Source organism: Diuraphis noxia, unplaced genomic scaffold (genome assembly GCF_037042655.1).
Source record: "Diuraphis noxia isolate RWA-SAM2 unplaced genomic scaffold, SU_Dnox_SAM2 contig0001, whole genome shotgun sequence".
Lineage (NCBI taxonomy): Eukaryota > Metazoa > Arthropoda > Insecta > Hemiptera > Aphididae > Diuraphis > Diuraphis noxia.
This window is the reverse complement of record NW_028301711.1, coordinates 35,966,521-36,029,822: the sequence shown is the minus strand read 5'-3', so window position 1 is coordinate 36,029,822 and position 63,302 is coordinate 35,966,521. Positions and strand designations below refer to the sequence as shown.

Sequence of the window (63,302 nt, the reverse complement as noted above, 5' to 3'; positions counted from 1 at the left end):
TTGTTAATATATTCAAATAATAAATAATAATAGTTGATTTATTAAATTTGGTTGATGTTGTAAATTATTTCTATAATGTAACAGTTCCAGAAAATGATAGTCGATAAAATATGAGTTGAAACCAAAAATAAAAATGTATAAATAATAATAATAATAATAATAATAATAATAATAATAATAATAATAATAATAATAATAATAATAAATAATGTTATTCGCCACTCAGTTTTAAAACCCGTCGTTATTGTTATTTCCCCCCAATTATTTTACATTTATAATTTATAATTTGTTTTGGACGATGACGTCTATAATCTATATAGTGATGTTTATATGAATGGTGTTTAATAATATATTAAAATGATTAAAATACATACCATGTTAGCCTGGAAGCCAGTGGCGTAAACTGGGTGGTGCAAATGTGGCACATGCACCACCACATCTAAAATGTGGTGGTGCAAAGGTATGTTTTTGCACCACCAGAAAATCATTGAAATTTTATACCTATATTTCATAATATTACCATATTATTTCGCGGTTATTTCATTAGATATCGTACAAAAACAAATTCCCGTATCCATATTATCAATATAAAAACCTATTATCTTGTCCCATCCACTACCTAGTACGCGGTCTTAGAAGACCGTGACCTAGTATGTCGTATCTACCGTGATTATTATCAATTGTTATCAATTTATCATGAATTAACCATAGTTCATGTTTGTTATTAACGTTTTACCGCCAATACAGACTATATTGTGTTATCAGTAATCGCATTAGATTGCATTATTTGCATAGTACTTTCTTAAATCTTTTTAATATTTTACTATTTTAGTATTTTACACTTACACGATTCAAGTTCACAAACTCATGACAGTTTAGTGTTTCTACTTTCATTTTTCACTGAAAGATTTTAATTTTGTATCTGTAATCTGTTGGTTTTTTTTTTTTGTCTAAAAATGAGTGAACCGAAAAAAATGAAGACACTTAAAGATTTTTTTAAAAACGAATCTGTTAATAGTAAGTTAACTGTACTTCAAAGTATTATATTATAGTCAATTATAGAAAAACATTTAAAAATTCCATTTGTATAAAATATAGGTGCTATAATCAACCAAGACTTGTCTCAGAATAATCAGAATCTCTTTCCTGGTCCAAGTTCTGAAAATGATACCAAATTGGGTAAATAGTATTATTCTCTATTCTCATGTGTTTTAAAAGCCAAATAATTTAATTTTTATTTGTGTGTGTTACTATTTATATGTACATTTTATGTTTTAGATGTTATAAAGCTAACTATGTGTGATTAACAATTGGTGCTGTTGAAATTTATTTATCCTTATGTTTAAGTTTAATAGTCTTAAAACCAAATATTTAATGTAGAGATTAAATTAATCTGATTAATTTTACATGTACTTTATTATTTTTATTTGTGTATAGTGAATTTGTTTTTTTTTTTAGAATAACTAACAGTAAAATTAAAAGTATTCTGTGAACACAGTCAATCTTACTATGGTATATAATGCAAAATCAAGTCAATTCGGTTTAAAATGTTTAAATTAGTCATTTATTTTAAAGCTTGAAAATGTAAAGATTGTTGTTGCATGAATTATATGTTTATGTGTATTTAAAAAAAACTGGATGCTTTATGGTTTAGATGTTTAAATGCATTTACCTACCTAAGATGGATTCAAATAATATATTATATTAAAGTTAAAGGTATATAATATCTTAATGTTATATTTCTTAATTTTTCATAGAATCTGAATTGAACTCTAGTGATGACCGTGATCCAGCATTGAATAAACATGCCTATAGTTTCATGAAAAAAAATTTTGGACCATATCAACCAAGAGACTGTAAATTTCCTAAGGTTAATGGTAGGGTATTCAGAGTTGAGTGGTATAGTTTATATAATTGGTTAGAATATAGTGTAATAAATAATTCAGCTTACTGTTTTTATTGTCGATGTTTTCCACCAACAAATAAAAATGCTGAAGACTCATTTACATTAATTGGTTTTAAATCTTGGCATAGAGCTAATAAAGCTTTTTCCAATCACGAAAAAAGTATTTCTCACAAAGAATCTTGTGCAAAAATGGCTGGATTTCATTCAAGCAATCAGGTCGGAAGCATAGCAACAATAATTGATACCAAATATAAAGAATCAGTCAAAAAAAATAGACAGTACATCACAATTTTGTTAGACAATTTATTATTCTGTTGTAGACAAGGGATACCTATCCGTGGCCATGATGAATCCATTGAATCATCAAACAAAGGTAATTTTATTGAGTTATTACATCAAGTAGCTAAATATAACAACGTTCTAAAAGAATATTTTATTGAGAAAGAACATAATTATACTTATACAAATGCACTTTATACAAATAATTTCATTAATATAATGTCAAATCAAGTATTTAAAAACATAACAGGTGATATAAAAAATGCAAAAGTATTCAGTATTTTAGTTGATGAAACCCAAGATCTTTCTTGCCACGAACAAGTGTCTATAGTTATACGCTATGTAGATAAAACGTTTAAAATTCATGAAGTGTTTTATGGTTTTTATAAAACTGATAGGACTGACAGTAAAACATTGGCAAATTTAATTCAAAAAATACTTTTGCAAAATGGTTTAAAAGTTGAAGATATACGTGGCCAATGTTATGATGGGGCAGCTGCCATGCGTGGTACATATAATGGAGTACAAGCTAGAATTCGTGAACTAAATCCTCTGGCATTCTATGTGCACTGCCATGCTCATATATTAAATTTATGCCTGGTTGATCTTACAAAACAAGTGGCTTGTGTAAGAAATATTTTTGGTACCTTACAGTCATTGTATAATTTTATCAAAGCATCGTCTAAACGTAACGAAATATATGAAAATATGTGCTTAAATGCATCTAAGGTAAATGGACCGAAAAGCTTAAAAAAGTTATGTGAAACGAGATGGAGTTGTCGCACTGATGCTTTGAAAGCTGTATATTTAAATTTTAGTGAGATCATTGAAACACTAGAACACATATATGAGAATGATATAGTGTCAGGAGGTGAAGCCAAAAGTTTAATTAATAATATATTAAACTTTGAATTTATATTTTGTTTATTATTTTTAAAAAATGTTTTTGAACAAACTCATATTTTATCAAAATATTTGCAGTCGCCTAGCATTAACTTTTCTACAGCAAAAAATATGTGTAACAGTACTTTAGATGTATTAAAAGAACTAAGATCAGATGTGAAATTTGAATATAAGTGGAATGAAGTTATTGAAATGGCTGATAAATATCAAGTTAAACATCCTAAATTGAAAAGAAAAAAAAGCATTCCTCTCAAACTAGGTGGTGGTGAAAAACAGTCAAATAGTATCCTAGTTAAGGACAATTACCGCATTACCATTTACTTTAAAGTTTTAGATGTAATAATACAAGAAATGGAAAATAGATTTAAAGAAAATCATATGGATATTATAAGTGGATTAAGTGAAATATTTATGTCAGAAGAACCAACTGAGGATCTATTAAAATTAGTTAGTGACACATATAACTTCAATACACATGACTTAAAGACAGAGTTGACAATTTTTAATAGAATGTTTAACCAAAAATATGACAATACTTCAGTATCTGAAAAATTGGAAGCAAAAATAGATTATATAAGGCAAAATGATATTCAAAAAGGTTTTCCATTAATAACAGAGTCTTTAAAAATATTTTTAACCATACCAACTAACACAGCAAGTTGCGAACGTTCATTTTCCTGTCTAAAGAGGTTGAAAACATATCTTAGAACGACGATGGGGCAAGAGCGTTTAAGTAGTTTAGCTAATTTACAAATTGAAAAAAATTATTGCATTGATTTCGACCAAGTAATTGATGAGTTTGATGCAACATGTCTTGAAAGAGGACGTCGACTCAGTTTAAAATAAAACATTTTTTATTGTTATATAATTACAAATAATAAAGGTTTTACTGTTAAAATAATTCTTATTGATTAGTTTTACAAAAAAAAAAAAAATGTTTTTTGGGCGGGGATTTTTAATGGAAATAAGTATTGGTGGGTTAGAAAATAAAATATGTCTTTGCACCACCAGAAATTGAGGCCAATTTACGCCACTGCCTGGAACCCGTATAAATTGTTATCAGATTGTGACTTGAACAAAATATACGTAATTAATAATTACTAAACATTATTATGTATTTATTTATAAACTCATATATTATATATTAAATATAATTTTCTCAGTTCTTTCATCGATTCTCAAGTAAAGTAAGTATACAAGTGATATAAACAACTACAACGTTGACATACCAAATTGTACAAAATTTCAGGATATTATTTAAATAAAATCATATTTAATAGATATCATTGAGTGTTTGATTTTTGATTATACAATGCATTGATACTTCTGACTTCTGCTTCTTATATAACTCAAATCAGTCCTATTTTTCAAAATTTATTATGAATTATTTTTAAAAAAAAATGGTAAATTTACCATCTACTCGTATATTTTAACCCAATAACACCGCTATAGTTTGATTTTATCATTATAGATACTAAAATGTATGATATGTGTAATTAATTTTTGTTTACCTTTAGAAAAATTTGTAGGTACCACTAAACACCAGTATTTACTGGTTTTAGAACCGAAACCTTAATTCTGTAATATTAAGAACCAGGACAGAATTTTTTGTTTTAAAGAATCGAAATGAAACCGAAACCGAAAAAATCATAAAGATTCCAAGTCCTGATTTCAATTATACTTGGATCTTTTGGTAAAATTTATCTAATTGTTTAAATTAACAAAATCGGGATATTCACTTTTGATAGTTTCAGCTACCTACTCAATGTAAAGCAATAGCCAAACTACAGCAAAATTAACCTTTTTCTAAAAGTTGGTGACTTGGTGTGTAAACTACGACAAAAAAAATTTATTTTACTTATACAAAATGTGTTATTTTATTTTATATATAAACTATATTAAATATTATATATTTATTATTTACCTATGTGTACATTTGTACGTTTATGTTATATTAATTTTGGTATGTTGTATCTGGCGTATAATTAATTAGGATTCTAAATGTATTTTTAAGTTTTAACTAATTAGTATACCTACTTACTAGATATTAGTAGAAGTTAAATGATTAGTATTTGATTCAACATGACAACATGATGGAATTTACAACCACGTTTAGCCAGAATGGCATACAATTAATTTTATTGATCGATTTTAAATTCAAATTTAAATATGAATCGAAATACAACGCCAAACTGGTCTTCAGCAACAAAAAAAATCTACTAAAAAAAAATCATTTTTGGTTAATATAATCATGAATCAGATTCTACAGTGGTACGTCAATCCGTAAGTAATAATATTATTTTTATTAAATGAAAAATGTCTGAAAGAAATTTAAATAAAATTTAATTTAGAACAATAATTTGAAAAGAACTCCGTAGTTTAATTACGTTATAATTACTGATCAGTGATATTTCATAAATTCGTAGAAATTTATTTATTAAAAATACTAAATATCACCCACTACTATCCAAAGCTATGAATGAAGTACTTACATGAAACTCTAATAATTATAGTAATATAACTTACAATAATTAAAATGTTTTACTAATTAACAACAAGAAAACAAATATAATTATATTATTTATATTTACTTGTCTCACAAATTTAAAATACTTATACTCTATGGAAAAAGTTTTTATGGTTTTAGTTTTGTATTACATTTTTTTGTATGCTTCCCAATAAGCATACATCGACTTATAAATATTTATTTAATGAGTTAGTTGAATGTTTCTAAGGTTTATGAGTCCTGGAGATTTTTAAAAGTACCAACTAGATCCAAATATCCAATTAAGTACCAGAAACCACACTCCAAGTTAATAATCGTATTTTTATACTACAAAAAATTAGAGATGTTAGTGATGTTACGAACCATAATATTTAAGGTCGAACCGAACCCGAACCGAACTTTTCTTTAAATTAACGAACTCGAACAGATCCGAACCTACACCTTTTAATCGAACCCGAACCGAACCGAACTCTTCAAATATTTTATCGAACTCGAACCGAACATTAAATTGGATACCTATTATTTTATTTAATATTTATTTATTTATTTATCATTTAGCCACCATACCTCAGAATTATTGAATAAAGATTTTACAATTATTTACTTAAATACTTTAAATACTTAAATAGTTAATAATTATTATGCATGAGATTTTTAATTTTAGATTCTGAGCGGAGCGATGAATGTATTGAATTTACCATGATGTGTGTTTTTTTTTGTGTCTGTCATCACGTTTTGGGGCAGTAAAAAATGCTTCGATTTTTGACTTCAGTACCTCGTTCGATCAGAAAGTGAATCTAGTTGGTACTTTGGGGGGTCAAAAGTAAAAAATTCTTAATACTTTTTTAAATAATTGAGAAAAACAAACTAAAAATTAAGGGAAAAACGGGAAATTTTACGCACACTCATTTTTCGACAAAATCGATTTTGGTTTTTGATGTAACTTTAAAACAAATGACCATAGATACATGAAACTTTCACCGAATGTTTATATAAGTATATTCTATCCACCGTGCAATTTTCAAAAACTTTCGACTTAAGTTGAACTATTCATAAGCATTTGAAATTTTCGATCATTATTAGTTTTTTTAAATTAATATCGATAAAAATGTATTTGTTAGGCAGAAAAGCTTGAAAATTTAATACAAGGCTCTTAACATATTGTTACAATAGCAGTTGAAAAATAAAATAAATTCATAGTCACAATTTTTTTTTATAAGCATTCAAAGTTTGAATTTTGACAAAATACCTAAAAATCACGAAAATTCGTAAATTATTTTATGCTAGAAATTCATAAAAAATTTTCCTTTTATATCTAAGATTTCAAAATTTAATAAAAGATTCCTTACAAGTTTTTCAATCTTTACCTTTAAAACAAATAAAAAGTCCACCGGAAATTCAAATTAAATTTTTATGAGCATTCGAAATTTAAATTTTTACAACATTGGATTTTCACTGGATTTCACATTTAGCGATTTTCTTAAATTGGTGTAACTCTAAAAGACTAAAACAAATGACCGCAGATACTTGAAATTTTCACTGAATATTTATATAGGCATTTTCTATATTTGGTACAATTTTCAAAATATTTAGATTTGTTTTGAGCTGTTTACTGACATTTTAATTTTTCAACTTTTTTAGTTTTTTTTTCTATAAATATCGATAAAAATGTATTTGTTCGGTAGAAAAATTTGAAAATTTAATACAAGGCCTCTAACACATTTTAACAATAGCAGTTGAAAAATAAAATAAATTCATAGTCACAATTTTTTTTTACAAGGATTCAAAGTTTGAATTTTGATAACATACGTAAAAATCATGAAAATTCATAAATTATTTTATGCTAGAAATTCATAAAAAATTTTCCTTTTATACCTAAGATTTGAAAATTTAATACATGGCTCCTATCATATTTTTACAATAGCAATTGAAAATTAAAAGAAATGTGTAGTCACAATTTTTTTTTACAAGCATTCAAAGTTTGAATTTTAACAAAATACGTAAAAATTATGGCAATATACAAATTATTTTATTCTAGAAATTCATAAAAAAATTTTATTTGAAATCTAAGATTTGAAAATTTTTCATAATCTATAATATATCCTAGACCGATAAACCGTCTTCGCTCAGAATCGTTTTTCGTATACAATGATATAATATCATTGGATTCAAATTTAATTCCATCCATTACAGTAACCCACTTGCAACCTACTGTACAGCAGAGCGACATCCACGACTTACCCGCCTTTTTTAATTATTAATATGATGATAACTGATAAGAAAAAGCTAAAAACATCTATATTTAAAACAAGCAAACATTAAACAACTAATATTAATCTATTAATTATTAATTATTTAATAATAATTTATAATTTTAGCCGTTACTCCATCGACTTTTATTTCTCTGGTTCGATTATCGAACGGAACTATTAGATATTTGGTTCGGTTCGAAAATCGAACAGTTCGTAACATCTCTACGAAAAAATATGTCCTAACACAAAATAATAAAATACCTATAAAACACACCATTATTGTTGCTTCACTCAGTAGGTATCTATAGATATTATTTTTGAGATGTTTTAATGAATAAAATAAATTAATCAGACATCAGTAAGTTGTGACAGAGATAGATAATGAAAAATAAATATAGACCACGGACTAAGATATATATTGTGGGCTCTGTAGTGTTATCATAATAAGTAATATTATTAACGTGATATCTAATATATCATTTGGCGGGTGTTTAAAATCCAATCATAAATATGTTTGAAAAATGAATTATACATAATGTACCTATCATGTATAATTATATATCATTAATTCAAATTGAATTAAAATATGTTTGTGTAAAAAATAAGATGTGTAAGATTTGATGTATCAAATAACATAAATGGCCATGACTATTGTCAAAAAAATAAAAAAGCATTTAATAACTTGATAAATGTAAAAAACCGAGGAGGTCTTCAACTAGCATCTGAAAGTGTTATCAAAATCGTCAAACTAACTGAACAATATTTTAGGAGTATAATTATTGACTAAAGACAATTACACAATATACATTTTAAAACATTATATTTAAGGTCGGTTGATATTCAATTAAATCATATTTATTCTAGAAATGTTGAAACTTAAAACCTCCAATTTAGAGGGTTTCCAAACTGGTGGTCTCACACCATTTCATCGTCATGTTGTTATATTATATCTTAGCTATCAAATTTACTTATTGTATTGTAGATTAATATTACAGATTGAAAATATGTTTAAAAAAAGTTATAAAATTAAAAACTATGGCACTATAATAAGTCTATACAGTATTATTAAAAAAAATATCTATTGTATTTATTTTTGTTATTATATTTCTTACTCATAGTAATATAAAAGAAATTGCTCTTTATTTAAATAACTAGATATAGAGTTCACGTAGGGGCAAAACAAAAGAACCATGAGGGCTTAAGTTTCTCCCTTTTTTCTCATTCGAAAAACAAGTAACGGGTGGGAACTGTATACCATGGCACATGATACTACTACTAGATCCCATATCGTTTATTCACAAACTTCAAATTTTATACATAGATGGGGGACGGGGGTCCTCTAACCTTGCGTTTAGGAATTGGGCTATGATTAACCTTTTTTCAAAAAGGTATAAGGTTACTGGGCCATTATAGTTTTACATTTATAACAGGTAGACCGGGTGACTGGGTCACTATTTTCAACGATTTTTATTATTGTATCCTCTATGGGCCACTATTAAATGGATATGTCATAGGCATATTACAAATAACAATAAGAGCAAGAAAACAAACTTTAATTCGAATAAATTATATTTATAATGAAATAAAAATATATAAGGAAGAGAAAACAATACATTTGAGTTTGTAAAATCGGTGTTAAATTATTTCAAAAAATATTTGCAGTTTTATGTATTAAAAAATTACACAGATTATACAGATCGTATTTATTTTCTTATTGGAATAAAAATTTATAATAATTATAATTTGACTAATTTTATTCACTAATATTATATTTGTGAAATTTGCGTATGGCATAATTTAAAAATAATAATTTTTTTTGGAAAAATAAATAATAATTTGTTAATAAACGTTATATATTTGTATATTTTTAAACTGTACATTTATTGCCCAATCTCCTGGTAGGTGCACTTAAAAATATACATTTAATTTGTGGCTTAATCTATTAATCTAAACATTTAAATCTACACATACAATGAATGGTATAATGAACCTGTACTTTTTCCCGTATTGGACATAGGTGCAGTTGACGTATGACCAATGTTTGGACTTATCTAGCTAATTATTTTTTTTTATCTATTATCTTATCTAAATAAATAAATATAACTTATCTAAGTATTTATTTTAACTAAAAATTTTACTGATCTAGCTAATTGAGAAAATAAATTTTTTTGTGAAATTCAGACAAATTTTAAACTTAAAATATATGACGTTATTGTTACTGTGTTGTTTGTCACAACTTGAGTTATTTCACGGAATTGTATAAATATTTTTAAAATATAATTAAAATGCGATTAATAGAGACAGATGATAAGACCTTATTTGATTTAATCTCCGTCAAGCAAAATGCCATAGAATATAATATTATTTATTGAGAAATAAAGATAAACCGGTCGTTTATTATTTCTATATTCGCTATACCCTATACGATCATCGTTCACTTGAAATTAATATAAATAACATTTAATTCACATTGACATATTGACATATACATGATAATTGATAAAGACTAGCAAGGAAATACGTAAGATATTATGCTATTAATGTATTTCGGGTTTAATTGTATAGATCAGTGATATGTGCAGGCCATATCATATTTTTGGCCCTGGTACAGAACTAAATCCGGGCTATGAACGGCCTAAACATTTTTCTAATACCTACATATATTGGAGTAATTATTTGCATGAACGCTATCCCTCGAAAGTCCGGGCTCCAGTATCATGGGTCCTTCTAAACTAACCCCTCCCTTTGTGGGGACCTTGGGACTATGAACGATCTGTAAACCAATTTTTATATGCGCATGACGTAATAATATGATCATTATTATTTGGAATACACAACACTTGTAAATATCTTTTCAATGTTGTTAATTAATAATTTAGTGTGTTTTTGCGTGTGTATAATTTTATAATGTATTCTAGGAATTATTATTTTTTAAGTAAACAATTTTTCCCACATTTTATGTTATTGCATTTATTATTTTTTCAATTCAATGAACGTGTTGTAATACGAACTACGCAGTGGCGTAAACTGGGTGGTGCAAATGTGGCACATGCACCACCACATCTAAAATGTGGTGGTGCAAAGGTATGTTTTTGCACCACCAGAAAATCATTGAAATTTTATACCTATATTTCATAATATTACCATATTATTTCGCGGTTATTTCATTAGATATCGTACAAAAACAAATTCCCGTATCCATATTATCAATATAAAAACCTATTATCTTGTCCCATCCACTACCTAGTACGCGGTCTTAGAAGACCGTGACCTAGTATGTCGTATCTACCGTGATTATTATCAATTGTTATCAATTTATCATGAATTAACCATAGTTCATGTTTGTTATTAACGTTTTACCGCCAATACAGACTATATTGTGTTATCAGTAATCGCATTAGATTGCATTATTTGCATAGTACTTTCTTAAATCTTTTTAATATTTTACTATTTTAGTATTTTACACTTACACGATTCAAGTTCACAAACTCATGACAGTTTAGTGTTTCTACTTTCATTTTTCACTGAAAGATTTTAATTTTGTATCTGTAATCTGTTGGTTTTTTTTTTTTGTCTAAAAATGAGTGAACCGAAAAAAATGAAGACACTTAAAGATTTTTTTAAAAACGAATCTGTTAATAGTAAGTTAACTGTACTTCAAAGTATTATATTATAGTCAATTATAGAAAAACATTTAAAAATTCCATTTGTATAAAATATAGGTGCTATAATCAACCAAGACTTGTCTCAGAATAATCAGAATCTCTTTCCTGGTCCAAGTTCTGAAAATGATACCAAATTGGGTAAATAGTATTATTCTCTATTCTCATGTGTTTTAAAAGCCAAATAATTTAATTTTTATTTGTGTGTGTTACTATTTATATGTACATTTTATGTTTTAGATGTTATAAAGCTAACTATGTGTGATTAACAATTGGTGCTGTTGAAATTTATTTATCCTTATGTTTAAGTTTAATAGTCTTAAAACCAAATATTTAATGTAGAGATTAAATTAATCTGATTAATTTTACATGTACTTTATTATTTTTATTTGTGTATAGTGAATTTGTTTTTTTTTTTAGAATAACTAACAGTAAAATTAAAAGTATTCTGTGAACACAGTCAATCTTACTATGGTATATAATGCAAAATCAAGTCAATTCGGTTTAAAATGTTTAAATTAGTCATTTATTTTAAAGCTTGAAAATGTAAAGATTGTTGTTGCATGAATTATATGTTTATGTGTATTTAAAAAAAACTGGATGCTTTATGGTTTAGATGTTTAAATGCATTTACCTACCTAAGATGGATTCAAATAATATATTATATTAAAGTTAAAGGTATATAATATCTTAATGTTATATTTCTTAATTTTTCATAGAATCTGAATTGAACTCTAGTGATGACCGTGATCCAGCATTGAATAAACATGCCTATAGTTTCATGAAAAAAAATTTTGGACCATATCAACCAAGAGACTGTAAATTTCCTAAGGTTAATGGTAGGGTATTCAGAGTTGAGTGGTATAGTTTATATAATTGGTTAGAATATAGTGTAATAAATAATTCAGCTTACTGTTTTTATTGTCGATGTTTTCCACCAACAAATAAAAATGCTGAAGACTCATTTACATTAATTGGTTTTAAATCTTGGCATAGAGCTAATAAAGCTTTTTCCAATCACGAAAAAAGTATTTCTCACAAAGAATCTTGTGCAAAAATGGCTGGATTTCATTCAAGCAATCAGGTCGGAAGCATAGCAACAATAATTGATACCAAATATAAAGAATCAGTCAAAAAAAATAGACAGTACATCACAATTTTGTTAGACAATTTATTATTCTGTTGTAGACAAGGGATACCTATCCGTGGCCATGATGAATCCATTGAATCATCAAACAAAGGTAATTTTATTGAGTTATTACATCAAGTAGCTAAATATAACAACGTTCTAAAAGAATATTTTATTGAGAAAGAACATAATTATACTTATACAAATGCACTTTATACAAATAATTTCATTAATATAATGTCAAATCAAGTATTTAAAAACATAACAGGTGATATAAAAAATGCAAAAGTATTCAGTATTTTAGTTGATGAAACCCAAGATCTTTCTTGCCACGAACAAGTGTCTATAGTTATACGCTATGTAGATAAAACGTTTAAAATTCATGAAGTGTTTTATGGTTTTTATAAAACTGATAGGACTGACAGTAAAACATTGGCAAATTTAATTCAAAAAATACTTTTGCAAAATGGTTTAAAAGTTGAAGATATACGTGGCCAATGTTATGATGGGGCAGCTGCCATGCGTGGTACATATAATGGAGTACAAGCTAGAATTCGTGAACTAAATCCTCTGGCATTCTATGTGCACTGCCATGCTCATATATTAAATTTATGCCTGGTTGATCTTACAAAACAAGTGGCTTGTGTAAGAAATATTTTTGGTACCTTACAGTCATTGTATAATTTTATCAAAGCATCGTCTAAACGTAACGAAATATATGAAAATATGTGCTTAAATGCATCTAAGGTAAATGGACCGAAAAGCTTAAAAAAGTTATGTGAAACGAGATGGAGTTGTCGCACTGATGCTTTGAAAGCTGTATATTTAAATTTTAGTGAGATCATTGAAACACTAGAACACATATATGAGAATGATATAGTGTCAGGAGGTGAAGCCAAAAGTTTAATTAATAATATATTAAACTTTGAATTTATATTTTGTTTATTATTTTTAAAAAATGTTTTTGAACAAACTCATATTTTATCAAAATATTTGCAGTCGCCTAGCATTAACTTTTCTACAGCAAAAAATATGTGTAACAGTACTTTAGATGTATTAAAAGAACTAAGATCAGATGTGAAATTTGAATATAAGTGGAATGAAGTTATTGAAATGGCTGATAAATATCAAGTTAAACATCCTAAATTGAAAAGAAAAAAAAGCATTCCTCTCAAACTAGGTGGTGGTGAAAAACAGTCAAATAGTATCCTAGTTAAGGACAATTACCGCATTACCATTTACTTTAAAGTTTTAGATGTAATAATACAAGAAATGGAAAATAGATTTAAAGAAAATCATATGGATATTATAAGTGGATTAAGTGAAATATTTATGTCAGAAGAACCAACTGAGGATCTATTAAAATTAGTTAGTGACACATATAACTTCAATACACATGACTTAAAGACAGAGTTGACAATTTTTAATAGAATGTTTAACCAAAAATATGACAATACTTCAGTATCTGAAAAATTGGAAGCAAAAATAGATTATATAAGGCAAAATGATATTCAAAAAGGTTTTCCATTAATAACAGAGTCTTTAAAAATATTTTTAACCATACCAACTAACACAGCAAGTTGCGAACGTTCATTTTCCTGTCTAAAGAGGTTGAAAACATATCTTAGAACGACGATGGGGCAAGAGCGTTTAAGTAGTTTAGCTAATTTACAAATTGAAAAAAATTATTGCATTGATTTCGACCAAGTAATTGATGAGTTTGATGCAACATGTCTTGAAAGAGGACGTCGACTCAGTTTAAAATAAAACATTTTTTATTGTTATATAATTACAAATAATAAAGGTTTTACTGTTAAAATAATTCTTATTGATTAGTTTTACAAAAAAAAAAAAAATGTTTTTTGGGCGGGGATTTTTAATGGAAATAAGTATTGGTGGGTTAGAAAATAAAATATGTCTTTGCACCACCAGAAATTGAGGCCAATTTACGCCACTGGAACTACGAAATAAAATTATTTCAAAAAATATTATTAACAAGGTGTACCTATTATGTTTTTGGTCCACTCAAAATATACTTTACTACAAGGTAACTTCCCCGATTTTAACTTATACCTTTGTAACTCGTCCATTATTAATTCCTTATATATTTTTATTTTATTTTTTAAAATACACGGGCAGAGCTTTTTTGTACATAACAGAGACAGGTATAATAGTTTACAAAGAAACAGAGAAAGAGAGAAAAAATCATATACAATATCATATTTATAATCAATGATAATATATACATACATGAGTATTTTACTACATATATATTATATGTGTTGAAAATTGAAGTTAATGTTTGGTGATACACAATATTATGTAATAAATTAAGACGAAAATAAACGTATTATACAGGCATGAACTTCCATAACGGTGTATGGTGTATTTTTAATTTTATTTTCTATAATTATCTGTAACTATTCAGTCAAAATAGTTTTATGATGTGAAAAATATAATTGTGAATTATTCAACATATTATGATTCTCATCCGATGGCCATAATTGCTTAACGTCTGATGGAAAAATTCATTTACTGATCAATTGCGAAATCTGCTTATAATATCACGTTTGCAGTTTGCTGCTTGTCCGATAACCACGTCTGATCCTCGTCATGATGTCTACAAATGAATTGAAACAATGATCCAAATTCGATGAGGGCCAAATTTGTTAGGTTTGGTTAAGTCTGATGTCCAAATTTTCTCGTAATATCTTAAAATAAAAATAGGAGACAGTGTTGAGACTTATTAAAATAATTTTTATAAAATTTAATATTATATGTATAATAATGGAATTTAATAGAATATATAGGTATATTATACTATTGAGTACTTTTAAATGATATAAATTAATTTAAAGCAGTTTCAAAATATAAAATATAATACCTAGGCAATATCTTGATACCTAGTCATTATTTCATAATTAATTGTTTGCAATTGTAGTATTTCTATTCATTGTAAATACGTGGTAATTTCGAAACAGCTGTGGTAGTAGAATAACAACGATTTATATGATAATAGTATTATTGTTATAAAAATGAAAGTGTATTTCTGGCTTTCTGGGTAAACCGTTTTAGACGAACTAATCAATATACATAATAATATAATATGTAATAAATTAATACTAGGTGAGTAGGTACGTATAACATTTTATTTATCCCGTGAAATTACTCATGCAATAAGCAAATATGGGAGTGTATTTCGTACGCTGCCCGGCAATTATTTTTCTCTTCACAATAATCGAATATTAGTAAAATGTTCGATTAAAATAGATTAACCGAATAATCTGAGTCTGAGAGTAGTACAAATCTTAATCGAAACGACGAATAATCAAATAACCGAATAATCGAATAATAAAATATAAATCGTTACCAATAAATCATTATCAGTTTATTTAGATTATAATATAAAATGTCACTGTAAAGCTGGGACCCCACGGCACCCGGCGAAATAACATTGCTCATTACCAATTGCCATAGTAGACATGCAGCATTTATTATAATTATTTTTAATTAATATTATTTGTTATATTTAACTAAAATATTTAGACATGCAGCATTTATTATAATTATTTTTAATTAATATTATTTGTTATATTTAACTAAAATATTTATTTATAATCGACACTCAGACAATTGGCACTCAACAGTCGACTTCATCAATTTATCTTTCTATCATTTTCCATTTTGCTTTACAACAAATAATAATTTTTATATTTTTAATGTATATTTTTTGTTTTAATTTTAATTAATCACTAATTAAAAATTAATTATTTGATTATTCGATTAATTAAATAATCGTAAAACCCCATATACGAACAACGATTATGTTTTTACCATTACATTTTAAGAGGACACCCGCATTATTATGTTGTCTTCGTCTTACAAACGCGTAACGTAGCAAATTTTATGCTCAGCAGATCACGTTTAGCTCCGTTAGTTTAAAATTTAGGGTAAATTGACCTCTTATAAAAATTTAAGGTAACATTATTATTGAGGGCATCTCGTAAGCTTTTTATTATATTTTAATTTTAAAGTGATTTATGTGTATTTTAAAATTGTAAATTGTTTATATATCTTAAAATACTCATAACTCACTTTAAAATAAAAATATAATAAAAAACCTACGAGGTGCCCTCGATAATAATGTTACCTTTAATTTTTGTAAGAAGTATATTTACTCTAAATTTTAAACCAACGGAGCTAAACGTGATCTGCTTAGCATAAAATTTGCTATGTTACGCACTTGTAAGACGGAGACCACATAATATGCGTGTGTAGCGTCCTCTTAATATTTTATAAGAGGTTGATCCACTTATATTTTTAAACTCTGACTAACGGAGCCAAACGTTATCTGCTGATCGTAAATTTGGTATATTATGCACTTGTAAGAAAGAGACAACACATGAGGGTATGGCGTCCTCTTAAAGGATAATATAATATTAATTGTATAGATAGAAAAATATTGATAAATCGTATTTAATAGAACATATAAGTCACTCATCATTCTAACGGCGTATTTAGGGTGGCCAAGGTCCCAAGGGATCCGACCACCCTACCACTCCCACGGCGTGTGTAAAGGCTACCTATCTAATATTTATATTCAATGTTTGATCTAGTGCCCACCCATTGGAAATCTTTGACCTATGCCACTAAAACCGATCACCGTTGCCGTCCAAAGTTGAATTTATTGTCTTTTCTATTGTTGCTCATTAGAATATAATGTCACAAATAAAATCAATTTCTTTCTCAAATAATCGTCAATTTAATAACAATTTGATCAATACAATTTTATATAAATCATAGTCAATTGTACACATTTATTTAAAATTAATTATCAATAATACACATTTTTTGGAAACAATAATCAGAATTGGTTCAAATTATTTATAAAAACTATTGGCTATAGGTAGTAATAGTTACTAATTAGTAATTACACATTTTTATACATTATAATAAATATAAATTAAGATTTATTTAATATATCATCCTATTCTATATTGTAATTAAAATGAATAATTTACCCTTAAAAATAACTTTATGATATATTACAGTCATGACGTCCTTAAAATAGATGAATTAACAAAGTCATCGCTAATATAACCTGTTTAACCAGGTAAATTTGTCGCAAATTGGCAATCGGAAAAAACATAGCTTTTTTTATTTTGGCGCGAATGGATAACACCCGTGAAATGATTGCTCTATTTTGGCACATTTCGCTGAAACCCAATTCACTGAAACCCATATCAAACGTAACTGCTTACATTTTTTTAATGTACTTGTTATGCATATTCCTTATTGGAGAACACGAAAGGCGAACAATTTGTATTGTCCCGTTTCACCGAATCTTATTTTGCTTAATCCCATATGAGTATATGACCGACAAGAAAACGAGTTGTGTATGGATTGTTAAAAATTCATTCCCATTTGGACGAATCTTTTTTTTTATTAAATCCCATTTTTCGAAGAAAGCCCAGGTTTTTACTCATCAGAGCTTGGGTAGGCACTACACTAACTTTATGTAGAAATTCACTCATACAAGCATTTTACTAGATAATTAAAAAAAAAAAAACAAAATTGTATCAATTTGTTACATATTAATAATCTAAAATCAATATGGGATTATCAAAGCGAGAGGTGAGCTATTTAAGTCGCATTGCATTGTAATCTTATCGCTGATATTGTGAAAATAATAATGAAAACTTACATCTACAAATGTTACACATTATTATATATAATATACATTATATTATATTATTATATTATATATGTTACAGTTAAAACGCGAAATCCGTCGAAACTAGTTTTAACTAGTCAAAACTAGTTCCCACAAATCCCTTTAGTCACGTCTGGTTTTAACTAGTTAAAACTAGAATTAACCGCAGCTTCAAATAAGTCAGTAAAAACTAGATTTAACTAAAAATTTGCATGTATTCGAACTCGTATAGTATACTACACAAAACGCACACGACCACATATGATATATTCTATAAATATGTAGGGATTGGAGTTCGGATAACAAACGAAAACGTCGCATAGTATAAGAACGGATGGCACTTTATTTCAGTAATTACAATAAATGCAATAATAAAATCATATTTCCCTCCGCGCAGCCGCAACAAAAGCATCAACGGGGTCAGGGCAAGGCTTTGTAAAATGCACATGTAAAAAATCCTGCGGAACAAATCGCTGTCTATGTAAAAAAAATAAAATTCTATGTAACTCTAAATGCCACGATAGTTTGTCCTGTCAAAATAAATAATATAATAAATGTTTATATTTAATAATTATCCTAATATGTACTTATATTTCTACTTTCCCCTAGTTAAAACTAGTTTTACCAGCTATCAGTACAAACAATACGCATTTTCACTAGATAATTCTAGTTTTCACTAATATATTTTAGACACAACTAATTCTAACTAAATAAAAATAGGTTAAAACTAGTTTTGATGGTGATGGTCTTAGTAAATTCTAGTTTTAACTAGTTAAAATCAGAAGTGACTAAAGGGATTTGTGGGAACTAGTTTTGACTAGTTAAAACTAGTTTCGACGGATTTCGGGTTTTAACTGTGACATATATACATTATATTGAATAATGATTTTACGCACAGACTGGCACAGTTACATTCTTATGTATGCAGTCACCTTATATTTAGATTTCCTCGTAGTCATACAATTATACTAGTTATGTACAATTTTAAAATTGAACATTACTAATAATTATGCTTTGGTATATAATTAATTCAAACCATGACAAAACGCTATTAATAGTAGATAGTTATATATACAGGATTTATAATTCTATCGATAAATGAATACTTTAATTTAGATTTGGAAATGGACAAATAATAACGATCATGAGATATCTTATCTAAAAGCGATTATCTACCACTTCCATCTCGATTAAAACAAAAAAAGTTTGTCACAATTTTTATGTTTATTTAAATTGAAAGTTCTCTAGTGTCTTGTGGTGCGGAGTTCAGTTAATTTATTCCGGTTCATTTATTTTTTATGTTCAGTTGTGATTTTATTGAGATTGGTGTCGGCGAGATGGCATTCAGTGTATTAGGTTCCAGCGAGATGGGCTTAAATCGAATAATCATAATATCACCGTTTTAGTTTGACGTCTTGAATATTGGGGCACTGTTTAGTTGGCTGCATACTAATTGCGTCCTGCGGCACTAATTCCTCCCGAATTGCGTCCCCGTTATTTTCTAGGGTCATACTAATTGCGTCCCAGTTATTTTTCGGAGTTATACTAGTTGAGTCCGGATTTTTTTTGTGCAAACCAAATGCGTCTCGTGTATTTTAAAAATTAAATTATATTTCCCTTCTCATATTTATACAGACTTAGAAGTGTCTGTAATAATATTTACATAATAACTACTACTATAGGTAGGTAAAAATATTGTTTTTGATTTTTATAATATTTATTGCATTTGTTATTTTAAATGTATAAAATTATTAAAAAATATAGAAATATAAACTGTAGTAAAAAAAAATGTATGATAATAACTGTATAAAAATATAAGCGTAAGTAGTAAAAAATATTATGATATAATTGGTAAAAATTTAAAAGATAACTTTTTTATGAATTCGAATCTTCTAATTTTTTTTTTTTTATTGAAAATCTGCCATTGCTTGTTTTAAAAATTGTTCTCTATTAATCATCGAAATTGTATGGTTCTTTAAGTGAGTGATGATCCGTTGTTTTATATAAATATCAGTTAGTGGCCTTTTCAGAATATTTATAAATTGAAAAATTTTTGGATGTGCATTACAAAACATACCGTTGAGCTTCAAATGAAAAGCTTCACAACTATTAGTAGTTCGTATAGTTGTATCCGAGTATTCTGCCCATAATGGGGACTCAATTCAACCGTCTTGAGAAAAACCAAGACGCCATTAGTATTATACCTTTTTATACGGGACGCAATTCGTACGCACCGGTTTAGTTGGTCTTATTAATGATAGCGTTTAATGAGTGTCGAGTGACGATAGAAGAGACAGTAAGTTTGACTTTGGACTGCATGGACTGCAGTTGTGATCGGTTTTACGTAACGATATTAATTATTATAATTAATTATTAAGCTATTACACAACTGTCGAATAAATAAAAATTTAACTTACATTTATAATACAAGTTTAAATACTTAGATTGTGTACTTGATGCAAACACAACGGATAAAATTAATAATCAATGAGTATATACTATATATACTCGTGTATATATATATATATATCAACTTGATCGGTAAGGCAAGCATACGGAAGCGTAGGAGTGCTATCTAAATTATAGGAAATGTTTTTCAATATTTGATATAACGGATATAATTTTTGTAATTACAAATAATTTATCCATTATAACGGATATATTCTCTACTTGGTCTTATGATGTTTATTTGTGTTCATATTAAATTTTAAGAACTTATGATGGATTATCATAAATTAGAATTATAAATTATAATGGACATCGATGATGATATAATATTGAGGTATTTTAGCTTAAGTTTACCTTACCAGAAAATACTGTTACATTTAAATTATAATTACAGAATAAATATAAGTATGCGTACACTTAAGAGAAAAATGGCCAACTTAAAATCTATTTAGGAGAAAGCAATTTACTTCAATTGAAACTGTTAGATTATACATTAAAAATATTGTGAATACTTTAAATCAACTGCATGGATATAAATGGCAAAGGTGGGCAAGTTAATGGAAAAAATTAATTTTATGATAATTAACTTTAAAAAGTTAAGTTAAAACGATAAAAATTTAACTGAATAATTTAATAAGTTGAAAACAAAAATAATTAACTAGTTAAGTTAAAAAGTTAAAAAGTTAAAAAAAATTAACTTTTTAACTTAACTTTAACTTTTTAACAAGTTAATGCCCACCATTGATAAATGCGTCTATTTAAACTGCATCAGACAAGGTTTTGTTATAACACAGTAAACCATTCGTCATCTATAGCTTGAAGTTGATCCAGAACCTAACCTGGCCATTTTTCTTTTAAGTGTACGCATACTTATATTTATTCCGTAATTATAATTTAAATGTAACAGTATTTTCTGGTAAGTTAAACTTAAGCTACTATATTATCATCATCGATGTCCATTATAATTTATAATACTAATTTATGTTAATCCATCATAAATTCTTAAAATATAATATGAACACAAATTAACATCATAAGACCAAGTGGAGAAGGAGAATATATCCGTTAAAACAAATAAGTAATTCGTAATAACAGAAATTATATCCGTGATAATACATATATTATTTGTAATATTATAGAAATTATATCAATTATAACAAATATTGAAAAACATTTCCTATAATTTAGATGGCACTTTTACGCTTCCGTACAAGCATGACGTGATTGTAGTATTATATTTTAATATTTTGCAGCATGTAACTAAAATCAAATAATTTTAATAGAAATTCGATTTTTTTATATTTAATATAATATTTCTATACAAATAAGTGATACTAAATTTTTAAAGTAATGCCGTATTGATGAATGATAAAATTCATTTATAAAAATAAATATTATATAATTCGACAGTCAGTCAGTATAATATGTTCATCATTCATTTAAATTGTGTAGGTACCCTTTCAAATTTACCACTACTAAGGCGTAGCTTATCCCTCTATCTCAATACGGTCTCACATAAACCCCTCAGAGATAATGTTATCTTTCAACATTTTTAACCTTTAGAGAACGTCACATCCATATGTGATGTCTTCGACTCATAGACGCAACTAGGGGAGGGGGGGGTGCTTCAGCACCCCCAGCCGTTAATTTAGCACCCCCAGATCAAAAATACCAAAAATGGTGTATGTACATAAATGTACCGTAAATGTTATAAATTTAAAGTGACACTCCAACAAAATAGTTGTTACATCATTCGACCGGAAAAATAAAAACAGAATAAAGTAGTATTCAAAAAAATCTACTTATTTGAATCAGTATCTGTCGTAAATACCTTTGTGTTATAGTGTATACTATACTACTATACATATGTATTACTTTTTTGCCTATTGTGGAGTTTGCAACTCATTAAGACGACCAGACTACCCGAATGTCAACTTGTCAAATGATAACATTATGTGTTATTGTCTTATAGGTTTACTATAATAGCTGATTTTCGTATTATTCAGAATTTCAATCAAGACAGTGTCCATGTGTATTTTGTAATAAATGATAATATTATGTCTAGGTACATATATCTACATAATGATATGATATAACAAAAATAATAAATACACCCATATATTTAGTACATTTATAATGATAATGGGCCTAAATAAATGGTTTTTGGGTGGGAATGAGACATTTTATTACATTTAAAGTAAAACCTTTTCATTGAAACCTCTAAAAATACCTTACACTCTTGGTCACCAAAACATTTGTCCGCTATAAAGAGGGCGATGTTAGATGAAGAATTTAAACACATAATAAATACCTAAACCAAACTTATTATTTTCAAATAAATAATATTTTATTAAATCTAGTGGATTTTTACCCTGAGGTAAATAATCGTTAGTGAAAATATCGCTGGTAAAATTTTATCGGGGTAAATCATAACTAGTGAAATTTTACCTGTGCAGGGGTAAAATTAACCTAGTGAAATTTTACCCGGGGGCAAATAATCACTAGTGATATTTTACGGGGGATAAATAATCGCTAGTGATATTTTACCTTAGCGAGGTAAAATATCACTGAGGTAAATATTCGCGGTTACACCGGTACAAAAACTGATAGGTACCTATATATATTATTTATATCATTACGACAGTACCTACCATTAAATAATTTAAACAAGGATTTAAACTGTACAGGATTTTTTTGAATTTCTTTGTTGATAATTTTTTGTTTCAATCTTTCTAATTAATCTTCACATTTTCGTTTCAATTGATTTGAAAATAATTTTTTGTTTCTTACAGATTTAGATTAATTTTCGTAATTCTGCAAACGTTAATCTTTTACAATTATCTTCATGTCACAATAAAGTATAAACATACATTTTTACGGTGTAAATTGTGTATTAATACATTGCAATTTACATAAGTCTAAACTCTAAGTATTCTGACAAGGCTGGGCATTAACGAGTTAATACGTTAAAAGTTACTTATATTACTAAATTTTAACTTATTAACTTAACTAACTAGTTCGCTGTTTTAATTAACTTCACATTAACTTAACAGTTAACTTAATTTTATCTACGTTAACTTCAAATCAACTTGTACTTTTTTAATATTATCAATAGAGTTAATTTTGAATTTTCGTTTAATCTAGAATAATATAGAATATATTAGTCTATAACTGTATGTTCGTCGATTTAAAATTTGTAGAATATTAGAAAATATTGTTGGAAAAAAAAGAAGATATTTTTGTAATTATTTTTATAAATAACTACTAATATATTATATTAATTAAGTACATTAAGTATGTACTAATAAAATAATAAATAATAATTTATAATATAGAGATAACCAGATAACATTGTAAATTTGTAACAATGTGACATTTAGTCGCCCGTATGACTATATTTTTATATAGGTAACATATATCAATAACTATGAGCTCACGAAATCGCGTTTAAGAGGACGTGATACCCGCATGTGTTGTCTCTGTTTACAAGTGGATTATATAGTAAATTTTACGTTCAGCAGAACACGTGTAGCTCCGTTTGCTTAAAAATTAGAGTGAATTGACCTCTTAAAAAATGTAAAGGTATGATTGTTATCTAGTCAATCTCATATGCTTTTTATTATATTTAAATTTTAAAGGAAGTTATGAGTATTTTAAGATGCACAAAAAATTTACAATTTTAAAATACTCATAACTCGCTTTAAATTTGATATAAAATAAAAAGCATATGAGGTTGTCTAGATAATAATCTTACCTTTAAATTTTATAAGAGGTCAGTTCACTCTAATTTTTAAGTTAAGGAGCTACACGTGTTATGCTGAGCGAAAAATGTACCATGTTACGCATTTGTAAGACGGAGATAACACATGCGGATATCACGTCCTCTTAATAATACCAGGCTTTTTAGGAGCTCATTAATTATTATTATTATTATTACTTAATGTTTATTAATTATTAATATCTTATTTTATAATTTATATATTTGTCGATTATCCTATAAATAGTGGTGTATTATACATTTGTGATTTTCATTTATTTTAAAACCTTTTCGATGAATTTTTTTTTTAATAACTTAACTTATTAATTGAAGTTAAGTTGAGTTAACAAAATTTGTTAAAAAAGTAAAAATATATTAACTTAACTTTTAATTTAATTGAACAAAAAATATTTAACTTAACTGAGTTAAAAAAAATCATTAACTATTGCCCAGCCTTGAGTATTCAACATAAGTTTTATTATGAAATTTACAATTTGTGAATAAGATTAATTATTTTTCCTTTCACTACTAACAATTTCAAAATTAATTTTTACACTGTGGTGTAACATAATATAGAACGCGCAAAAGACTACAATACCATCACTAAATAATTTCGATTATATGAACACATATTGGACAATATTTAAAATTTAAATTAAATTAAATCAAATTAAATTCTATATTAATTTTAATTATACTATTGAATAATGTTTAATAACTAATAAATAACAAACAAATAAATACATAAATTAGATAAAAATAATAAATAATGTATTAAAATGTTTTTTCTACATTAAGAAAAAAAAAATGTTTTCTTGGTAGGAATCTCCAGTTTTTGTAAATATAATATTTGATTTTTATGGATTTCATAATCACTGTAATTATTTTATGTTGATTTAATTTTAGATTTATCTTTTTTGGCTATATGATTATGTACATGGTTTTTCTATAGAACCAATTTATTATTGTCAAAGTTTGTTCCTGTGTTTAATTTAAAGTTGAAATCACTACGTGTGTTAGATTGAGAGCTATACAATTGACCATTGAACGTCCTCTGAAAGTTCTCTGGACCATTAGTAGTTCTAAAAAATAATTATTATGAAAACTTAGAAATGTTGTATTTACTGGTAAATTTTTAGAGTTGAGAAAGATTTTGTACAAATACTACAAATAATATAAAATTCATTTATTTTATGATTATAAATATATAGTTGACCAACATCGAATCTGGCAACGCCGCACAGAAAAAAAATAGGTAAAAACTTTCGCTATCATGAATCATGATACTGGAAAAGGTCCGTTCACAATCATTCCATTAGCAATCGTGTATCACCCGGTGATGTACAGTTCATTAATTGATAAATTGTTTACAGGTAAAAATTAATAAAATAATAACGTATTATCCATATTATGTACTTACTTATGTGATTATTTAGTCGTAATAAATAAACGAGTTGTCAATTTTTCATAATCATAAAACAATTTGTATTGACTTAAAATAGGTAGGTTATACTTAAAATAGTGTAGTAGGTACTGTAGTACCTAATTAACTAGTATAGGTAGGTAGTTAAAACTACTAAAATGCACTTTAATAGTAAGTATAGTGGTCTCGTGGACTAGGGTCTAGATGTCTAAAAAACTATAGATAATGTTTGTTGGTTTATATTATAAGAAAGTTTAAAATTTCTTGTTTTTAACATAAGCTATAACAGGTTTTTGGCGTTTTTGCAATGCATTTATAATTTTTTCATCACACCTACCTTGAAATATCCTACCTAGTTAATATATGTTCTTTATTAAATATTTGTAACGGATTATGTTATTATGATTTATGACGTGTTATAAGCAGTGGCGGCGCCAGGGGTGGGCCCGGGCCCACCATAAAAAGTCTCGGGCCCCCTGTGGCCCACCCCAAAAATAAAATTTAATCATACTAGAATACTAAAAAATATCTCATGAATAAATAAATCAAAATATAAAGTCATAATAGATGGCGTGAACAACATTTTGAATGGGTTAAAAACTATGCACTATGCTTTCAAGCCTCATAAATAACGTATATTTTCCAGCGGCTGAATACGAAAATAATAAGTTATACTTACTAGTTATTATTAAATATTAATCAAGGTTATTAATAATTTTGTTGAAAATTCCATGAACAACGGGATTAGATATTAACAAACTACCTATGATAAAGAAAATACAAGGGAAAGCATTCTATTTTTATATAATTTTACATGAATATATATTTTGTTAGGAAATAAATACTATTAATACATGTTTACAAATCATTGTTTTAGTAAGTTAACACGATGAAGTGTAAAAAAAATTGAAATATATATAGGTACTATATTCACCTACTTGAAGTAGGTATCCACTCTCGTCACAAATTAATTATTTGGAGCAATTTCCCCAAACAATTTATTAGATGACTAGGTAATTTTGTTTGGTGTAAAAATATTTCTATGTTGAATTTTCATTATTGTTTATAAATAAGTAATAATAATTAAATTCAGTGTAATAAATTAACACTAAACTATTTATATTATAAGTATTTTCACTGATTTACTCAAAGAGGTCAGTAAACAGGTATCAAAACGCATGCTTTATTTTTATATGATATAAGGTCACTGTAAAATAAAATAAATTTAACATTTATTTTTTCATAAAAAAAAATTTACCCATAGGCCGGTTTTAATTTTATGTGTGGTCGTGACTCGTGAGGGTGGATGGGTAACTTCAATAATTACTAATTACTCTTTTGGATAAATTATTTGTGACGCAACTGTCTTCAACTCTAAGATACGATGGACGGTGGTCAACGAATTTCATACCTAGTACCATTGAAATAGATGTGTAGCATTGGTACCTACCTATGCTTAATAAGTTTTAAATAACCACACACTCTTACATTCATTACTTATAGATAATAAATACAAATAGGTATTGTAGGTATAATATTTAAATATTGTGTATGTTGAAGTGCAATACCACAGAACAATAATTTTAATCTATTGATATCTATGTTTATGATAATACCACAGATTATATAAAACTTAATTATAAAACTAAATTATATATTTAATATTGTTTTATATAATCTGTGATAATACCGTGCCAACTCTTCAACTCTTGATAAACATAAAATGTAAATTGTAAATACAAACTTACTATGATAACGATGATAACGAGAGACTCATAGAAAAGAGATTAAAGAGACTCGTTACGACTTTACGAGATGTGTTCGTGTGCGGTCGCGTACCTACTTCATATTAGTACTTAATCGTTTAGTCGTTACGATAATTTGAATAAACTTTGATCTCCGAGTTTAAAAAAAAAAAGACGGTAATTATTACCGATCACCTACATTATCTATCGTTCTGTGTACATATATTATATAATATGTATTTATTTATATTATTCCAAATGCCCGGGACTCGATATTTCACAGAAATCGTATTCGTACGGGGACTAAATCTGGTTTGAAACAAGTGAAAAAACAATTGGCATTAATTTAATTAACCCTCAACTATGATGGCAACTACCATAATGAACGACGAATGGAGAACTTTGTATCTGGCCCGAGCGCTGTATGATGCTGTTGAGGATTGTAATATTCAGTAAGTATATTTATCACACACCTATGTTATGTTTTTGGTTAAAATAATAACAATCAATTGAAAAAGTTTAGATTTAACTGACGTGTTAACGCAATCAAATTGTGTCATATCAATGTCTATCTACAAATTGCATAGGTAGACCTTTGATTGTGTGACAGTTTCATAGTTTGTTTCATATTAACTCAATAAATTATTAAATTTTATATTTGTGAAATTATATTTATTATTTCGATATTGAATTATTATTTTTCTTTAGGCAAGTTAATACTTTGTTATCTCAGAATAAAGCCAATCCCAATGTACTCATACCAGAAGAAGGGATGACAGCATTTCATTTAGCTGCAGGGCATGAAAACTTGGCATTTGGAAAAGTAGCGACTTCATTATTTTTACATAATGGTGGAGATCCTAATGTGCTTTGTGAAGGAAGTCGCACTGTTCTACATATCGCTGTTGCTTGGAATCGTTCTCAGGTTGTTGGAATTTTGCTCAAAAGTCCTTTTATTATACCCAATCCATACTTAAAAGATGAAGATAATCTCAATGTATTTAATTATGCTGTGAAATTTAGTGCTTGGGAATCACTTGCAACTCTTCAATCTTACATGAAACATTCAAACTATACAAGTAAGCACAAAATATGGTTTTGCAAAGTTTTTGAGAACAAACAGTTATAAATAATTGAGGCCATATTTTAATATTAATAGTTGCTTAATATTTATATAACTATTAATTAATACTTTTAGTAAATGTTTATTTGGTTAACTCTGGTTTATTGGTCTGGGGAAATAATCCCCGTTTTTTTCTTTCCAGACCCAAAAGCCAGAGATCAACTGTTTATTCGTATGTTTTTATGTGTACTATCTCATGATTATTTTATTATTATTTATTATATTTTTTTATATTAGGTAATTTAAAAAAACAAGTCTCTAATGCAATGCAATCAAAAGATATTAAAGAGAAATATGAAAATTCTATAAAAGCACAGAATATTGAAATATCAATTGGTGCTGAATCAACAATTGATAAATCTGATAGATTACATACAAGCAGTGGATATCTTAATAGCGGTGAAAGTTTAAACAGCATTTCTAAGTCAGTGACATTTGATTCAGTTAGTCAAAAAAACAATAACATCGATGAATGCATAATATTATCTTCAACAGCTTACTCTACTGGTGATATTTTAAATACAAATAGTTCATCAGACTGTCATTGTAACCTACTCATTAAAGATATTCCATCAAAACTTTATTATGATGGATCTATATTGAGTTCAATCAAATGCGTAACAGACGAATTTGAAAGTATAGAAAATATAAGCTTTCCATCTAATAATTTAGTGTCTGATTCTGAGTTATTTGAACTCGACGAGATTGAATTGGGAACAAAAAATATTTTTAAAGAGATAGAAAATATATCTTTAAGTGATACTGACTTGATGTCAGATATATCTGGATTATCTAGTTGTTTGAGTTCTGATGATTTTCTTACATGTCCAGACACAAATTCTGAACAACAAATTTTAAATAGTGATTCTTATAAGACTGACACTGAATTGGAAGATATTACAAAAAGTGTATCAATGACAAGTATTTATGACTCAATGAGGTACTTTATTTATTATCTGTTATTACTAATAGGGCTGTGAAATTGTAGAAAAATGTATTTTTAACTTGTCGTAAAACAGCTTCCTTCATATAAAGTTTGAATTTAAAAGCTAATAGTTTGAGTGAAGCAATTAATGTATTGGTTTTACAATGATGTATTTTTTTAATTTTTTATTTTTTGTATACATGTACATTTTATGGTAAAAGTTCTTTTTATCTTTAACCTTGAGTATGGTTTCTGATACCAAATTAGATCTAATTCGTATTTATAAGAGGTTAAACTGAACATTTCTGGTACTTTTCAAGGTATTTCAGTAAATGGAAATTTTTCGAAAAACCATTTTAAGTTCAAATATTTACCAAATTCGACAAAATCATACAAATTTTATAATTATTTTGTAATTAGAAATTTAAAATATTGTTTATTCTCAAAGGTAATTAATACTTGTTCTTTATAAAATCCAAATAAATTTAGAAAACACATGAGCACATTTTTTTTTGGAATTCATTGTTTAAATTTTAACGAAATTAAATATTATATCAAAGAATGTCAAAAAGCTATTTTGTTGCAATTATAAAATATTTTTCCTCAGAATTTGAAAGTAATACATAATAATTGTATTTAAAATACTTATTATTGGAAATATTTAATGCTTAATTAATTTTGGTACTTTTTAAACTTTGATTTTTCTTATGTATATGAAACATTTTTAAAGTTTTTTAGTGTATTACATTCATAGCTCTAATTATTATAAATTTTAAGAGTTTTCATGATTTAATTTTGAAAAATCTAAATAATAATCTTTTTGTTAATATTTAGTTATACTTCAGATATCCTCATAATATTCGTAATAATTTTTATTACAATAATTGAATTTTAAATTTTGTTTAATTTGTATTTTAATAATTTAATATATATATATTATTTTTTTTATAGCAATTCAATTTCCAGAACATCAGTTGCTATAAATAATCTAGAAGTTTCCAATATTATTAATTCTCTAGGTATAAACTATAAATATTTTTACGTGTTACACAATTGTCAGTTCCTTACTTAAAAATCTTTAACATTCAATTTTATTCCCGATGATTTTGTTTTTACATAGATGATAGCAGTAGTAATTTAACTGAAATTTCAAAAGATTATGATACAGATTATGTTCGTCAAAGTCTCAGGGAGTTTGGCCATCCTCCAGGACCACTAGTACCCAGCACAAAACAAGTTTATGTACGAAAACTTAATCGATTGTTACATAAGCAAACAGAACTGAGTCATGATGATAAGCGTATTAAAAATTCATCTGGTATATTTTTAATTTTTATTGTATATTTATATTACATTTATTGTATAATTTATATTTTAATTTTAAAGGTCCATATAGTATCCAGTTAACTAAAGTTCTAGTTGAAGATAAATATGATTCGTGGAAGAAAACTTTAAAAAGTTGGAGTTATCTAGAGGAAGCTATTGTTTGCATCAAGAGTGGTCCATCATTTACTTATTTATTATTAGATCCACGTATTACAAACAATTTACCCGCTCGAGCTGATCATATGAACAATCCCATTGAAATATGGCAAACATTTGTTAGCTCAATATTTTACATTGGTAAAGGCACCAAATCTAGACCCAATGATCATATGAGTGAAGCATTTCAGTCTTGGGTCGGAAACAGAAATAAAGATAAAAGTCGCAAAGTATGTACAATTATAAAAAGTGTTATTGAATATAGTTATTACTTATTATATATTTCATTTTATATCATTTTATAGACGGAATATATTTTGAGCTTATGGAAGGAAAAATTAGGAGTGGTTTGTGTACAAGCATTCCATCATTTAGAGATAAAAGAAGCACATATTCGAGAGGCTGCTATGATTGATGCTATTGGATTGGACAAACTTACAAATGAGAAGCGTGGTACATACTATGATAACACAACACGTTGGTTGAATAGTGATCGATGTAAATTAGGCTGCCATCTTTTGTACCGTGCTATGCTTGTATTTTTAGCTGATGGTGAGCGTCAATTACGACCAGTTGACTTGACTTAACTATTGACATTCTATTTTTACAATAATATATTTTCAAAATTTTTCTCAAATAATGAATATGATATAAGATCTAGTATTCCCCTTAAAATTAGTTTTATAGAAATATATATTTCTGATTCTTGATGTATTTAATTCGTGTATTTTTGTACCATGATAAGATTTTAGCAATAATATTTTATATTTTATTAAATTAACAATTGATTTTGTGATAACTTAGTGTCTACAAACACTTATACTTTAGTTAAATTATAATATTATAATTTTTTTACAATAAAATTATTTTTGTATTATAAATAATATATTTTTACCAAAATACTGAAGTCTGTGTATATTATTATAACATATCACTAGTAGCACCTCAGGCAAATTACTACTGATGTGTTCAAAATTATAAAAATTAACTTAATTAACAATATTTTTTATTAGAAAATAGTATAAAAGGGTTGCAATAATTCACTATATTATTAATTTTTTCATAGCAATTTTATTCATTCGGATTTCATATTATTTTTATAAATACTTCTATCATTAGATTATTATTTTTAAATTCCCTGATAATTTATCTCTTTAATATGTCATATTTTTAATTAAGTTTATTTAAATAATCCATAATACTTCAATGACAAAATAAATAAATAAATTTATTAACTAGAAACTTAATCATACTATAATATTAACAATTAGATTCCGTGATCAAAAATGTATTATATTGAATAATGAAAGTAAATAAATTATTTAAATTGATAAATAATGTCTATAAAAAACCTATAGCTGTTAAAAAAAAATTAAAACCGTTTAACACATGTATATTATGTATACAAAAATTATTTATGAAAGACACTTAAATATTACAATTGTTGTGTAGAGTTCCCATTGTATGTGTTGTTTTCATCATCATCAGAGTTGTTGTTATTCAGTTGATGGATATTAGAAACTGTTTTATATGTCGACTTTCTAAATAAATAAAAAAAAAAAAAACTACAGTTATTTTAAATGATAAATTTAATTAACTTTATAATTTTCATTTAATTAGTGTCTATCAAATCACACCTATGATAAATAAAAATGTTTCCTAGTTGCCCCTTATAATCCATAGAGAGGCAACTAGTTCAACTATATTTGTTTAGAATTAAATGTAAGGTTCATTGAGAAGTATCTCTCATATAGTTAGAACAAAATTCATATACAAATTACTAGCAATTTTGACTTTTGAAGGCAACTACATAGTATGCGGTACTATATCTCGAATCATGTGAATACTCGTAGATATAACAAATTGTTTTTTCAAACCAATTATTTAATGCATGCAAATATGAAAGATTATGTAAGTGCGATTCAACCGGGCTATAATGGATACACACAGGACCATTAAAAGTGCCGATTATTGATAGTTTTACATTTAGACAGGTTTCACTAACAAACTATTTAAATCGTTTGTATAAGCTAATAAATTTATTGAATATATTTGAATTAGTGTTGTTAAACACTACATTTATAAGTTTATCATGCAATAGTTTTGGACAATTAATTTTTCTTACTTGACAGTTTTTTTTTTATTTTTGGTATGACGATTAATCGTTCTTGAAGCTTCAATAGATGGCGATGGTCTCACAAAACTTGTTAAAAAATGTTGAATAAAATGAAATGGATTGATTATGATAAAATTAAGTACACTCCCTAGCCAAGATTGATAGTTGAGTACGGAATATAACCAATGGTTTGATTGTTCCTACATTAACATGATAAATAATTTAAAACAATTAAACAATACTACATGCAGAGTTGCATAAAATAATGTTCAAGGGAGCATATTGAGCTCTCTATTAAATCATTAAATTTTTTTTTTTTTTGTGCAACCTGGTATTAAAATAAAAAATTAGTTTTGATTTTTATATTCACCATATCTAGATGTACATAAATGGTTGATGACGGACATAAATTTAATGCATCCAATGTTTGGTTAAAATCTTGTTCAATAAATTGTCGATGAGCTATAAATTTTATACCTCTGAAAATAAAATATGTCTTATTTTAGATAATTTTTTTAAAAAGCATTGAAATAATCAAGACATTAGTTATACCTTTCTGAGAGATTAACTTTACATAATATATAAGTTGCAATATCTCTGAGTGTAGAAGTTGTTTGAAATTCTTTAACAATTGTAATATCCTTATGTGGAACTTTGAATTTAATTTTTGCAGTACCATTAGATCTATAATAATTCAAACATATTAATATAATACACACTAATCACTTATTATAAGGTATAATGAAGAATTGATAATACCTACTATTAAACTTGTTTTAAAAATATTTAAAAAAATACTTTCTAAACATTATGATACATAGCCAGGTAACTATAAAGATTAAATAGACTACATTGGTTATAAACATTACCAAGTTTAAAAGTTTAAAGTCAATTTATTATTACAACAACAAATCAAAAAGTATACAAAGAAACAGAATATACTTTTAAAAATATGTTAAATAAATACTATAAGAATATTAAGCAATTAGTTGTTATCAAATGACGAATTCTACTTATTTATAAATAATGATGTATAAGATAATATAGTAGTATAATGTATAAATTAAATTACTATGTTATAAACTTTTAAGTTTGGTAAAAAATAAATTACTTTTTAGTTTCTTCTGTAACTTTTTGGACATCAGCATTTATATTAGCACTATCGATGAGCTGCAACTGAAATACAAATTACAATTTGAAGCAATTAACGTTACATAATCCACAGACTAATTATAGGATGTTTGAATTTCATAAATATTGGCAATGACATATTTAGGGGGATGCGTGGATATGAAACTATGCCACTGATAATTTTACAATAATACACTCTAACCAGATGATTAGGTCAAATTGTTGTCTCATTATTTTTCAAGTTATTTAAGATTCTATAACAATAAATAAACTTGAATTTTAAATATAAAAATGACATATACTTTATTATATTATATGTTAATATATAATGAATAAATGTATACATGTCACTTTACTACTTAAACAGACAGTAAAAAATTTAAATTACAATAAATTAAAAATTATTAATTTTAGTGAATTTTATTATATTATCAAAACATCTAGTATTTTGTGTTATATTAGGTTACCTTTTTAGTAATTTCAGTCAAGTATTGTAAATATTTCTGTTTATTGTCATTGACATTGATTGTGTCTATAATTCAATGATTACATATACATCTGTTAATTTGAAATAATAATCCAGTAAAATAGAACATATAATATCAAACAAACCAGAAATATCTTTGATAATACAACAAATAGCATTCAACAGTTGACGTTTTAAATCCAGATGAATATCATGAAGATTTGTCAAAACTTCTTTTTTGTTTATGATATGTTGTTGAGTATTATTTTTTTCTAGTAAATAAATTGATGGAATAACAACATTATTGACTGGTTGAAGAAATAAGTTAAAGAATTTATTTATTCACAGTTTAACAGTTGTGAAAGTTTAAATATTATATATTATTAATAAAATATAGTAAATAAAACTATAATATTTATTACATACATTTAAAAACCATACTAATCTTATCAAAGTGTCATTAAGAGGATGTTATATCTACATGTGTTATTTCTATTTCACATGTGCGTAACATAGTAAATTTTACGCTCAACAGATCGCGTTTAACTTTGTCAGTTAAAAATTTAGAGTAAATTGACCTCCTATAAACATTAAAGATAAGAAAATTATCTAGGACATCTCATGAGCTTATTATAGTATTTTAATTTGGACCTTTTCCGTTAATTCACTACCACTATTATTTTTTTTAGTTTTTCCGTTTTTTTTTTTTTTTTTTTTTTAGATGACTTTATATATTAATGGAATGATTCTCGGAAATGTGTTGATAAGTTAGATCAAGCCTTTGGTAAGAGCACCACTCATCAGAAATTATTGTCGTTCCTTCAGCAACATGTTCAATAATAATTGGCAACAACGTGCATGCTGATCTGTCGGGAACAGGAACTAGAAAAGTTTCTTTGGCTTATTAATTTTGTAGATCCTAATATTTTGGCTCACACTAATATGATTGAGAGTTCTTAGAGCAAAATAAAATCTCGAAATAAAAATCAGTGGGCTACCTGCCGACTAATGCTGAACAACTACTTGGTCGAGTACATGTGGTGTAAGCGTTATGGTCCTAAATAATTTACTTGAAACAATACTACAACATATTGCACACTTCATGCCCCCAAAATCAAAATTATATAATATATAAATATATACAAAATAATCTAAAAAAAACGGAGAAACCAAAAAAAAAAAAATTAGTGGTAGTGAATTAACAGAAAAGGTCCTTTAATTTTAAAGTAAGTTTTGAGTATTTTAAAATTGTAAATTGTTTATATTAAAATATAATAGAAAGTTCATGAGCTGCCTTAAATAATAATAATAATAATATAATTATATTTTTAAAGTTGGTTAGGATCAAAAATTTGACAAACTATTAATTTACTCTATTATTAAAACCAACTAAATTAAATGGATTGTTCTTAACGTAAAAATTTGATGTCGTGTGAGACAGATACAGTACATGTAGGTAACTATAATTGTACCTACAATTTTATTTGTTAATTTTCAATGCTACATCAGTACAAAATAATAATAAAGTAAATTTTGAAATAATTAACCGAATCTGCAAAAGTTCAAACTGATTAAAAGGATTAAGTTAAAATACTAATGAAAATAAAAGGATACAAATATCTTCAAAGTTTTTAAAACTTGGGCTTAGTGGATCCATTTTATAACATAAAATGAGTTCATTATTCAGCAATTGAATTATATTTGGGTCTTCAAAAATCTTTGTAAGATCATCATTTCCATTACCTAGAAATATAAATAATTGCATAAATTATAATAGGCTAACCTACCTAATTATATTTTATGGTATTATTAATAGGTAATAAAACATATATATATATATATATATATAATACTGGTATAACATTGTATTTAATATCAATAGCGTATTTTATTTCAAAACATATAATTTTCAAAACATCCAGAAACATGTTTTTTAAATTAATTAAATTAGTTGATACCTAGGTATGTCTATTTTAAAATAAATTTTCATGATACAGAAATAATACAAAAATGTATGAAATATTATCTTAGAATTATCTTATTGGTGTAATAGGAAATCAAGTATTTTAAACAAAAGAAAAGAATAAATAAAGGAGTAAAATCAGTATATCTGAGTGCTCGTACCAATGCAAACAAATAATATTAATAAATACCTATGTAGATCAAAAATGCACAATTTCTGTCCGTCATTTGTTGAAGTGCTGCTTTGGAATCGCCTTCAAACCATTTCAGTGACGACATGGCTGTTAATGATAAGGATACTGGATATTGATTTCTGTCCACTGATTTTTATGTTTAGGTTTATAGGTAATATCCCTGGTAATTTGATGGACTCAACAACGCTGCGTGGTGAACATATCCAACAAAGATTTTCGACCGAATAGAAGAGCGATGAATGGTGCTTGAAATCACAACTGTTTTTTGAAACAACCTTTATTGAATACTGGAATGTCGATTCTAACACTCGGCCCACTCGGGCACTCAGATGTGGTAAACAATAAACAAATAAAGCTTTACAGATTACACTGATTATAATAAATACTGTCGTCTGTCGTATAATAATATCATAGTATTCGTTTATCGTTAGTTTAGTGACCTATAATATAGTAATATTGTGCATGTTATGAGCGCACTGTGCACAGAACCGGCTGGTGGTCGGTGGGTGGGAGTGGCTACCGGCTGGTGGGAAATTGTTGTACTATATACCAGCAGCGAGCGCCGAGCAGGCGAGCAGCTAATCAATTCGTCGACTTATCTGTTATCATGGATTATGGGCAAAGGAAAGGAGGGTAACATCATCATCGATCTTCTGCGTAACTACACTTTTTTGTGTAACTACAATTTCAGTACGTTGTGTAAACGATGATCGGCGCCCAAGTGCCGGCTAAAATGATGGCATTTAATGTATTGCTCGACAATATTTAATAAAATAAAATGTACCATGCTAATTTTAATAGCAGCGATTGCTAATTAAAAATGACTCATACCAGTTTATCAGTATGTATAATAACACCTCGTCATTTACTGACTACAAATTTTGTATTGTTTCTGTACAGTCTTATGGGTTACAGCAATGATTTCGAATTTCGATCAATGACATCTAAAATATCTCGACGGTTGACAGTTAATCATTCATCGATTGTGAACAGGTGTTTTGAACGAAATTCAAGAGAATCAACATGACCGACGAGTTTATTAGGAAAGGATTGACCACCTCGGTGGCGCAGATATGTTCAAATATTGGTTGGCATTCTATGTCAAATTCGACTTTGCAAATGATGACAGACATCCTATATGAGTATTTCAGAGATCTAGCTCAATCAGTCAAGAAATTCTCCGAAATTTGTGAGTATTTATTTGCTTACGCTATTAACCCTATAACATTAAATATGAAATATGTTTTAATACATAATTTGTTATATGTATTTATATACTGAATCCTTTTTTTTTATTGTTGATAGTATTTATTGGCAGTAGTAAACCTTGTAGTATAGAGATACTAGGTACTGTCCCTGATCTTTTTGGTGTGGTTATAATATTGCTGGTTCCTAATTAATAACTATGATGAGGGATGGAAGTTAATGCTTATTTAATTTATCTACCTAAATGTTTGTAAATATGATTTGAAAAATGTTGTATGTATTATGTAAACATGATATATTTATTCACTCATATCAGCTATTCTCAACCAATATAAAGTCTTACTTTTTATGCAGCTAAAAAAAAAATTCTAAGTCAAAAATTATTATTCAATTGTTATACTACATTAGGTACCTATTATTAAATGTTATAAAATTTTAAATTTATTTATAACCTTTTCAAATTACCTATGGGGACTTACAGCATTAATACCTACTTTTTTTGAGAGTGTTGTAAAAAATATGTTATTGGCTCAAGCAAAAAAAAGTTGATTATAGCTGTTTTAGTAAATAGAATTGAATATCTTAAATAATAAAGTAATAAAATAATTATTTATTATAATGATTTTGGGTTCTCCTAGATCCCTGAAGATTTTATCAAACATTTTACATCAAAATATCAAATTGAACAAAATACCTGTCTATAAAACTATTATACAGTGAAACCTCCCTTAATGGACATCTCTAAATAGCGGACACTTATAAAAAGTCAAAAAATTTTCAGGAACAGGGACATTTTTACTATTTTTATACAATAAAATTCATAAATAACGGACACTTTTATGGTAATTTAATTTTGATTTTGATAATTCTAAAATATAGAATAATCGTGGAATGCCTTAATAAATATCTATCTATCTTTTATAGTTTTAAGTTAATCTTATCTGTCCATTATTGCATCGATAAAAACATTTTTCTAGCTTATGTTCTGTAAAGTATCCCACATTACTATTTCCTACTCTCGTATTTAGTTGTGTTTGTGATTCCATTACATAATATACAAATGTATTCCTGAACGTATTGTATCCAACGCAGTTGAATTAGAAAATGCCTTGCTACACAAAATTACTATGCATCAAGATCTAAACAATTTAAAGTAACTGTATTTTTAATATAAATTTAAATAATAATATGTGCAATTAATATTTGCGTTACAATAATAGAAATATAGAAATATTATATAAAGAATAAAATATGTTGAAAATTTATAATTATTAATTCCTCCGAGTTATCTTCAAGAATTTATCCCCCCCTTCCCACTGAATCGAGGACAATCTAAATAATAGACAAAATTTAGGCAACCAAGAGTGTTCGGTATTTAGAGGTTTCACTTTAATTGCTGATTACTTATTTGTAAAGACCAGATTTTTATACATCAATAATTATTAAATATGCAGGGACAAATATGAAATATACAGCATAAAATGTAATTATTTTTGTTAAATATTTAATTATTATAGGTAATTGTTCCTATAACATTAATTAAAAACATAAAAATTATATAAAGCAAACATATAAACATATAGGTACATACAAAAAGTTACATGAGATTTTTAAATTTCCTTCTGGGGTGATATCAGATAAATAGTCTTTTTATAATAAATTAATACATCTTCAGTCTCCCCTGGGTTTTTTTTAAATATTTTTGTATTACATTTATATAAAGTTCACTTAAATAGGCTATAATTTTACCCTCATTTTTACTAATAAATTTATTTATGAAAATTCATTGAAATTGAATATAAAATAAAGTTAAAAAACCACCAAGAAGTGATGTATTGTCCAGATCGGCCCCGTAAATACTCCACTGAAAATTTGTAATACTTGTTAGATAAAACAAGTTATAATAGTATGTAAATATATACAAGTTTTTATATGATTTTTAGAAAATGTAATTAAAATAGCATCATTGCTGAAGTCAGCCAATCCCCATAAAACCATTCCAGTTATTAAACTTCCTATAAATTTAAATCTTCTCATCAATGAAAAAAAAAAATACATGCTGGATCCGCAAGGCAGTATTCATGACATTCCATACTTTAACCATCTCTTATAAACTCAAATGACCTACCTACACTCTAAATTAAAATGCCATCAATACATAGATTATATTCATTCGCTTAAAATCCCTGATAATTTACTTTTTATACTAGTGTGCTCCCTGATAATTGTCCATCCATAAAAATAAAAACATACCAATCCTGAATGGGACCAAGTTCTTTCATATAATTTTAGATAAACACTGAACTTGGAAACTTAATTTTTAAAACAAATAAAAACTTGCCAATAGGTGACTTCATCTCTTTCTCACTCTCCTTAAGTCTAAACTAAATTTCAAAACTAATATTTTATTACACAATTACTATACAATTATTAATCTTATCTGGTCATAATAATATTATGGCATTCGGGTTTGGTGTTTGGTCAAACTTTCCAACAAACCATCCTATTTAGTCCAAACATAGCTCTCCTCACTTTAACTCATGCTTCATTGGGCTCCATGGTAAATGATCAACTATTTTGTTCATAAAAACTTTCAAATAAAAAATGCCTCGTTTATAATCTGATTTAATACTGAAAGATACAGCTTCTATGCAATCAATATTTAAATTAAACCTGTATAGTTAAAATCCATTTTATAGGTATTGAAATGCAGAAAGTGCATTTTAATGAAGAATATGTACCAACATCCAAAATATGCAGTATAAAATGTTATTATTTTATCAGTCAAGTTGTAGTTTAAGAAAACTTATTGACTGTCGTGTATTTAATATATAATGTGGAAAATAGAAACGCATATTTTATGAAAAATACAGGCTTACTGTAATCTGCTTTATTGATTTAAGTTTAAAAGCTTTTTATATAAACCACATTAAAAATACAGTTAAAGAAAAAATATAATTCTGAATTCATTTAGAGCCATATGTGTTTAGTTAATTAAATATTGATTTATTAATCATCTTTATTTACTTTTTAACAAAATACATAAAAATTGTGATGTTTATTCTTTGTTCTTAATGTATGTATTAACTATATAGTAGCAAATACATAATTTAGTACGTTAGTACATTAGTACTAAATTATTGGTAAACCTATCTCATTTTAAGTTAGGTATACATAAATGCTTATAATAAAATATAAAACGTGACAAAAAATAAAAACCAATTTTTATTGTTTGTCTCTTGAGCCTTCAATAACTGTATTAAGAGGCTCTTATAAGCCGGGGGAGGGGGAGGCTCAAAGTTTAATTTTGTCAACTTACTCACTAATTGTGCCACTGATTAAACTCGAGCTATTAAAGATAAGAAAATAAGAATAGTTTATTAAAAGGTAAGAGTTTTAAAGACATAAGGCTAAAATATTGCATAACAAACACAATTACCTCTTAATAAAGTTGGTATGTGAAACAAAATATTTAATATTAAATTGAATTATAGTTCTACAATTTAGAATGATATTATAATTGTTTAAGATTAGTTTTATTAATTATTTATTTTCAAATTTTATATGGATGTGTATTAAATAGATAATTATAAATTAACCTTTAAATAATAATTTTAAAATAGTTAAATATGACCAGCAAATGTATCTGCTTAAAGAAAAAAAAACATTTACATAAATTAATAAATAATAAATAATTATCTTGATCATTAAATATTTTGTAGTGTTAATAGATAATATTAAATAAAGAATAATTAAGAAGAGAATACAATTAAGACTATTTTTTTTTTTGTTTTGGGGTACTTTAAATTTCAAGAGTATACTTTGTTTTCTAATTGTGATAGTTAATATCCTTAATGACTTATTATATATACCAAATTGTGGCTCGCTTTTTCTAAAAAAAAAAACAATTATTTACTTATTCACAATAAATCCATAAAATTATAAAATGTATTTATAAACATTTTGGGTATTGATATCATTGAATTTATCCATGTGACTTGTGGATGTTTTCATGTTGGCCATCCCTGGTATATACTATAAATGACTAAGTGAGGCGGGTACATAATAAATCTGATATGATTAATTTGGAATTTATTTAATAGGTATCAACAATTTTTTTTTGAAATCATAACAATATAATTAATTTAATATAAATTACCCTAGACTAACAAACTGTCTTCGCTCAGAATAATTTTTGTATACAATGGTATTATATCAAATTTAATAACATCCATTACAGTAACCCACTTGTTATCTTTATTTTACAATAGAGCAAATTTTATTACCCTCTTTTTAATACTATATATATAAAATGAAAATCTAGTATAATATTTTTTTTTTAATTAAAATAGAATTTATAAATTATGACTAAAAAACATTTATTTAAGTCATATAGTTTATATTTTTTACAATTTATACTTTTGCTAAAAAAAGTTAATACAGTCATAAAAATTTAATATTCAGTTAAAATTTAGCATTTAAAAAATCATCAAAAATGAACCACTTGACTTAATCAATGCGTCTACACTCAAAAGTTTTGTAAAAACCAAATTTTCAGATTGATAATCCTGACATTTTCTATTTGATCAAAACAATAGTTATTTCATTTGTCAGGATTTTCTGTTACAGCCTGTACTTAATTTCTCTATTTGTTTGAATTAGCATTTTATAAACATAAAGAATTTCAACTCTTTTTAAACTATCTTTACATATTTGAAGTATTGAAACTTTTTTTTTAAATAATGATACTAAAAAATCGCCGTTCAAAATGTTTATAATTTAAATTCATGATTCCTCATAAGTTGTTATTAAAGCTATGCTATTCAAAAATATTAAAAGTACATTGGCAAATTTTTTTTATAAGCATTCGAACTTCGAAGTTTAACAAAATTTGTTATAATGAACATTTGCAAATTATTTTATTGTTACAAATGTATTATATTTTCAAATTTAAAGCTCAAGGACTTGATGTTGAACATTTAATACAATATTTTTCATAAGTAGTGTGTGGTTACCTATTTTCTCCCCTTTTATTAGTTAATTTATATTATTTAATTTTTAATTATCACAAATTCCTATATATTAAAATATTACAAGAAATTATATTTACATTTCTTATAATTTTATTTGAAAATATATAGTTTTTATTTTTTTCAGCTGATACATTAGAGCCAGATATTGATGATGTAAAAATGGCATTTAGAGATAAAGATGTTGCTATTCCAGATTTAATAAGATATTTGAAACAAGTCGGGTCCATAGAGTTTCCTCATCAAGTTCCTAAGTTCCCAATACCAACAAAATCTAATTTAAATATCATGAAACCAGGAAGCAGAGAAATTGTAACCAGACCCGTTTATGTTCATGAACATCTTCCTACAATGTATCCTGAACAATCTGGTAAAATATTTTTAAAGATCATTATTTTTATTTTGAACAGTTAATGAATATTTTGATAATATTCTTGGAATTTTTCTAAATTTTAAGTGATTACTTCATTCATTATTATGCATTTTAATCATAATTATTTAATATATACTATTTATAAATGTTTATCATAGATGAAAAAACAATGCAAAATGATATAAGCCAGATACCACATTCAAGTTCTTCATTAGGAATTTTTAATGAGCCGCTAAGTTTTCAAGAATCTCAAGTCTCCAAATATGACAGGTAAACACAATTCTTTGAATAAAAGACATTTTTCTATTATACAATCATAAAAAATAGTTTTTGTCTTATTAGTATTTAATTAAGATGTTTTTATTTTTCAGACCAATGAAGGACAACCTGGTAGTTCATAGACGACTTAGAGAGATATCTAGTGTGGTTATGACAACGTCTGGATTTCTTTCACCATCACGAGAAGGCAAATTACCAGAATCTCGATTAATACCATTTCCCAATTTTAAAGTCAATTCATCACAGGCACCATCTTCTTATCCTACAGTCCCCCCAGAAGTCAAAGGTGAACCCATACAACAACGTAGCAAGAAATTTTCACAAAAAACATTGAACAATTTTAAAGAAAAGGGAAAAAATATTGTTAACAGTAATAATAGCAGTAATATTACTATTAGTAAAAATGATGATTCTAGAGTAAGAAAACTTGCAAATGTGAAAGAAACATCAAAACTTAAAACATTGAAAACTGGAGCTATTCGAGAGTCTAATCAAGGACCTCGGCTTAAAAAACCATCAAAGATTAAAGATAAATCAAAATTAAGTGTACTAAATACCATATTTGATAAGCCTATTCAATCATCATTGACGCATTCTAAGTATTCAAAAAGCCTTTTGGGTGATAGTGAAAAACTGACAACAGAACCTGATAAGCAAAAATTAAATATATTTAAAAAAATATCAAAAGTAAAAGAAGATAAAAATAATGATAGTTCAGCACACCAGAGTTCAAAATTAAATAGCTCAATTACACCAAGGCCAAATTCTACTATTGTCAGTTCAGATATTTTGGTTAAGCCCGAAGTAAAGGTAGAAATTAATGAAGAGAAACAATTTAAGCCAGATATCTTTAAACCAACTGTTGAAACAAAAAAAACTGATAGTGCACATAAATTATCAACAAAAGAAATCAAACCAGAATTAAACTCTAATGTGCCTAAAAAACGAAAGAAAAAACAGAAAATACCTAGTGACGATAATACTAATACTTTAGATGTCAAAAATAAGAACACTGGAAATAAAAAGTCAAAAAATAAACACGATTCTGACTTGTTTTCATCCCCTTTGAAATTTTCATTTTTTGGTCATCTACCAACAGTGCCTGGTCTTCTACCAACTGTGCCAAGTATTTTACCACCATCACTTGCTTCAAATCCATTGGTTCCAAAATATCCTGCTTCTAATAGTGTTATGCCGATACTAGAAAAAACAAATACAACTGCTTCCATGATGTATTTGCCTTTACCGGGAGAGGATGATTTTGATAAATCTGAGTTTGATGAACTTTCATCTACACTTACTTCCGAAAAAAAAAAAGTTCCGACAGAAAAAATTAAAGTAAAATATATTGTGCTTATTGATAATTTTGTTATTTTGTTATCCATGTTTATTAATCATTTCAGCCTAAAAAAGAACATAAAAAGATTAAAAAAGAAAAAATAAAGTCTAAAAAGAAAAAAGATAAAAAAGACAAAACAAAACAAAAAGAACGAAGTGAAAGAAAGAAAGAAAAATTATTGAAAAAATTAAAGAACAAAGAAAAAGTAAACTCTGAAGAATCTAAATTGGAGCCTACTATCACTGAGGTTACATAAATAGCAATTTTTAGAAATGTTAAGAGGACACTACACATATAGTTGCTGTCTCTATCTTACAAGTGTGTAACATAACAAATTTATGATTAGCAGATCACGTTTAATTCTTTTAGTTTAAAAATTATAGTAAACTTACTTATCATGAAATTTGATGGTAAGAACATTATTTGTGTTTGTATGTAGATTTTTATGATAATTTAGTTTTTATGTGAATTATGAGCATTTTTTATTTCTTTTTTATATATGCATATTTTGCTACAAAATCGAACTATCATAGAAAAAAACACATATACAAACACAGATAATGTTCTTACCATCAACTTTAATAATAGGTCGATTCATTCAAATTTTTAAACTAACATAGCTAAATGTCATCTGCTAATCGTAACTTCTCTATGTTATGCACTAACAAGACTAAGACAACAAATGGATGTGCAGCGTCCTCTTAATAATTTTTTTCTCATATGTTTTGATTCAATATTAAAAAGTTATTTTTTAATTGTACATATTCAATCAATAGTTTTAGTTAATATATTTTTTTTTAGGAAAAAGAACCAGATCCTATTATGAAAGAAGAAGACCCATTGGTTCCAAAAATAAAGCTTAAGTTACCTGGTTCAAATGGATCAAATTCAACTGCATCATTACAGCGGAAAATGTAATAATTATTAAATAATAAATAACTTTAGTTTTAGCCTTTTAGGTTAAATTTAAATAAACATTATATATTTATTTTTAGTGTAATCAAGCCTATTGTTAAAAATAAATCTCCCTCGGAGTGTATTGATGAATTACACAATTTATCTAAAGAAAAGTCACCAGTGGAACGAGTTAAATCATCTACTGTAAAATCTAAAGCACACTCCAAAGAAAAATTATCTACTGCTACCTCACCATCTGTGCCATTAATACCAAAAGAAGAAATTGAAAGTGTTACTGAACCTTTACCTAAACCATCTAAATCAAAAAAAACAACTGTAGTTCCTCCTAGTACTGTTATGGATTCTGATATCCCCGCCACAACTTCTGGAAATGCTACTGTATCTTCTGCCGTACTAAATTCTGTTGCATCAAGTAATAAACATAAGGTTAAAACTACCAAAAAATCGAAAAAAATAACAGCTCAACCACACCCAGCTTTTTACTTTGTAAGTACCCATTCAGATGTACCAATATATTGAAACTTAATAACTACGATTTTCACCATACAAAATATAATATCATATTTTTTTCATTTATTAATAACAAATGTATTTATTATAGTGTTTGTGTTAATTCTAATGTTATTAATTATCATGTATATTAATAAATTGGCGTTTAAAAGTATAAACTAAATAAATTGTAATTACAATAAATAAGTCAGATTTTATATTTTTATAGGATGATGCTGGAAATCAAGTTTGGATATGTCCAACTTGTGGAAAACAAGATGATGGCAGCCCTATGGTTGGTTGTGATGGATGCGACGCTTGGTATCATTGGTTAGTATAATATATATTTTTTTTTACAACTAGTAAAAATAATTGATCTTAATTGGATAAATTGCAGGGTTTGTGTGGGAATTCAGTGTCCACCAGATTGTGCTGTATGGTATTGTCCTACTTGTTTATTAAAACGTTCTGAACGAGGTGTAACTGCTCCAATTGAAAAAGCTAAACGAGGAAGACCCCTTAAAAAGAAGTCAATTTCGTAAGAGTTAATACATTTATTAGTGGTTTTTTTCATCTAATCAAATTAAATTTTTTTTAGACTTGATTTTAGATTTAATTTGTTATTTATTATAAGACATAAAATTTGATAAGTTTATTGATTTTGGAAATAGCAAATGGTTTAACTTGGTAGTAAAAGTTTGTTTTAAATGGTCTACTATTAATTTCTTAGTACAAACATATATATATATATATATATATATATATATATCCCTTTCATTATAATTCAACTTAAAATCGATTCAACACAAGGCACTGTACTAAACAACTAAAATGTTCAATTCATTAGGTGTATAATAATAATACTGTTCAATAAATTCAAATACTTTTTAGTTATGGCAATTTTTATTTAATTTTTCATAGTTAATGTAGCATCTAAAATATCATATAATTAACTAATAGTGAAATCAATTTGTTAGGTTATATTTTGTTATTATTATGAATACCTATTTCCATAACTTGTTATCATTTCTAATTAGAAGTTTTCATTCTTTATATATAAAAGCTATTAATTAATTTACATGTTATACACATTGCTTAATATACTTAAAAAAAATATATAAACTTAGATTTGTTTAGTTTGAACCTAGCCTAACCTTGACAAATGCAGTTAAAAATGTGTTTACCTTACTATATATAAGATATTGTATACATGTATTATGGAATCACATATTCAATATAATTTTAGATTATTAAACTATCTGCAGATGTTATGAATTATAACTAATATAATATGTGTTTATGAATAACAATTTCTAATGGTTATTAGATACATTGATAACAAGATATGTAGTTGTGTTTTCTCTTTTCATCAGTTTTCTTATCTAACTTAAGGATATAGAAAACGTAGTTACCCACTTCATTTAGTAAATTATTATTAATAGTAAATACATAGTAAAAGAAATCTAAAATCAATTTTTAATTTAAACTGTTTATCTTATTTTAATTGTATTTTAGAGCAGTTCAGTATAAAATAAATAAAAATTTGTGAATATTTGTAATATATGATATTCACAGTGTGCATATTTACAATTTACCGTTTACCTCCAAATAATTAAAACATTTTAAAATAACCTACGTTTAGGAATAGATTGTGTACTTTAAAAAATGTATGTTTAAATTGAATTTCAATCAATATATATTTCACGAGGATAGGGGATAGGGGATTAATTTATACTTGTACATATTAATCAAATATAAGGTTTAAAAATGTTCATTGAAACACATTGTTGTTAGTCATTGTGCACTAATAAATAAGGTACATTATAATAATAGTTTAAATTCTTAAAAGCAAAAAAATTACTAATTAGAATAGGGTTATATTTAATCTTATCTAAAAATTGTTTTTTAAAAATCTCAGCTGTTTAGAACATTTTTGAAATTATATCATTTTTTGGTGGATTTTTTTTATGGTTTTTGTTTTTTGTTTTTAAATTTTATATTTTTTGTTACTAAAACTGAAAGAACATTACTTACATTTTGTTTTTATTTTATTGAGTTTTAAAAAACTTGGGATTATAAACTATATTATTTATTATTATTATTATAAAAATATTCATTAATGAAATTTAAATTTTACCATTTAGTTGATCACAAAATATATGTTTGTACTGAAATGAAAAATAATATTATCTTTTTAGGGTTTTCATGTAAACATAACACTAATGTTTATCACAATTTATAGCTTTCTTAAATAGTTGATGAATCAACATTTATTATCATTATTTATCATCAAATAAATATTAAACATACAATTCTGAATAGGAGATTCGTTCTTAAATAATAAATGTGCTCTTTAATTATTATTAGATGGCAATTATCATATTCTTCATGGTTTATTAATATTTTTTAATATATAATCTGTAGTACTAATCTATGTGTATAATCTGTTAATGGAAACTTTTTATCTTATAAAGAAATTGAATTGAAATTATTTTAATACATATTGATTCTGGAATAATTGAATAGATTGTAATTGTAGTACTTGGTGTTAGTTTGCTATATCTGTCTTATTTGTCATATTATTTGTTTATATACATATATATATATATATAGATATTAAGAAAAAATACATATTGCCAATTTTGTTATTATGGCTTAAATTAAATATTGTTACTAGACTTAAGTATTTATAATCATTTAAAGAATGATCGCACTTAATCAATTTTTTTTCCTTTAGATTACTGTAGCCTATAGCTGAACATGGTCAATGTATGTTTACCTTTTACTGTTGTGTGTGTAATTTAGTGGCGGATTTAGACAAAGAAAAAATTGAAATTTTTTTGGGGATACCAAATTTACTAACGAGTAGCTATTAGTTGAGTCTTAAAGCAATGAACGTGTTAATTCAGGATGCAGATGTCAAACACATACGTATTGCCGTTACCCAACCCAAGTTTCCAAATTAAATTTTTTTTTTATGTTGAACAGGTCCACAATACATTTATTTTTACTTAGATATTTGCAATATTAGTTTGAAAATTTAGTATTCGCGTGTTATGTAATACATATAATATATGAATAATTTATTCACCACTTTCTGGATAATTATTTCATGAATAAAATACTCTTGAGTGCTGTAAAATACGTAGTATATTTTGTGATAATTATATCTCGCCGCCCTCCTAATTGTGTCGCCCTTGAAGGCAGTACTTAATCACTAATCATCTCATAATAATATGACGGCCTTCACGGTGACAGCCCTGGTGTACAACCATACACACTCGCACTATTATTGTTTATTATTATTATTATTATTATTATTATTATTATTATTATTATTATTATTATTATTATTATTATTGTATTTATAGTCTATTATTAATCTGCAATATTATCTGTCTATTTATTATATACTTGTTCAGTGGATAATATGTTTTTTCTTGATTTATAGTTCTAATGTTAAACATACTTTTAAATATTGTTTTAATATTTATGACTGTATTATTTGAATTGTTTGTAAGTGTGTTACTGTAAATGTTTTCTGATGGTCATTGTCAAGTTTTTAATTATGTTATCATGACTAAACATGAATAAAATAAAAACATAACTAAACTAAAACGAGTTTTAAGAAAGTCATATTGAATTTATATGCTAACCACATCTATGTGTGTTAGTGATGATCAGTTTTTAGTGATTATTCATAACATCAAATTTTTTATTATTACTATTATTTTTATTATTGTTATAATATTAATATAATTTATCACAGCAATTGTAAGTGTAAGCTATTGTGTCATTGAATGCTTACATCCATAATTAAATTATGTTCAATAGACTAAACGTATTTTAATGTTTTAATTTTGTGATATTCACTGATAACTACTGTAAAGTCACCTTTTATTTGATAATTCTAACTGAAACCAACAGTTCATATTTACAGTAACAAATATAATATATAATATATATTTATGATTTATTATTATTTATTTATATAAATGTATACCAATTTTGTTTTTAATATTTAGTTTTTACCTATACTTGTTTTAAATTAATAGATATTTATTAACAAAAAATGGATAACTATGTTTTTAACATTTTTATTGAAAATCAACCATATAATATACGTAGTGTAATGTCAACTCTGTATTCTGTCTCAATATATTAATTCTAATGTTTTATTATAATTTGCATTTGATTTGGAATACCTTGTAAATACTTGATTCCCAAAATTCCTTTAACTTATTTATTTTATGATCTAAGTTTTGGTAAACACTTTTTGAAGAAGTAATAGATAATAAGTAATAACATTTAATTATGGAATGAAAACAAAATATGTACTATTAAATTTTTACACACAGGCATCACCAACAATGTCATACATCATACATCATGTGTAATGTGATGTCAGTTATTGGGGCTCCTTTTAAATACTTATTATTTTTATCTATTAATTGTTATTTTCAGGAATCTCAATATATATATATATATATATATAAATATAGATTCAATAATGTTTAATTTTTTAATTCAGGGGTTATACTACTTTCTCCACCTGACCTCATCCAATTTCATATTCATATATTTAGATTGTGCAAGATCTGGAAAAGATATGGGTATTTTTGTGCAAAATTATATGATTATTAACTTAACAACTATGTATTGGATGACAAACATATAAATGTATAAGTATACTTTTTGACTTGGTAGGCAACAAATTATGTCATCCTGGATTTTATATTATAAATAAAATGTAGCATTATACATTGTTAACATAATATGCTATTAACATAGTTAAAATCAATGAAAAATTCTTATATTAACAGGTATGTACTCTGGTGACTGAAATATGATTTCACTTAGTGTACTAGAATGAACTATTTGAATGAGTAAATCAGGTGTTAGAAACAGTAGTCAGGACTGAAGAAGGGTAAAGATAAATACGATCATATAAGGCATCAACTGGTGTATTGTAATAAAGATTATGGTTTAACACGGCACGGCTTCAAATTACGGCAGTTTGTCCATGGGAACATGTGTAGTGCCCAGCAGTATTGGTGTTTAACAGATCGAGCTTGACAAACGTTGTTGAGGCTTATGGCTGAGACTGATCCAGTAGGCCGAACTAATGTTCCCAAATCATAGTTTACACAGGGCTCACATAAGAAATCCGTTTTATATAATTTATAATACTCATAATAAAATTATTATTAATAGGTACCCAATGGTATTAAAAATAAGTTATTAATAACTAATATGGTTAATGACCCAGATACAGAGTATTAAATAAATTCTTGTTAAGACAAAAATAAATTTCATAAATAAAAATTCTACAAAACCAATATTATAATTTGTAACTAAATAAATGGTTTTTAAATTATTTTGTTTTGCATTATTTTTAATTCTATTTTATTCTATAAATTATGTTTTGTTTAATGATATATTAGGAATTTTGTTGATTGTTATGTTTCAATTTATGTATTGTGTATCACTTTATGTTATAATTAAATTTACAAATTTCAGTTATTTTTTTGATAAATATAACATTTACAAGCACTGACTCAAATAAAAATTAGAAAGTTAAGACATAATATTATCAACCTTCTATCATAAATTCATTGTCCATTATAAATTAATTATTTATGGAAAAAGTTATAAATTATGATTGTGTATAAGGAGGAATGAGTATTATTGAAAGTTCCTTGTCATTAATTATTCATAAATTTATAATTTATAAATGTTTTTGTATAGAAACTTGTATTAAAAGAAAATTGTAATGATAATTATTTTAAGTATTTAATTTTTGGTAGTCTAATGAAGCACATGGCCCACACCTCATTGACATTTCTATATATATATATATTTTTAAATATTAAAGATTCAACATTTTATTTTTAAATAGAAAATTAAATTTTTATTAATAAAATTAAATTAAAAAGTATTTTATATGATTGTAAATTTCATTATTATGATATAAACATATTCTTTGAATAAAATACATAGGTAAACATTAGTTTTTTTCACTAAACAATGTTTTACAAATTATTAAGAACAATAATAAAACATTTAAAAAAAATAAAAACAATCACTTTAGTATTATAATAAAATTCATAAAATTATACTAGATTGTTAAAAACAATTATGGGTTTAAAAGTGGTTTGAAATATGATGAAATACTTGCACATGGTTTTTTGGGATTTGAATTTGAAGCTTTTGAATTATGTTTCCGTTTTAGACCCCGTTCATTTTTCTTCTTTACTGTTGGTTTACTTTCGTGTATTTTATTATTTAATGGCTGTACAGGGTTAATATTTAAACTATTGTTCAATTCCATTGCAACATGATGATCTATGTGCTCGTCATATATATCAATATCAATCATTTTATCACATCTTTCACATAATAATGTTTTAGGCACACATTCTATAGTATCTTCAGTAATGGATGATTGAACGGTTGGTAATGACTCTATTTTTGTATTATCAGGTTTATGGTGTTTAGTAGGTGATACAATTTCCAGTTTTCTTGAGAAAAAGCTGTCTGTTGGTTGAGATGTTCTTTCAAGGTTATCATTTAATACATTTTTTGAAGGAGAAATTTTACCAGAGCTTTCCAATAAAACTGAATTTTCTGTGGAAGATTGATTAACAGTTTTCAATTTCACATTTACTTGATTTTTAACTGGGGAGATGATTTCTAGTTTTTTGGTAAAAAAACTGTTCATGTCAAGCTTATATTGCTTTTTAATTTCTTTTTTAGAATTAACATTTTGTAACGTTGAAGATGAATTATTGAAAGAAGTATCAGAACTTTTTATTTTAGCAAACATAGTTTTTAAATTCTGTATATCACTAACACATGTTTTATTTTTTTTATTGTCAGAGTGATTTAAAGGTAGTGGAGATTGATTTGACAGTGGTGCACTAGTTTTAGAATTTAATTGTTGTTCAAATGGTGTAGGATTATCACTTTCACTATTGCTATTAGAGTAAGTTGTACTGTTTTCTGGTCTAGTCAATTGAATATTAATATCCTTTACTTCTTTGGCAGATCCCTTATTGAAATAATTGTCAATTGATGATTTGGCATTAATTTCTACAAATCTTCCAATAGCTACACCTAAAAATGAAATTGGATTTTTCCTGTGAACAATAAATTTAAAAATTAGAATTTTTCCGTCCAGAAATATTATCATATAAAATATGAATATTAGTTAATCAGTATATAAGGGGTGCTAAAAGAGATAGTTTTTTTTTTGTAAATATATTCCAATAATTAATATTAATATAATATCCATGGATAAGCATTATCACGGCACTTCAATTGCAAGTACCGACAATAAATAATACTTCGATTCACAAATTTGGATGTTCTTATATATATTAAATAACCTATAGCAATTTAAACATTTGAAGGCTAAGTACAAATCTGAAATCGTTTGAAGACAATGAAGTTTTAAAAATTCTCAAAAATCAAAGAGTTGTTGTTACTATCCACAATTTTATAAAAAAAAAAAATTTTAAAAATACTAGATGTAGGTTTATGTGTATAGACCCATTATTTTCGCAATTATAAAAAAAATTAAAATTAACTAAACAAACATTTTAATAAAAATAGGTAGGTAACCAAATTAATGCATCATCCATTATATTTAATGCCTACTTATTCAATTTCTAAATGTCATAATGGCTCAGGGGTCATAACTAAATATTATTATAGAACTGTCAGCACATAAGATGTTAATATCACTTTGTCTTTTATTAAGAGTATAAAAATTATTAGATTATTATAGCGGTGACTCTACAAGTCTATATTGAAATTTGATATTTCTATTTTGATTTAAGAACAATTTGGTGTCACTAAATGTTTTATAATTATTATTAATAAGCTTCACTACTTGGAATATTATAATAAAAAACCAATGAATTTCATATACTATAAGTAAATGTAAAAACTACATCACTACTGTTAAAGCGCATTCTGATAGACAGGATGATTCCATGCCATTTTATATGCACAGTTTGGTGTCTTTTCACTAATGTTCATGACATGATTATTAAAAATATTATGATAATTATAATATGTCAAATTTCGTTATAGCAAGGAGGGGAGGGGTTACAAATTTAGGTAATTATTTAATAAACAAAATATAGCGAAATACCAATGTATAGACTTTTGATTATCAGTCATGGTGCATAGTGATGAGAAGGAAGAATCCAATAGTTTATTATGATTGTATGTAGTAACTTCAAAACACTGTGATGTCGGCAATTTTGTTTTTTTATCTAAATATCTAACACTGACAGTCATTAATGTTGCTCTTCTTTTATTCTATAAATACAAACAATATTAATTATCAAAATAAAATTGGATAAGATGAATAAATCATACTCACTGCCTCATAATCATCTTTAAGTTTATCTACAATATCATTCATCAATGTGTTTAACCATTGTTTTATTTCTTCTTTGACTTTTAGCCCTGTAGGAAATGACTTACAACTGCCAATTGATTTAGGTATAAGTCTAGATTCCACAGGTTCATTGTCTATACCTTTAGAAATTTGATATAAAAAGTTGCTAAAAAGAAAATCTCATTACAATTTTTCATTAGAAATATCATTAAATTAATCATTACCATGTTTTCTCATTAAATTTTTGTTGTAAATCATTTAATGGTATTGCAGCTAAATCAGACATGAATTCACAGTTAAATTCTTTCCTTATTCTTTCTCCTAGTTTACCGCCTAAATTTTTTATTTTTTTTATTGGTATAGTTTCAAACAAATGTGGTACACTAGAAGGTGGCAATAGTGTTTGTTGATTAGGTTTGTGTAAGCCACATGCAAGTTTAGATAAAATCTGGAAAAATATACCAGAATTCTTAAATAAATAAAAGATTTGAACACTTCTAAACTGTATAATTTGCATAAACATTAAAGAAGAATATACTTTATTAATAATATAATTAAAGTTTAAATATGATTAAATCAAATATAATCTATAAATAAAAGTTAATCTGTTCAGTGGCGTAAACTGGAGGTTGTGCTGGATTGCACTTGTAACCCTCTGAAAATAAAAAGATACTATTGTAACACTAGCTGTACTTACAGCTTTCAAACATTTATATTGATTGAAACTCTAAGAATTTAGCTTAATTTATGCCTCAGAATCAGTTTCTATATTCTAGAATATTTTTTTACAAATCCTAAATTAAATTATTTACAAATTACAATGGTGTTTACTATAATATAGGCAGTTATTTGTCGTTATTTACTATATACAATTTTTAAATTAACAAACCTTGTTATTTGCGATCCCAGCTGAACAACGAAAACCAGTTTGTTCATAAATTGATTTTCTTAATCGCTCAACCATCATAGCACCAATTGTCAAGCGAAGAAAACAGTCATCTTGTAACTCATTATTGTATACATCGTGGAGCCAAGATTTTAAATGTACACTTTTATCTTCTCAATGAAAAAATCAAATAAGTATAATTCAAATATTTAATATTTACATATTTTATCATCATGGTTAAACTATAATTAAGTGTTTATATTTTTAATGGAGTGTAAACAATTATTAGTTCAGATTTAATTTTAAATAATATTTTATGATAACTTAAGAAGTTTTATGGTGGAAAAACTACAAAGAATAAAATATACACAAAATATTCAATATTCGTAAATTAATAATTTGGGTCATCTTTAAGAAAAATTCATACTTTAAATTAATTACCTTTTGAGTTATCATCTGAATAGCCTTCAACAAATGTATTCGGTAGATCATTTTCAGTTATAACATTATTATTAGATGAGATGTGATGAATTACAACATTAGTTAAATCAACATAAGCCTCGTCAATGCTAGCCCTTTGCACACAAGAACTAAATTCACTGAGAACCTCAAATACTTTTTGACTGGCTGTACGGTATCTATAAAGAACACAAATGATTAAATAAGAAAATTAAATAATTATAACATTGTAAGAAATTAAATTTGTACTATTTTTCAGTTCTTACATTTTAAAATAACAACATACAGTAAGTTGTAATTTTATATTCTGAAGCAGAATATTTTTTTAGTGTATTGATACTTAAAAATCAAATTTCAAGTTGATTAATCTATTATTTTATAAATTCAATAAAATCATCAAGTCTGAAAAAATATGCAATATAGCCTCTAAGCTTTAAATACATTTTAACTTTTAATTGTTGTAGTTTTTTGAAATTTTTAGTTTACCTAATCCAATAGGTCAAAAACAACATTCAAATGTTACAACTTTTAGTTCAAGTATTAAAAGTTTAGATAAGCAAAGTAGTGAAGTATCATTTCAAACCTATAATTTGATTTGTATGAATCAAAGTACTTAAAAAAAATAATTCTGCTTCAGAATATGAAATTTAAAAGTGCATGTTAATGTTGAACCTTTTCACTGGTACACTATTTGTGTTCTGTAACCTATGTATACTATTTAAAATAAAATATTTTTAATTATGTGATCCAGGGTTTCTTAAAACTGTACGGTTATCGGGAAATTACTATATAAAAAAAAAAAAAGGAAGTCAATAACTCAATACTAAATACTAATACTGTAACAGAATAATCTCAATGTTTTGGACCTAATAGTAGGATTGGAGCAATGAAATAGTTAAAAAATAATAAAACTTAAAATATGATATAGATTATATTTTTTTCTTAAAAATGTACTAAGTTAAACAAAAACAAGGTATTGAAAAATAATTTTTAAAAAAGTCCTTATTTTACAAATAATGAGCTAGATCATATTTAAACAATATAAGTGTGTCTACTATTAATTTGAAGTTATAGTACGGCACCAGTTTAAATTTACAACATAAACAAAAACGTAGCACATCAAAGTAAATATATTATGTATTGAACCTTGATGAATGTGTATGAAATAACCATTGTTTTAGGTAATTTTACTAAGTTTCAAATAATATAAACAATTTGTATAAGCATATTATACGTTAATATTAATGGAATTGTAAATACAACACAATTTTAATTGAAATAATGATTACAATTATGATTAGATAATACCTAGTTTAAATTAAACGAAGAATTAATATTTGACAAAACTGTTTGTAAATTTTAACACTCATAGCTACAGAAAATTCCATACCTTTAATAAATATCATGGCTGTACTTATATAGATTACATCATATACTAAGGATACAGCCAAACTCGAATATTCCCATGTACCTATTAGATTTGATGCCAAAATGACTGAAAAAGCTAGAGCTTTTGTCATTAAGGGACATGCATAAATAATTGGTAGTCCAATCAGAACAACCAATCTGAATTACGCGCATACACACAAAAGGTTGGTGTTTTAAGTTCATTTATAGACCATATATTTATTTCTTGACATCAAGAATTAGATTCATAATAAAATTAGATCTCTGAAATGATCAAATATATACAGCCATAATACCAATCAAGTCAAAATATCTTACTTTGATAAATCTGCTTTTCCATGGAGCTCTTTCACACGTACCAAATTTAAATCTGGACATGCCTTTACAGCGTCATCTCCTCTCATATGTCGGTTTACTCCCTTTGCCCTCGCCTCATAATTCACTGCGATTATCCTGGAACACGATGATAGAATGACAATGATCCCATGCATGTCAAATACAAATATTGTTATGCGAGACGACTCACCCACCTCCTCTCCAACTATTGTATTGAACGACTGCAACCGGCTTTCCAGTCAACGACGGGTTGTGTTGAACCTCTACTTGACAGTAGAAACAATCCATGTCGACTAACGCTACCACTCGTTTGGCACCACAGTCATTCATGATCAAATCAAACAGGTTTCACTTAATTTTTAACCAAAAAAACGAAAGTGATGACAACTATATAGGTATACCACAATTACAATGGTCTTAATGTAATTATGTAACTAGTTTTCCGGCTGTATGGAGATCAAAGAAGACCTTTAAACGATATTTTTTATGTTGATAATGTAGTCGGTATATAGAATTTTGTAAATGTACAATGCGAAAAAACAATTTAAAGCCGCCGCGACGAAATCGTTGAGTGGTTATAAAGAGGATGTCTTGTAGAAAGTAGAATTGTAGAAATGCGAACAGTTATCGAATAGTAGTCGACATGAATCGAAAGAATATAATAGAATTATAATTAATTAATTAAAGCATTACAATAATATTATAATTATTTATTACGAAATACGAATTACAATATTTAGACGTAACATTTTCTAATTATTGTGAATCTGTTATCTATGGTGTGGATGGAAAGCCAGCGCGTCGTGCGCGTGCCGGTTAGAACTAATAGAACTTTAGAGGGGATTGGCGGTAAAATGATAAAATAGTGATAACTGATAACCGACACTACTTTTTGACGGAGTTCCATGTTTGCGATTGCGAATCTACGAACAAAAGTCCGGCAAAAAAAGACCCGCGAAAAAAAGTCCAATGTAATAAAAGTCCGGTTTATTTATTATACATATTATGTCGTACAAGAAAACATTAATGTTATTAAAAATAATAGCAATAATTTATAATACAATTATTACAATCAATATTATAGGTAGGTACTATAAAAATTAAGATATTACATACGATATGACATTATAATTTTTTTGTCAGATTCATTGTTACTTCTAAATAAAAATAAAATATACAACAATAAAATTTCATGTCATACAAGAAAACATTCATCACCTTGGCCGTGTCCTAATATTATATCCCTCCTCCCACATGAGTTAAAAACTCTTCAACACTTAGCTCGGAGTTCCTAACCAAGAAATTATAATGTCATATTTTATGTAATATTTTAATTTTTATTGTACCTAGGTATCTATAACATTGATTGTATTAATTGTATTTGTTGAATGTAAACAACACACCCTATAGTATGTAAATTATAAGTAAAATTATTCACACTGAAGTACAGCAGACGCTGAATAGGCATTTTGTATTACTAGCATATTCGTTCTATGTAGTAGCCTGTAGGACGATTAGTCGTTGTTTTATATTACGCCTCGGAGCACTATAGTTATTCGTATCAATTATACATATTATTATATTATTACATATATCCGATCTAATTATTATTTACCTTTAGCTTCTGTGTATCTGGTGTACTTCAACTGCAGTATTATAAATGATTGCTATTATTTTTAATAACATTAATGTTTTCTTGTACGACATAATATGTATAATAAATAAACCGGACTTTTTTTCGCGGGTCTTTTTTTACCGGACTTTTAGGCAGAATACCGTTTCTGGCACAGCAGCTGCGCTGACATCTGGATTTTAGGTTATCCATGATGTTTCCTCCTGAACTTAGCCACGGCCCAAGGGCATCCGCAGGGGGGGCAATTAGGGGCATCTGCCCCTCCCTTGGCTTCTTTATGGGTTAATTATCATAATCACTATAATGTACTATATTATGTAGTATAAAATATCACAAAATAAATATTTTTTAAATTTAAAACATTTTTTGAAACGATGAGTAATCCTCGATTACCATCACGCGCACCCGACCTCCTATACAGCACCATAGTAGATATATCTACTAGTAAACTTTGTAGGTAAGTGGTAATAAACTCGTATGCATTAGTAACTATTTCAAATATTTGGATCAATCTACTTTTATTTGCAACCTTAAAATCATTATTATCATTGGTGCTCCCGAGCTACGGTTTAAATATATTCAAAAGAATCTAACTTCTTCCCTGAATATAGGTATTTAACTGTTCATTACCAATCACGTTACATATTTGGACACTATTATTTAATTTTTTTTTTTTATATTATTTTATTATATATTCAATTATTTATTTTAGTCGACAAATGTTATGTGGATCTTTGTCATCGGTTTTCGATGCACTGTTTCGACTTATAAATTATGTGAATATTTAGTAGAATCTCGTGATTTTACTGGTATCATTGACTATAAATACTAAAATACTATACTAGTATTTATAATCATTAATCAATATTGGTATATTTGAATTCTGCGTAGCTATTTTTAGTGGGTAATAATTATGTTTTCCCGAATGACGACGGCGATACTGAACAACGCAGCGGTGCTATTTCCGATAATAATAATTTAATAATTTAAAGTCAACAGGCCCCTTTAATTTTAATTAAAAATTTTAATTAATTTATTTTTTTTTCATAACCTACCATAACTGTAAGTCTGTAACTAATGGCCATAGTTGCCGAGTTTAATGGATCAATAAAAAAAAAATATATATATATATATATATATATATATAATATAATAATATAATATTATTTGTGTTGTTACTAATTGTCGAAAAAAAAAATAATATTGATCTGTTTTAGTATTAAATAACCGATTTCAACGAATAGTTGACCTACCAAATGGTTTGGTAGTTTTTTATTTATTTTATAGAAGCTACAAACATTTAATTTTATAAATAACCTAAACTTATCAAGTCAATGATTACATTTTATTTATATAAAAAAAATGCATTTGTTAAGATAAAGTTGCACGTTACTTGATTAAAATTAATACTGTAAGATTAAGTTCCAACACTTCCGACCATACACATAATTAATAATTTAATTTTTACATTCCCTATCTATATGATAGAACTCGTCAAAAACAATAAGGTACTTTATCACCAATCAGATAATGAAACAAAAATTTAAAAATGTAAATACCTTGCCCTCCCCTTGACAAATTCCTGCGGACGCCCTTGCCACGGCCCACAATTATCAAGTATTTAAATAGTTCTTTATTTTTCCATTAAATTTTAGTGAATTAAAGTAAATGTCTAGGTATTTTAATTAGTATAGATACCATATTAAACAGTACGTTTTACTCTATAGTCTATAATAGATCTATTATGTCATTTCTTGACATTGGTTCTTATATTCATAGGCGAAAATAGTAAGGGGCTTAGAAAGTATTAGCAGTTAGCTCTCCCAATTTTAAAACTATCTCCATCAAATAATGTACGTGTTTATGTATCAAAAACTTCTTACAAAAGAAAAAACTAAAATGAGAAAATGCATAATTTAAGCACCCTCTTAGTTATTTTTATTGAAATTGCATCTATTCTTATATTCATAGATTCTATTCTTAAAGGATATCTTTTATTTTAACTTCTAAGACCTTGGCTTCAACTAGGTATGTCACAATCACTGAAAAAATAAATACTTACATTTTCCCTATTCCATCCGTTTTAAATTTTCCAAATTTTTCTACGCCAATATTTAACACGTATTTATACAATCGTTTCACAAATTTGTACAGCATGTAAGGTTAAATAGGAAAATTCAATTTTCAACGGGTGTGGCGGGAAAAGAAACAATATTGGAGTACATAAAATAGAACAAGTTGTTTTCCTCTTAGGTTGAGCCATAGTTCTCCCCACCCCGCCCGTAGAAAATAGAATTTTCTGGGTTAAAACCAATGTCGTACAAAATTCGGAAATGGCCGGACAAATTCATTAGGTAATCGGAAAAAAAGTCCCACACTAAGAAAAAATGTTTATTAAACAATTTACCAAAATACTTATTCTATAGTAAAATTATGCTTTATATCTTAGTGACTAGTGAGCTATGTAAAAAATGTTGGCACCTATATTTGTTATCTAGATACCATAATAGCTATATTATCATAAACCGTATTTTTTGATCCTATATTTTGGAACACTAGAAAATTCCTCATTTACAAACATCCTCTTGGTCATTTTATATGTGTAATGCAGCGGTTCTCAAACTTTTTTGTTCGCGGAGCCCTTATATTCCTAAAAAAAAATTACGGAGCCACAAAAATCAGAAATGTCACAAATGTCTACGAGACAACAATTCATAAAAAATGATGTCAATTGTAAATGATTTACTTTTTATTTTTATTTTCTGTAAAATACGAATATATACAAATTATTTAATTAATATTAATAATTTAAATTTAATTAATACAGATATTCTCAGGGAGCCATGGAGCCCTTAAGCTACTCTCGCGAAGCCCTAGGGCTCCGCGGACGCGGAGCACATTTTGAGAACCGCTGGTGTAATGAGATTGTTCCAGTATTTTGGATGACATCCAAATAAATTGTATTTATAATTATAATGATATTATTTTAGACTTTTTTCTAATAATAATAATAATAATAATAATGCGAGACCTGCTTTATATTATCTGGACTTTTTAATTTATACAACACCTGTAACGGTTAGGTATAACACTTTTACTTTTTTTTTATAACCATAATATTGTATACTTTATAGTTTATAGAAATACGACGCCATTGTCATTATACATTATCATCATTTGTATTTGTTTTATTACTGTTAATATTATACATATACTTAAGTAATTATGTAGATACATATCTTAAACCGTGTTTTAGTCGATACTCACTAGACATCCGAACGATTAGCCGGTCTTTGAATTGATAATCGTTGGACTAGATTCCATCGCAAAATTTGGCAACGTTTGACTAAATTTCGTCCGGAGTCGTATCATTTTTTGGGTGCAAAATAATACTTTGTCTTATAGTGATCGTCCG

General features: G+C 26.4%; 6 protein-coding genes across 9 annotated transcripts; 4 read left to right on the top strand and 2 right to left on the bottom strand.

Moving 5' to 3' along the window:
• Nucleotides 1-233: 233 nt before the first annotated feature.
• Nucleotides 234-4,051, top strand: LOC149060623 (zinc finger MYM-type protein 1-like). The gene is made up of 3 exons (XM_089217487.1): nucleotides 234-1,017; nucleotides 1,099-1,179; nucleotides 1,279-4,051. Exon 3 carries the CDS (start codon nucleotides 1,820-1,822, stop codon nucleotides 3,932-3,934), a length of 2,115 nt encoding a protein of 704 aa, XP_089073613.1. The 5' UTR covers nucleotides 234-1,017; nucleotides 1,099-1,179; nucleotides 1,279-1,819; the 3' UTR covers nucleotides 3,935-4,051.
• A 6,817-nt stretch (nucleotides 4,052-10,868) lies between these two features.
• On the top strand, nucleotides 10,869-14,553 carry LOC149060622 (zinc finger MYM-type protein 1-like). Its single transcript, XM_089217474.1, has 3 exons — nucleotides 10,869-11,487; nucleotides 11,569-11,649; nucleotides 11,749-14,553. The coding sequence occupies exon 3, from the start codon at nucleotides 12,290-12,292 to the stop codon at nucleotides 14,402-14,404; it is 2,115 nt and encodes a 704-aa protein (XP_089073600.1). The 5' UTR covers nucleotides 10,869-11,487; nucleotides 11,569-11,649; nucleotides 11,749-12,289; the 3' UTR covers nucleotides 14,405-14,553.
• A 13,198-nt stretch (nucleotides 14,554-27,751) lies between these two features.
• LOC107168438 (uncharacterized) lies at nucleotides 27,752-32,160 on the top strand. Its single transcript, XM_015517844.2, has 7 exons — nucleotides 27,752-28,175; nucleotides 28,432-28,802; nucleotides 29,084-29,786; nucleotides 30,723-30,790; nucleotides 30,892-31,089; nucleotides 31,158-31,483; nucleotides 31,559-32,160. The coding sequence occupies exons 1-7, from the start codon at nucleotides 28,087-28,089 to the stop codon at nucleotides 31,838-31,840; spliced, it is 2,037 nt and encodes a 678-aa protein (XP_015373330.2). The 5' UTR covers nucleotides 27,752-28,086; the 3' UTR covers nucleotides 31,841-32,160.
• Nucleotides 32,161-32,460: 300 nt separating this feature from the next.
• On the bottom strand, nucleotides 32,461-37,604 carry LOC107168440 (uncharacterized). The gene is made up of 9 exons (XM_015517848.2): nucleotides 37,120-37,604; nucleotides 36,581-36,709; nucleotides 35,113-35,274; nucleotides 34,968-35,032; nucleotides 34,481-34,545; nucleotides 33,922-34,053; nucleotides 33,740-33,848; nucleotides 33,379-33,569; nucleotides 32,461-32,794 (listed from the first exon to the last, which is right to left on the bottom strand). Exons 1-9 carry the CDS (start codon nucleotides 37,205-37,207, stop codon nucleotides 32,689-32,691), a joined length of 1,047 nt encoding a protein of 348 aa, XP_015373334.1. The 5' UTR covers nucleotides 37,208-37,604; the 3' UTR covers nucleotides 32,461-32,688.
• A 132-nt stretch (nucleotides 37,605-37,736) lies between these two features.
• Nucleotides 37,737-50,940, top strand: LOC149060621 (uncharacterized). Of its 3 annotated transcripts, none has more exons than XM_089216326.1 (11): nucleotides 37,737-37,963; nucleotides 38,038-38,311; nucleotides 43,486-43,728; nucleotides 43,890-44,001; nucleotides 44,103-45,348; nucleotides 45,414-45,596; nucleotides 46,151-46,263; nucleotides 46,345-46,753; nucleotides 46,986-47,086; nucleotides 47,154-47,294; nucleotides 49,494-50,940. In XM_089216326.1, exons 2-11 carry the CDS (start codon nucleotides 38,146-38,148, stop codon nucleotides 49,501-49,503), a joined length of 2,724 nt encoding a protein of 907 aa, XP_089072452.1. In that variant the 5' UTR covers nucleotides 37,737-37,963; nucleotides 38,038-38,145; the 3' UTR covers nucleotides 49,504-50,940. The 3 variants fall into 3 exon arrangements, with proteins under 3 accessions (XP_089072452.1, XP_089072459.1, XP_089072465.1); XM_089216333.1 differs by having other exon boundaries at nucleotides 38,023-38,311; XM_089216339.1 differs by having other exon boundaries at nucleotides 47,154-50,940.
• A 764-nt stretch (nucleotides 50,941-51,704) lies between these two features.
• LOC107168439 (DNA polymerase eta-like) lies at nucleotides 51,705-59,029 on the bottom strand. 2 transcript variants are annotated; one of them, XM_015517846.2, is made up of 8 exons: nucleotides 58,445-59,029; nucleotides 58,237-58,371; nucleotides 56,494-56,690; nucleotides 56,056-56,222; nucleotides 55,391-55,614; nucleotides 55,149-55,332; nucleotides 54,915-55,084; nucleotides 51,705-53,895 (listed from the first exon to the last, which is right to left on the bottom strand). In XM_015517846.2, the coding sequence occupies exons 1-8, from the start codon at nucleotides 58,582-58,584 to the stop codon at nucleotides 52,893-52,895; spliced, it is 2,220 nt and encodes a 739-aa protein (XP_015373332.1). In that variant the 5' UTR covers nucleotides 58,585-59,029; the 3' UTR covers nucleotides 51,705-52,892. The 2 variants fall into 2 exon arrangements, with proteins under 2 accessions (XP_015373332.1, XP_015373333.1); XM_015517847.2 differs by having other exon boundaries at nucleotides 58,449-58,589.
• Between the last annotated feature and the right edge of the window lie 4,273 nt (nucleotides 59,030-63,302).

Bases quoted from the DNA above. Each gene is read 5' to 3' on its own strand.
- LOC149060622 (XM_089217474.1), top strand. From the start codon at position 12,290: ATGAAAAAAAATTTTGGACCATATCAACCAAGAGACTGTAAATTTCCT.
- LOC149060621 (XM_089216326.1), top strand. From the start codon at position 38,146: ATGACCGACGAGTTTATTAGGAAAGGATTGACCACCTCGGTGGCGCAG. The intron at 38,312-43,485 runs GTGAGTATTTAT...TATTTTTTTCAG, and splicing joins CAAGAAATTCTCCGAAATTT to CTGATACATTAGAGCCAGAT. The intron at 44,002-44,102 runs GTAAACACAATT...TTTATTTTTCAG, and splicing joins CAAGTCTCCAAATATGACAG to ACCAATGAAGGACAACCTGG.
- LOC107168440 (XM_015517848.2), bottom strand. From the start codon at position 37,207: ATGTCGTCACTGAAATGGTTTGAAGGCGATTCCAAAGCAGCACTTCAA. The intron at 34,054-34,480 runs GTAATTTATTTT...GAATTATTATAG, and splicing joins GTTACAGAAGAAACTAAAAA to ATCTAATGGTACTGCAAAAA. The intron at 33,570-33,739 runs GTGAATATAAAA...ATGTTAATGTAG, and splicing joins TTTATGTACATCTAGATATG to GAACAATCAAACCATTGGTT.
- LOC107168439 (XM_015517846.2), bottom strand. From the start codon at position 58,584: ATGAATGACTGTGGTGCCAAACGAGTGGTAGCGTTAGTCGACATGGAT. The intron at 56,223-56,493 runs GTAATTAATTTA...TTCATTGAGAAG, and splicing joins TTCAGATGATAACTCAAAAG to ATAAAAGTGTACATTTAAAA. The intron at 55,615-56,055 runs GTTTGTTAATTT...ATATTTTTCCAG, and splicing joins CTGGGATCGCAAATAACAAG to ATTTTATCTAAACTTGCATG.
- LOC149060623 (XM_089217487.1), top strand. From the start codon at position 1,820: ATGAAAAAAAATTTTGGACCATATCAACCAAGAGACTGTAAATTTCCT.
- LOC107168438 (XM_015517844.2), top strand. From the start codon at position 28,087: ATGATGGCAACTACCATAATGAACGACGAATGGAGAACTTTGTATCTG. The intron at 30,791-30,891 runs GTATAAACTATA...GTTTTTACATAG, and splicing joins CAATATTATTAATTCTCTAG to ATGATAGCAGTAGTAATTTA. The intron at 31,090-31,157 runs GTATATTTTTAA...TTAATTTTAAAG, and splicing joins GCGTATTAAAAATTCATCTG to GTCCATATAGTATCCAGTTA.